The sequence below is a fragment of the Cibotium barometz genome, chromosome 8 (assembly GCF_041138505.1).
Source record: "Cibotium barometz isolate CiBa-2024 chromosome 8, ASM4113850v1, whole genome shotgun sequence".
NCBI classification, from domain to species: domain Eukaryota; kingdom Viridiplantae; phylum Streptophyta; class Polypodiopsida; order Cyatheales; family Cibotiaceae; genus Cibotium; species Cibotium barometz.
Window position 1 is genome coordinate 59,536,933 of NC_141053.1, and position 72,089 is coordinate 59,609,021.

At 45.0% G+C, this 72,089-nt stretch overlaps 1 protein-coding gene and 2 pseudogenes across 4 annotated transcripts; all 3 read right to left on the bottom strand.

Annotated features, from left to right (window-relative positions):
* Positions 1-8,193: 8,193 nt before the first annotated feature.
* Positions 8,194-56,380, bottom strand: LOC147636496 (putative serine/threonine-protein kinase PBL7). Of its 4 annotated transcripts, none has more exons than XM_086801956.1 (6): positions 55,922-56,380; positions 55,598-55,751; positions 54,987-55,222; positions 54,713-54,902; positions 54,112-54,503; positions 8,194-9,044 (listed from the first exon to the last, which is right to left on the bottom strand). In XM_086801956.1, the coding sequence occupies exons 2-6, from the start codon at positions 55,716-55,718 to the stop codon at positions 8,478-8,480; spliced, it is 1,506 nt and encodes a 501-aa protein (XP_086658082.1). In that variant the 5' UTR covers positions 55,719-55,751; positions 55,922-56,380; the 3' UTR covers positions 8,194-8,477. The 4 variants fall into 4 exon arrangements, with proteins under 4 accessions (XP_086658082.1, XP_086658081.1, XP_086658079.1 ...); XM_086801955.1 differs by having other exon boundaries at positions 55,598-55,788; XM_086801953.1 differs by having other exon boundaries at positions 55,598-55,837.
* Positions 56,381-66,483: 10,103 nt separating this feature from the next.
* Positions 66,484-67,424, bottom strand: LOC147636497 (uncharacterized; annotated as a pseudogene).
* An 11-nt stretch (positions 67,425-67,435) lies between these two features.
* LOC147636498 (uncharacterized) lies at positions 67,436-68,418 on the bottom strand (annotated as a pseudogene).
* Between the last annotated feature and the right edge of the window lie 3,671 nt (positions 68,419-72,089).

Here is a 72,089-nt window from a genome sequence, read left to right on the forward strand (position 1 = left end):
TTGTCACCTGTAACCACTAAGGTGTCTTCTCTTCTAAGCGCGTCACCTATAACCACTAAGGTGTCTTCTCTTCTAAGCGCATCAATATCCAACTGCTCACTTAAGTCCCTCTCCACGGCCAAGTTTATCTCCTTTGCAATATCTTGAACTTCATCTTCTGCTCTTGGAGGTTCCTCTGCCTTCTCCTCAATTTCTTCATTTGTAACTTTTTCATCCTCAAGCAGCACATGTAGGTAATAGATAAATCCATAGTGGTAGGCAACATGACGACACTTGCGATTGTGAATGGGGCACTTACTGTGTGTCTTATTCTTATCATCTCGCACCTTTAAAACGTCCGTGTTTAACTTTTGTCTTAGGGTTGTTGAAGGCTTTATATCATTCATGTAAACGTACTGAACGCCGTCAAACATGACTGTACCACTTGAAGTGATCTACTGAAATTGTTGCTCTTTCTCCTCAAGATACGAACGAGCAGAAACAATCATGTCTTCAATGAAGAAATTGAAATTAAACATGCATGAGATTTCAGGATGGCAATGATGCTGTCGAACTTTATATAAAGGAAGTTAAACAACTTTTCATCTAGGGTTTCTTGAAGGCCAGCATCAGACTCGACCTCAATCCCGAAAGGATCCATCTACAAGCTAGGAAATACGACCAACATAGATCCATCCTTCATGAAAACTAAGGAACGTAGAGAAAAATATGCATTGTGCGGTTCTAAAGTTTCCATTCCAGTGCGTAGTCACATAATTATGCGAAGATTTTGGCATTAATATGCGTTGGCAGGCCCTGCTCTAGGATGTTTGCAAGAGGCTGCGAACGACTGGCTTGTTGAGTTTTTTCAGGAAAGCTACGTCCTTGCCGTGCATGCACACAGAATCATTCTGATGCTGAAAGACATGAACTCGCTTCATTTGCTCAGGTTCAAATATGACCGTACGCTGGAGCCTGTCCTACTTAGTGACAAAATAATGAAAGAAATTTTGGAAATCCCTCCTTTGACAAAGAAATTTAAGATCACAAGTGACAGAGCCTAGTCATTCTGGTGACACAAGGCTCAACGCACAAAGAATTGGAGACCAAGCTAGGATGGAGGAGCTCCAAGATGTGCAGTTGAAGAAAGCGGCTATTCGAGAAATGCATAAGTCAAATGTTAAAGCTTTGAGTTATTTTTCCCCCTCGTTTCACATTAGACTTCCGGTGCGAGGCACCGCACAATTCTTCCCTTTCATGCGGAGGAGATTGATGTTTTGTCCAATGTTTCAAGGGAGGTCAACGATAGAATTATGATAGAAATTCTAAGGTTTGCTATGTCCTTGTCATCATCTTGATTGTAAAGTGGTTTGCTTATCCAAAGTAACTAATATAATGTAATTTTCTTGTGCAGCTTTATTATATCAAATCTCCCATTCGATGTTCAAAATCGTGTATATATTATAGATTCCCTCCTTTCCTCGGTTCTTACTGCACAACATAAATCATTGGTTGACGTATGTCCATAGTTTAGTCCGATAAATTTTGATGTAGCTCAAATAATTCTAATGGCATACAATGAGAAGTAAGTGACATGCAATCTCATTTATAGTCTTAGTATTGTGATCTAAATTTACTATATATTTTTTATGTTGCTTTTGATACTCCTAATTGTATGTTGTAGTTCACACGGGAGTTTGATCCTTTACGATATGGAATCCAAGACTTGTTACTTGGCCAATTCAGATGAAGAATTCCATGGCACCGTGAGACAGTAAGTCCACACAATCATTATTCATATATCGTAAATGAGTTGTGGAGAGAGAGAGAGAGAGAGAGAGAGAGAGAGAGAGAGAGAGAAGAAGTTAGAGAACTTTCAGTATTGACAATAGTAATGTTTCGTGCAAATCGGTTAGAAAGCTAATAACTGGTCTCAAGGCCATAATCTAGGACACATTGCTAGAACACACAAGTGCTGTGAGATGCAGAGTCCCGCAGAGCAAAACAGGATGGCCATAGTTGCAGTTGGAGGGTGTGCTACAACGCAAAGTTGCTGCTACACTTAGTTCTCTCATTGCCTGCAGAAATGTAGCCATGCTCTTTTTTTTTAATGATATCTTACTTTCCTTCCTCATTCTTTGACGGCACATGTGTATTTTTTTGGCTTTTTGTAGAATCCACGATTATTAGAATACTCCGCCGATGTGGATTTAGGGCTGTTCAAGGAAGAGACCATTGAGCATATTATTATCAACATTCATAGCAAGCCGCTTAATATTCATGTTGCGTTTGTGCCCCCTCCACTACGGTCGCGACCAAGACCACCGCGAATGGCAGTACCCCAGAACACAAGGCGATAGGTTGGTTGTCGAGCTTCTAGAATCTGATGGATCTGAAGATGTCGATTTGGAAGCTTTGAGTTCCCGACAACATCAAACTATGCAAAGTCAAGCTTCAACCCCGCAAAAACGACAACAAGCTTCTGTTCTAGAAGAGCAAGCTTCCCGTCCCCCCAAGAGCAATCACCCCAATAGCGTCCGGAAGAGCAACCAACCCAAGAGCGTCCCGAAGAGCAAGCACCCCCTCAACGACAAGCTTCACTGCCCCAACAACAAGAATCTTCCCACACCCAAGAGCACACTTCGTAGGAAAAGAAAAGAACATGCTATCAATGTTTTAAACATCCAATAAGAAAATGTAGAATATTTGTCTTAGTTTCTATTGCTCTAAGAAATACAAAATGTTGTCATGATTGATGTAACTATATACTGTGGGCGCCCTTGGCTTTAGCCGGAAAATGAGGTTATCTAGTTTCATGTAGTAGTGGGAGTCCTTGGCTTTACCGAGAAAACATGCATTTTTTAAAAGAAGAATAGCCAATCTCTCCTAGTTAGCCAAGGAGTTTCACTTCAAGGTCTTCTAATGAAACATCATATGCAAAGTTGGGCACCACTATAATCTGATCGAATATCCAATAATTGCAAATCCCCTTTTCTTTGGGAACCAAAATTGTATACAGGCCTTGTCGAAGGTTTAGACAAGTACAGTGAATGTGAGTAAATTGCCTATAACTTTTACATTATTACTCATATGATGTTCCCACTTTGCATATCACAAATACAAATAACATAGAGCTTAACTTGATTTATCGAGTAATTTTTGATGTGTTCTACTATTTTCTATATTATTTAAAATGTATTAGAACTGTTAAAAAACAGACTATTTTATCCTCCCACCACATCTACCATTTAAAATGCTCAAATTGTATGGATCTAGTGATGATTAGATTGCTGCTAGCACCCCGAATCCATTGCGCGGTGGGAACAGGGATCTCGCAACCTTAGTGCCGGAGATGAATGGCCAAAAACCTTTGGACATCATCTACACAATAACTTATTCTTGCTTCTTCTACAAAAAAAAGGAGTTAATAATGTTCATTTATCTATGTTTCCCTAACACTCCTATTTCTCGTTCCTATGGATGCAATTTTAAGCTATAATGCAGTTTCTAAAGCTTTCCTAATGCTTCTTGTTTTCCCTATGTTTTCGTGATTATCTACACACTAAGACATTCTTAATCTCCCTACTAATTCTGGTATAAATCTACTGAAATAATGGATGATTCCCAACACAATTTTAACATCATGGATGGATAACTGCAAACCTTCTCCTTCTGTTTTGGAGAGAGCTTTATCTTTTATCCATCTTCTTGCTGTTGACGGTCTGATCTCCCCAACAATATCGCCAAAATGTAGACTATATACCTTTTGCTCAAGGTTCATCTAGCACCAATGCTTGGCAATCAATGGTGCTCGGTGTACTCACCATACCAGCAGTCTACTTCTCTTGTAAGCTTGAGAGAGGATTGGGCCTCATAGCCATAGCTATCACCTATGGACTCCTATAGGTACTCGTCGCGCTAATTATTTGTAAATTGATAACTTCTCCTAGATGTTAACAGGCACTCTCGCTCATTCTCACTCTCTCTCAATAATATCAAGATATGTTCATTGTACAGTTGAATAATTCCATTATAATGATCATTAGAGTAAATTTTTTCAAGAAGGCTAGAGCTCAGATAGTACAAACTCAAATGGACTCCAACACACTGGGAACCCTTTTTGCAATTTTATAGGGTTTTTATACCCATCTAAGATCCACCACCAGCTTGCCACATGTTATTTCAGGATTGGTTACATTTGTTAGACACGGGACCTTACTATGGATTCTCTCGTCAGCTACTTCCACCTAGGTTTGTGCTTCTTGTTGTGTTTGTTTCTTGGTCTTCATGCTCGCCTTCCTTATCTTCATATCATCAAGGCAACATCCACATGAAGGTTATGCGAGTAGACTTGGCTCAGTGGTCTTGATCTTCTTGCTAAATGGTTGTTCGCAAACAAGCTCTCAATGTGTCCACCTAGCCTACTCACTTGGCTGGCTTGTTGTTCCACACTCGGGCTTGGAACAATTCTTCAGCTTCCTGAGTGAGGCTTTCATGGTATGACCCATCGCCTGGAACTTGCTCAAAAGGAACCTTCCGTGGGGCCTCTTCTTCGACCCCACACCCATTGATCCACACAGCCTCTATCCCCAGTGCCTGCTCGATAACGCCAAATCCCTCGAGCCCATTGCCACTATGGGCAAAGTCCATTGCCATGCATCAACAGTATAATATCTTGACTCCCCAAGAAAAGGGATGTCGAAGGGAGCAACAAAGAGAGTCAAAGAAAGCAGTTGAATTGGCAAAATCTTTAAGTTGAAGGAGTAGACACATAGGGCACACCTTCCACCCATTGCCCATGCACGTGACCTGCATATTTCACTATGGGCATCACATTATTTCCACACTCACAACTCACAGCATGCACAGACAGATGCACCTGCAACTAACCTTATCAACACCAACCGTCCAAGTATATCTCTTTGAATGGGTGGACCATGGTAGGCGCAAGCCTAGCCCATGGTATAACCCATCACATTGATAACCATCAACCTTGCACGTTCTTCCAAAGCACTTCAAGAAATACCACCTCAATGCCTTCGACTCTAATTCGCCACAATCCAACCTAGCCCGTGACCAATGTATTCCATGAAAAAACCTCATTTCTAGGCATTAAGCTATGAGATTGGGGCATAAAATCATGATGTGCTAAGAAAATCTGGACCACCATCCACTGATGCAAAACATTCCATGGTGGTCGTGAAACCTGTTTCGCTACTTACAAGCCGCTTCTACCAACTACTTGAATTTGAAGGGCCCATGTCATTTCCACAACAGAAGGAGGCCTCGCATATGACAAACCTCCACTTTGCATCTAGCTTCTATGCCGCCTCCATAAGCTACCTACGACCAGGGGTTCCCAAAGCTTATCACCTAAAACCATACCACTTAGCATGCATACCTTTCCACCCCAACAATAGCTTCATCATCACCGGCTTGGGTGATCCGAGGGTGCAGTTCACCATTAAGAAGGGGGGTATGTTAACCTCTCTGAAGGTTATTATGGTTTCACCCACCCGACCTATCATAAGGCGCTTTGCCATCTTGCCTGCTCGAACGGGCACTTGTCTGTTGTTGTAAGATGGCACTAGAACATATGAAGCGGCCTTATCATGAGCTTACTATCAAATAGGCAAAGTCTAAGGACTTCATATACATACTTGCAATCATGGCCTTGCAATAGAATACTTGTAAGCTCTCCTTCTTCCCTACTCTTGCTTGGTTATGCTTTATTGAATCTTTCATGCTTGAAGGATGTTGTCTAGATAGGATTGTTTGTAGGTTTCCCTCTTGCATTAGCTTCTTCAACTTCCCCCTAGTATGAATAGTTACAAATTTAAATAGGCTAGGAAGAAAGCATGTAAAGCCCTACCTTTACAAACTTCAACTTACTTTACAATGCACATTTTCTATGTTGTGATAAGATATTTCTACAATTGCATTTCATGAATTCAAATTATGATAGTGGTTGTTTACTCCTATTCGATTTATCTTTGTAAAACAAATAGCATTAATGCATCCAATAAACGTTGAGATGTAATCTTACACTTGTGTTGATGAAAGCTAATATAACTATGCGAATAAGGTAGAAAAATGCAACAATACTAAAAGGTTATGGGTATGTGATGAATTATATAAATGATAGATTTGATTGAGAGAAGGTAGGAATTCAAGAGAACAAAGAGAAGGAAAACGAGGTGGAAGATCCCTTTTACTTGAGCTACGCAAGGTTATGACTTTATAATATTATAAGTTTTTGGCTTATTTCACTCTAGTATTTTATAATATTATATTTTATAATATTATAAGTATACTTTATTGTATCTTTTTTTGGCTTATTTCACTCTAGTATTTTGTGAGCTTTTGCAATGGCTTCCATTTTTTGTCAATCATAATACCACCCCACCATTATCTTTATCATGTTATTACAACATAGGTTAGTGTTTACCTTGTCTCTTATGTTTTAGTTGATATTGATTCCTAATCACCCACCATGTTTTCTATCATGGTATCAAAGCATAGGTTAGGGTTTGCCTTGTTGACAATGATTCCTAGGAAATATGATGGTTCTTTCATTCCTAAAAGATTTTTGTAAAATATTTAAGGTCATATACTTCCTTTTGGGAGAAATCTTTTTGCGAGCTTTCTATCATGAGCTTTTTAGGGATTTCAACAAAATCTATGATCTTTTATTAGGATCCCCTTTTTAGATGTGGACAAAAATCTCCCAATTCCAAAGAGTCTTTTTGCACCAAGAAAATCTATGAGCTTTTTCACACATTTGGAGTTAGTCCAGCCATATCTATAAATTACAATCAAGACATGCTAAGTTTATCTACATAAATCCTAAATACCTTTATGTATAAATATAATCAATTTCTCCATATAGACCATGGTTGAGACATGAAGGAGAACAAATATGGCATGTGACATAAAAGAGATTCTACGCATGCACAATTTGGCCTTTTTGACACCAAAAATGAGCTCAAAAGGTTCTAAAACAAATGAAACAATTGTTAACATGGGTACCTTTTGATGAGTTTGCTAAACCTTCACTTGGCAAAAAACAAAAAGCAAAAAAAAAGTCCTCTACATGCCCCTGTTAGACTCTTGACCTTGTAGACTTGAGAATAATGTAGTTGGGCTCATGAGTGACGATACATGTTCTTGAAAATTGTTAAGAGTTTCAACATGTTGGCTCCAATCATTGTATTTTATGTGCGTTGAGCGGGTTGAAGCCTGAAACAATAGAGGTTCAAAGTATATAACCAAGAACTTGGCTCAACCATGTCTAGATATCTAGGAAAGTCAATAGAGACGGTTGTAGGTTTGGTTAAGGTTTGGGCCATAGTCATTCAATGAGAAATTAAAATGTGTGCCAAAGCTTGGTTCACAAATATCGTGTTAGAACCTTCGCGTACCACCTTGCTTTGCCTAAAGCCGTTGTTAGGAGCCTATGTATTGGAGCTTCCATTAACAGAGAATGTTGAAATATTCTCCCACATCAAGTGACTGACTATAAATGGAAGCGGTTCTATGAAGACATCAAGAACTTAACTTTGATATTCTTTAGTTGTAGAAGATAATTAAAGAATAATAAAATGGCTAAAGAACAGAATGGTCTTATGAAGAAATCGAGAACGCAATTTCAAATACCGTGTTTAATCTTCTAACTTCAGGACTGCTCTGTGGCACCTTTCGTTCTTTTGAGTTGGTTTGTGTGACAATTCCTCAAACATGCACTAAACCATTGTTCAATCAGCAAGCCTTTCTAATGTGCCAAGGCATGTTCTGGCACTCTATTATAGAAAGAACCATGATGCCCTATATTTCATGAGATGAGTTCGTCCTAGTCCTTCTCTTTTTGGCATCTTCAGTGCAAAACTCCAACTTGAATAAGTCTAGTTATTTGAGAGCATTCCTCAGACTTCCTCATGATCACAATCTTTATTGATGACAAGGCATTACAACAAGTCAGCAATCGAAAATCTGTCTCAACCCCATCATCCATCAACCTATAGAAGCTTGATTAAAAGAAGCCTTGAAAGCACTAAATAAGTATCAATTGTGTCAGCTACATATTTAAATGCAATTTCTTAGTGCTACGTGAACAACTTGAAAAGCAGGTTTAACTCAGCTATTGATAGTGTGTACTGAATTGCCCATTGCACAAGACACAGAAATTGCATGCCATACTAGCAGCGCAAGTCAAACTAAACCAAAAGAGATGATGGCACATGCTTTTTTACCAATATTTTACAACGGCTTGTTTTTATCAAACAACCAGAAACAACATAATTTTAAGAATGTGACACCAAATCCAGCACTCCAATGATTTTTCCATTCCAGCGCCCCATGAGTACCTCAAAATTCGGACTCCCCTCAAAATGCCAAGCATTAATTGCCATTGCATGTAGACGGCTAAGCAGAGATTGCCCACTCTCGTAATACCAACACAACACTCCATCCCTTACATAAACCATGTCAGCGTGTTCTTATTAGGCTGCTTGGCCTGATGCCCTTTGGTCGGTTTCCCGTTCCCCTCTCAAACCTCCCCTCTTCTCCCTCCAAGTCTCCCCCCAAACCCTTGCTTCTGCAACAGCCTGCTCTCTCTCTTTACCCATAATTGGGGCTCTCCACACGGCATGCCTTGCACTACTTTGCATCTCAGCATCTCTCATATCATCTGTATCAGGATGAACATTAACTCCTCCACTTCGCGAATGCAAACTATCAGCATGATTGGAAGCTAGAGCTTGCTGCCGCTCAGCCTCTGCTGTAGGCTTAGGTGTTGGACCTAAAATGACCTTCACCTCCTCTGTTGCTGGATAGGGTGTCACCAAACAAGCCCTGTTGGGAGGCTGTGCAGGATCACAAGTTTGGGAGGCCAAAAAGTTTAGTGCCGTAACAACATCTGCAATCAAGGGCCTTGATGCAGCCTGCTCATGAAGACACATAGCTGCCACCGCTAGGGCTTGGAACAAGCCCCTCACAGGAAAATGACCTCGAAGCTTTGGGTCAGCCATTTGAGCAAACTTCCTTCTGTCTTTGAAAAGAGGGCGTGCCTGTCAAGACAACCATGCCACAGCCGTTATTAAATAATCACAACACATATCAACTGACCTACTTTTACAACTTCTAAAATTAGACGATCTGCAGAAACAGCACCATCATGAGCAACTGTTATAACTTTCTCCCACTATTTAGGAGATAATTAAATTTTGAAACAAGCGTGTTTTGCACAGCTGCACCACACAGTACCTACCGTACACATCCTGTTTGCATTGGCCCAAAAAGTACCCACTGTGGGTATAGAGTGTTGGACATGTCATCTCCAGCTCCCTTATACTCCATTTTATCCCCTTTTCATCCAGATATTTATCTGATATTTTTTAGGGATTTTTCCCATATTTCTTAGGCATTTTTATCATTTCATTCGATACATTAGATCTCTATTTGCTTCCGCTTCACATTCACATATTCTCACATGGTATCGAAGATCTTGTCCTTCCACAGATTAGCAAGAAGAGCTCTCCTCTCCTCCTTTGGCGGCTCCGTTTTGGAGATCTACTTCATCACACAAATCAGCAGAGTGCTGCTGGAGGAGAAACGCAGCAGAAAAATGCTGATTTGTGCAACGAAGCAGATCTCCAAAACACAACCGCCCAAGGAGCAAACGAGAACTCTTCTTGCTGTGGAAGCACAAGATCTCAGATACCATGTGAGAATATGTGAATGTGAAGCGGAAGCAAATAGAGATGTGCTGCTGTAGCCCTCCTGTTTTGGAGATCTACTTCATCGCACAAATCAGCATTTTTCTGCTGCATTAGCCTCTCCCTCCCTTACTTCATCGCGCATCGGTTTGGCTCCAGTCTTCACCCGTGTACCTTGATCTCCGGTAGGAGTACACTTTTATCTCTGGTAGTAGTACACTTTTACATCTTTCTTTCACCTCACCTAGCATCTAGGGAGGAGTGGGCCACCCCCCAGGGTACCTACTTGCAGCCTTTCTGCTGTAAATTCAAGAGGAGGATTCCATGGCTTCTACACCGACTGTCATCTCTTCATCCATTCCTCAACTTCCCAAGGAATCCATCTTAGATGGAACCAATTATCTTGATTGGGCACTCCAAATGAAAACTCTCCTTTGATATCATCGACTATGAGGTATTGTTTTTGATACTAATGCCTCTCCCGATGCTACTTCTCTTCAGGCTGAGATTGATGCCTGGGCTGACAAAGATGCAAGGGCTCATACCTTTATCTTCTTCAACATAAAACCCCCTATTGCTCGTCAATTTGATGGCAATGATGAGGAAACTGCAAAAGAATTGTGGGATACCATCCAGAGGAGGTATCACCGTGAGAACTTTGCTCAGAAGGTAGCCTTGAAGAATCAGCTCTCCAACCTGAAGATCGTCGATATTGCTAACATCATGGATTCTATTACGAATTCATAACCATTCAGAAGCAGTTGGTCTCTTTGGGGAGCAAAGCTATTGGCAAGGACTTTGTCAATCGCCTCCTCGCCAAATCGCCCAAAACTTTCTCTACTTTTGTGATACCAATCACTACTTCCTTCAACTCCTGATCTACATAAGATAGGGCCAAGAGAAAGAAGACCAACCAGGGTACGTTCGAGACCCTTCTTCAGGCTAAGAGCAAAAGCAAATGGCAGTCCTAGGTTTCCACAAGCAACAAAGGTGACCACAAATCTACCAGCAATCTCTCTCATAAAGAGCTTACTTGTCATTATTGTGGTCCCAAAGATCAATTGTCACAAGAAGAAGAGAGAAGGTGGTTTTGCTAAGAAACCCCCCAATCAAACCTCTTCATCCACCAACCAAACTCAAAAATCCTCTTCGACCACGGAGACTCTCTTCATCGGTATTGAGGAGCTTCCCTCTGACTCTCATGTTCCTTCCACCTCACGTATTACGGATTGGGTGGTTGATAGTGGGTGTAGTACTCACATAACTCCTGGCAAGACCATTCTTCATGACATTCGTCCCAGTTCTTCCACCATGTCCATTGGTGATGCTTCCAACTTGGAGGCCGCTTCGGTTGGTAATGCGCGACTTGACTCTTCCCCAGGCCAACCTTCTACCATTCCAGATGTACTTCATGTTCCCAAGCTCTCCAACAATCTCTTCTCAATTTTTCGGATTGCTGAGAAAGGATATAGTGTCTACTTCGACAGTTCTATCCTCGAGATCATCGACACCAACACCTTGCAAATTCTTGCTACAAGTATCCAGGAATGTGGTCTTCATCGGTTAAAGGACTTTGGGGGCTCTTTGACTAAGTCCCAATCTCATCTACTGTAACTTCTTCACAGCTATCATGCCTTGGTAGCTCGTGTGGATACGGATTTGTGGCATGCTCATCTGAATTATACTTCTTTGCAACTGCAGTCTTCCAGACAGATGGTCGAGGGTCTTCTGCCATTGAAACCCTCCAACTCCACTTATATGGCTTGTCTTCATGGCAAGCAACACAGAGATGCCTTTCCTCACGAGGCTACCCATTGGGCTTCTCATATTCTGGAGCTCATTCATATGGACCTTTTGTAACGGGAGGCGGACGCGTGTATTGGAATCGTATAAATGTGAACAAGATTCTGAGCACTTAACAATTGAGCATTACAACCACAAAGCTGAAAATGACAGTACACCACATAAAGGGGCCGATGATAGGCTGACCCCCCCCCCCCCTTTAGGTTATATTACCAAAAGAGTCTGCAAAGTACAAGATTATGGGTGCCTGGGGATTCACCACCAGCCTGCACCTGATTCTTCCAAATACATCATGTATGAATACATCTCAAACAAGAGAATCTGTAGGTACATCCGCCCTACACACAGGTACATCCGCCCTGCACAAGCCTCTTCACAGGTACATCCGCCCTGCACAAGAGTATCACAATCCTCACAGGTACTCCGCCCTGCACAGGATGTAAATGGATCTTTAGGCCCTGTTTCCACGCGAGAAACTGATCCAGAAACCTGTGTTCTCCGCGAGCAAGTGTTCCCAATGCTTGCCCTAAACACCTGTTACACCAGGAATCCTTGAGACACATCCATGCTCACATATTCCATTGCTGTCCGGCCTGTTTTATGCAATAACCAGTCCAAAACAGCAGCTTTCCATCGCGAGAAATCCACCTGTAAAGGGTCCTACAGCCCTGTGGAGGTCCCTAGAGCTGTCCTGTATTGTCCAAGTTGACTTTGGACACCTGTAACCAGCCCAAAACTCGCAATAACCAGAAAATACAGGTCTGAAATTTACCAACCAGCCCTTTAGAAGAGTGTGGGGATCATTATCCAAGCTTGTGTGAGTCCGGGAAGCAAGCAACCAGCCCTGTAGCAACTCCAAAAGCTTCAACCAGCTCTCCAATGTGTTGAGTTATGAATAAAACAACCCAAATGGTCTCTTGAAGGAGGCGCCTTTCTCCAGTGCCACCTATGGTGCTTGGTGGGTACACATACAGGCTGACAAGTGTCCCCATAAGGTGTCCAGGTAGGTGTCCAGCCCATAGTGCTCCATTTGTCCTGTTTGTATAAGTTTAGGTCCAACCAAATGGGAAATGGCCATAAGCTATCCGGACTTCATTAATTTTGGTCCAACCAAATGCGAACGCATTATAAGTTGTCCGGCCACTTATTAATAAGTGTGTACCTGCAAACCAATAAACTTTAGTAGTAAATGAAATAAGCTGTAAATTGAGTGTGGACGCACTTACCACCTGCAAAACCCATAAGCCCACAGTTTTAGGCCCAAGCAGGAGTGCACACACGTGTCCACAAGGTGCCCGGGCGTCCCCGGTCCCTCGGACTTCACAAGCCAAAATAACAAGCATTGTCCAGGCAGCAAGACAATGTCACACAAAGTAAAATAAAGTTATGGCATGCATCATTTATGCATTGTGCACATGTAAACTTGGAGAACCACCTATCATCATTCTTGTACTTGAAAATATTCCGCCTGCCATCATAACACACCATGTGTGCATGGCCGGAATCCACACGGGCACCGCCCGAAAGTCCACAAATGTCCTGCCATGTCCTTGGACTCATATGCATCCACTCATATGATCCATACACATGCCCAGGTATAATACATACATGCATCCGCATGTTTCTAGGCCTGACACGCATCCGCATGTCCCTAGAATATAGGGATTTGTGACATCCCCCCGGCTTCTAATCAGTTGACCGCAACTGAAAAGCCTCCAGATAGGCCTTCAAAAGATCTGGGTAATCCTCGAAGTAGGCCTCATCCATCCATTTCGCATTCAAAGCTGAATAATTCTTGAACTTCACAAGGTACCTACGAACAAGTTTGCCTCCCGCAAGCTTTCGTTCCTTGTGAAAAACAATCTGTTCAGGTTGAAGAATCTCTTCCAGCTCATCCACCTCGGGTGGGTCTTCCAAAACCGGCTCAAACGGTGTCGGTCCCACATAAGGCCTCAATAGGCTCACATGAAAAGCATTATGCATGTTCCAATGATCTGGGAGTACAAGCCGAAATGCAACATCATTGATCTTCTCCAAGATCTGAAAAGGTCCATAGTATCTGTTGGAAAGTTTAGGGTACTTTCCCTCTTTCCCTGGCCTCTTCCGAAGGCGTGCCTTTTCAAATTTCAGCAAGACCCAATCACCTTGTTTGAATTGTACATCCCTTCTATGCTTATCAGCTGCCTTTTTATTCTTGGTTTGAGACCTCTCTATGGCTGTCCGTACCTGTAGAAATGCAGTATCCAAGTCTCTGACATACTCATCTGCTGCAAAAATCTCATCCTTTGTACGAAGAATGGGTGGTAATACCACCTTGCCATAGATAATCTCAAAGGGTGCCTTGCCCGTAGAAGTATGTACCGTATTGTTGTAGGCAAACTCCACAAGTGGTAAATACTTCTCCCAATCCGATTTGCGGTCGGATACATAAGATTTCAGCAAGTCGAGGACGGCTGAATTTGCTATTTCACTTTGCCCATCTGTCTGTGGATGGTAAGCTGATGAGAAGTTCAGCTTTGTACCCATATTGTCAAACAATGCGCGCCAAAATAAACTTGTGGTTCTAGGATCTCTATCCCCCACAATAGATTTAGGCATGCCATGGTGTTTGAATATCTGTGCCAAAAACATCCTAGCCATATGATCTGGCTTTATTGTCTTGCGCACGGGAATGAAATGTGCCTGCTTACTAAACCTGTCAATAATGGTCCAAATAGCATCATTACCCTGTGGCGTCCTTGGCAAATCCATAATGAAATCCATAGCAATGCTTTCCCATGGTTCATTTGGTATAGGCAAAGGTTGAAGCAATCCAGGTGCTTTATGTCTGTCAAATTTGACCTTTTGACATACCATACATTCACGTACATATGCTTCAATATCCTTGCGAATATGTGGCCAAAAGAAATACCTCTCCAAAGCTTGTGCTGTGGCCAAAATGCCTCTATGACCTCCATATGGAGGAGCATGGCACTCATCCATAACCTTATGGCGAAGGTTCTTTACCACACACATACGATTTTGCATCATGAGATATCCATCTCTTATGACATAAGATGGGACAGCAATACCCTCTTGCAAATTAGCCCATACATGTGCAAAATCCTCATCCAGATGATAAGTATTACGCATATCCGAGAAGTCCTCATGGTATGCAACTGTAATAGCATGAACCTGTGGTCGTCTAGATAAGGCATCCGCCACCACATTCTTTTTCCCTGGAGTGTGCAAAATCTGAAAATGAAACATTGAGAGGAAATTTGCCCATCTCATATGCTTCTCTGAGAGCTTACTTTGAGTCAAAAAATATCTCAAACTTTGATGATCAGTTTTGACCATAAAATCAGCCCCTAAAAGATAGTGTTTCCAAATAGTAAGGGCATGAATTACAGCCAACAACTCCTTCTCATAAACCTGTAAATGAAGCTCTGCATGTTGCAAGCGTCTGCTCTCATAGGCAATGGCATGTCCTTCTTGATTCAAAACAGCCCCTATGCAGTCCCCACTTGCATCACATTCCACCACAAAAGGTTTATGTAAATCCGGAATAATGAGTACCGGTCCCGAGATGATTGCACTCTTCAACTTTTGAAAGGCATCTCTCTCTTCTTGTGTCCATTTAAAGATTGCTTTCTTCTTCGTTAAGTCATGTAACGGAGCGGCAATAAAAGCAAAATGCTTGACGAACCTCCTGTAGTAAGCACATAAACCAAGGAAGCTCCTCACTTCATGGACTGATTTCAGCTCTGGCCATTCTTGCATGGTTTGTATCTTTGCGGGATCCATGCGCACACCATCCTTTGATACAATGTGACCAAGATAGTGAATTTCTGGGAGGAAGAATTCACTCTTTTTTGCATTTATGTAGAGCTGATTTTCCTTAAGCTCTTTAAACACAATAGCCAGGTGCTCACGATGTTGGGCTTCATTCTTTGAGAATACAATAATGTCATCAAAGAATATACCTGTGAACTTTCTATGCTTTCTGAACACCCTGTCCATCATCCTGTTGAAGGTAGCGGGTGCATTTGTAAGGCCAAAAGGCACCACCAAAAACTCATAAAGACCAAAGGCTGTCCTGAATGTAGTCTTGTGTACATCTTGAGGTGCCACTCTCACTTGATGATACCCACTCTTGAGGTCTATTCGGCTGAAACATGCCGAACCTTCAAGCTTATCCAAGATGTCATCAATACGCAGAATGGGAAACCGATTCTTGGTGGTTATCTTATTGAGGGCACGGTAATCAACACACATCCTGTAAGTACCATCCTTCTTTTGAACAAGAAGTACCGGCGAGCAATATGGCGAGGAACTAGGTCGAATCAAACCCTTTTCCAAAAGTTCATTCACCTGTGCCATAATCTCTTCTTGTTGACTAGCACTCACCCTGTATGGTGGCCTATTAGGTGGAGAGCTACCGGGAATTAGATCTATGCAATGATCTTCCGGCCTCTCTGGTGGCAACCTTGCTGGCAAAGCATTTGCAAAACAATCTTTGAACTCATTCAAAAAGTTAAGCTTGTCCTGATCTAATGCAGTAACATCAACACTAGAATGTTCAATGGTATCACGTACAAAAACCAAGTAAGAACAAGCTGATTTCTTTATTGCCTTATTAATTTGTACATGGCTTACAAGAGGTATGGTACTTCCAGTAGTACCAGCATCTATAGAGTGCTCACGGCCTCTATGTACAAAGCTGATTTTCTTCTCTTTGTAAGCCTTAACAGGCTCTAAACGGTGATGCCAGGGCATCCCCAACAAAACATCACAACCTGTAAGAGGAGCCACTAAAAAGCTCTCATAGTCGAGGTAGTCCTGTATATGTACACGGAGCTTACCAATGACCGGAGTTACATCAACCTGTTTGCCCTCAAAGGCGGCATCTGCATTCATTTGCATTCCCATGTCTTCCACATTGAGACCTATGGCGGCAGCCATCTGTACGGATATAAAGTTATCTGTGGAAGCATCATCAAAAAGAAACAAAGCGGGTTGATCCTTCAATTTGTCCCAAGCCTTGCATATGACTCTACTCTTGGGCTCATGCCCTGTATTACCCTGCACATCGGGTACAACATTCACAAGAGGCTTTTGCACATTAGGCTCAGCGTTCTTAGGATTCTGTGGGCATTTAGGATATATATGATCTTTACTGCCACACTTAAAGCATTTTCCAGCCTTCCTGTACTCTTCCAATTGCTGTTTTGAGAGCCCAAAATTGTGGCGTTTACCCCCCGGCTTCTTTTCGGAGTCATCCTTTGCATCTCGGCCATCTTTGGGAGCATTCTTAGGTGGCTGTCCACCCTTTTTCTGGTCATAACCAGCCCTGAATTTGCTCTTGTTTTGACCTGCAAATGGCTTATTTGTGGGTGCTTTTATGTGCAAGTTCTCCGCAATCATGGCTGAGTGTATAAGCTCTTGTATGGTCTTATTTGGGTACACTCCCAAGCTTTGTTGGATGATGTGATGGAGCCCCGATTCAAACTTTCTCTTCTTCTCGTCCTCTCCAATCTTCATGAAGGGAGTAACCTTGAGAAGGACTTTCCAAAACTTTGCTATGTATGAAGCAACGGACTCTCCCTCATCTTGGGACAACCAATCCCACTCCTTGCGTACATCCTTTGCAAAGTTTGGTGGTAAGAATTGATCATAAAACTGAATTTTGAAAGAAGACCAAGTTGGGGCAGCACTTCCATCAAGTATTTTTGCAAGCCACCAATCACTTGCCGTATCCTTGAGATGCATTCCCACATGCCTGAGCATAGACTTTTTCGAAAAGTCTTCATTGCAAAAAGCTATCTCAAACTGTCTAATGAAAGCAAGTGCTTTGGTAGAGTCCATCCGTCCCTGAAAGTTTTCAAACTTTACATCCTTGTCACCGGACTTGAACTCTCGAGGCTTCTTCCTTCTATATGCATCCCTATGTACATCCTGTTCATCTGCATGATGATGATGCCGCGATGAAGATTCACGATCCCTCTTCATTCTCTCTTGAGTCACACTCTCCAGATGAGTGGAAAGCTCAACACGAGAATGGACATGTCTTCTTGGAGCAAAGCGGGAATGAGTAGAGGATCCCTCATCCTTACTCTTCTCTTGACCTGCATCAAGCCTAGCACCAGGGACTCTTGTCCTTTCAGCATTTGGCACTTGCTGTGCTCTTTCTGCTTGTAGTGCATCATGTGCATCACCATGGGCAGCCATGAGGGGTGGCTTCTTGAAAGCCAAACTACCATCTGCTTCAGTGTATACATCACCCTTAACCATTAGGTATGCAAGTGCAAGCTCTCGGGGCTTCTCAACATCCATTTCCTTTGCAATTGCTTCAAAAGTGACTTCATGGACCGAAGCCTTTGCCATCGCAGCCAACACCCTTTGTACATCCGGGTCATTTTTCAATGACCTAAGCTCTTCGGTTTCAGCCCTATAGCGTCGCACTTGACGCCTCAAAGATTCCAAATCAGAATGCATAGTGTCATGAGTACCTGCATCTCCATAGACATCATTGCCTGCAGCATCTCTTGCATCCCTGTAACATGAAGTTCACGGTCCTGTGTGTTCTCCACATTGTCAGAAATGTGGCTGTCCATGACACTCAAATCAGCTCACCACTTATGATTCCAAGCCTCAGACCGTCTTCCAATGAGGGGAAAAAACTGAGCTCTGATACCAATGTAACGGGAGGCGGACGCGTGTATTGGAATCGTATAAATGTGAACAAGATTCTGAGCACTTAACAATTGAGCATTACAACCACAAAGCTGAAAATGACAGTACACCACATAAAGGGGCCGATGATAGGCTGACCCCCCCCTTTAGGTTATATTACCAAAAGAGTCTGCAAAGTACAAGATTATGGGTGCCTGGGGATTCACCACCAGCCTGCACCTGATTCTTCCAAATACATCATGTATGAATACATCTCAAACAAGAGAATCTGTAGGTACATCCGCCCTACACACAGGTACATCCGCCCTGCACAAGCCTCTTCACAGGTACATCCGCCCTGCACAAGAGTATCACAATCCTCACAGGTACTCCGCCCTGCACAGGATGTAAATGGATCTTTAGGCCCTGTTTCCACGCGAGAAACTGATCCAAAAACCTGTGTTCTCCGCGAGCAAGTGTTCCCAATGCTTGCCCTAAACACCTGTTACACCAGGAATCCTTGAGACACATCCATGCTCACATATTCCATTGCTGTCCGGCCTGTTTTATGCAATAACCAGTCCAAAACAGCAGCTTTCCATCGCGAGAAATCCACCTGTAAAGGGTCCTACAGCCCTGTGGAGGTCCCTAGAGCTGTCCTGTATTGTCCAAGTTGACTTTGGACACCTGTAACCAGCCCAAAACTCGCAATAACCAGAAAATACAGGTCTGAAATTTACCAACCAGCCCTTTAGAAGAGTGTGGGGATCATTATCCAAGCTTGTGTGAGTCCGGGAAGCAAGCAACCAGCCCTGTAGCAACTCCAAAAGCTTCAACCAGCTCTCCAATGTGTTGAGTTATGAATAAAACAGCCCAAATGGTCTCTTGAAGGAGGCGCCTTTCTCCAGTGCCACCTATGGTGCTTGGTGGGTACACATACAGGCTGACAAGTGTCCCCATAAGGTGTCCAGGTAGGTGTCCAGCCCATAGTGCTCCATTTGTCCTGTTTGTATAAGTTTAGGTCCAACCAAATGGAAAATGGCCATAAGCTATCCGGACTTCATTAATTTTGGTCCAACCAAATGCGAACGCATTATGAGTTGTCCGGCCACTTATTAATAAGTGTGTACCTGCAAACCAATAAACTTTAGTAGTAAATGAAATAAGCTGTAAATTGAGTGTGGACGCACTTACCACCTGCAAAACCCATAAGCCCACAGTTTTAGGCCCAAGCAGGAGTGCACACACGTGTCCACAAGGTGCCCGGGCGTCCCCGGTCCCTCGGACTTCACAAGCCAAAATAACAAGCATTGTCCAGGCAGCAAGACAATGTCACACAAAGTAAAATAAAGTTATGGCATGCATCATTTATGCATTGTGCACATGTAAACTTGGAGAACCACCTATCATCATTCTTGTACTTGAAAATATTCCACCTGCCATCATAACACACCATGTGTGCATGGCCGGAATCCACACGGGCACCGCCCGAAAGTCCACAAATGTCCTGCCATGTCCTTGGACTCATATGCATCCACTCATATGATCCATACACATGCCCAGGTATAATACATACATGCATCCGCATGTTTCTAGGCCTGACACGCATCCGCATGTCCCTAGAATATAGGGATTTGTGACATCCCCCCGGCTTCTAATCAGTTGACCGCAACTGAAAAGCCTCCAGATAGGCCTTCAAAAGATCTGGGTAATCCTCGAAGTAGGCCTCATCCATCCATTTCGCATTCAAAGCTGAATAATTCTTGAACTTCACAAGGTACCTACGAACAAGTTTGCCTCCCGCAAGCTTTCGTTCCTTGTGAAAAACAATCTGTTCAGGTTGAAGAATCTCTTCCAGCTCATCCACCTCGGGTGGGTCTTCCAAAACCGGCTCAAACGGTGTCGGTCCCACATAAGGCCTCAATAGGCTCACATGAAAAGCATTATGCATGTTCCAATGATCTGGGAGTACAAGCCGAAATGCAACATCATTGATCTTCTCCAAGATCTGAAAAGGTCCATAGTATCTGTTGGAAAGTTTAGGGTACTTTCCCTCTTTCCCTGGCCTCTTCCGAAGGCGTGCCTTTTCAAATTTCAGCAAGACCCAATCACCTTGTTTGAATTGTACATCCCTTCTATGCTTATCAGCTGCCTTTTTATTCTTGGTTTGAGACCTCTCTATGGCTGTCCGTACCTGTAGAAATGCAGTATCCAAGTCTCTGACATACTCATCTGCTGCAAAAATCTCATCCTTTGTACGAAGAATGGGTGGTAATACCACCTTGCCATAGATAATCTCAAAGGGTGCCTTGCCCGTAGAAGTATGTACCGTATTGTTGTAGGCAAACTCCACAAGTGGTAAATACTTCTCCCAATCCGATTTGCGGTCGGATACATAAGATTTCAGCAAGTCGAGGACGGCTGAATTTGCTATTTCACTTTGCCCATCTGTCTGTGGATGGTAAGCTGATGAGAAGTTCAGCTTTGTACCCATATTGTCAAACAATGCGCGCCAAAATAAACTTGTGGTTCTAGGATCTCTATCCCCCACAATAGATTTAGGCATGCCATGGTGTTTGAATATCTGTGCCAAAAACATCCTAGCCATATGATCTGGCTTTATTGTCTTGCGCACGGGAATGAAATGTGCCTGCTTACTAAACCTGTCAATAATGGTCCAAATAGCATCATTACCCTGTGGCGTCCTTGGCAAATCCATAATGAAATCCATAGCAATGCTTTCCCATGGTTCATTTGGTATAGGCAAAGGTTGAAGCAATCCAGGTGCTTTATGTCTGTCAAATTTGACCTTTTGACATACCATACATTCACGTACATATGCTTCAATATCCTTGCGAATATGTGGCCAAAAGAAATACCTCTCCAAAGCTTGTGCTGTGGCCAAAATGCCTCTATGACCTCCATATGGAGGAGCATGGCACTCATCCATAACCTTATGGCGAAGGTTCTTTACCACACACATACGATTTTGCATCATGAGATATCCATCTCTTATGACATAAGATGGGACAGCAATACCCTCTTGCAAATTAGCCCATACATGTGCAAAATCCTCATCCAGATGATAAGTATTACGCATATCCGAGAAGTCCTCATGGTATGCAACTGTAATAGCATGAACCTGTGGTCGTCTAGATAAGGCATCCGCCACCACATTCTTTTTCCCTGGAGTGTGCAAAATCTGAAAATGAAACATTGAGAGGAAATTTGCCCATCTCATATGCTTCTCTGAGAGCTTACTTTGAGTCAAAAAATATCTCAAACTTTGATGATCAGTTTTGACCATAAAATCAGCCCCTAAAAGATAGTGTTTCCAAATAGTAAGGGCATGAATTACAGCCAACAACTCCTTCTCATAAACCTGTAAATGAAGCTCTGCATGTTGCAAGCGTCTGCTCTCATAGGCAATGGCATGTCCTTCTTGATTCAAAACAGCCCCTATGCAGTCCCCACTTGCATCACATTCCACCACAAAAGGTTTATGCAAATCCGGAATAATGAGTACCGGTCCCGAGATGATTGCACTCTTCAACTTTTGAAAGGCATCTCTCTCTTCTTGTGTCCATTTAAAGATTGCTTTCTTCTTCGTTAAGTCATGTAACGGAGCGGCAATAAAAGCAAAATGCTTGACGAACCTCCTGTAGTAAGCACATAAACCAAGGAAGCTCCTCACTTCATGGACTGATTTCAGCTCTGGCCATTCTTGCATGGTTTGTATCTTTGCGGGATCCATGCGCACACCATCCTTTGATACAATGTGACCAAGATAGTGAATTTCTGGGAGGAAGAATTCACTCTTTTTTGCATTTATGTAGAGCTGATTTTCCTTAAGCTCTTTAAACACAATAGCCAGGTGCTCACGATGTTGGGCTTCATTCTTTGAGAATACAATAATGTCATCAAAGAATATACCTGTGAACTTTCTATGCTTTCTGAACACCCTGTCCATCATCCTGTTGAAGGTAGCGGGTGCATTTGTAAGGCCAAAAGGCACCACCAAAAACTCATAAAGACCAAAGGCTGTCCTGAATGCAGTCTTGTGTACATCTTGAGGTGCCACTCTCACTTGATGATACCCACTCTTGAGGTCTATTCGGCTGAAACATGCCGAACCTTCAAGCTTATCCAAGATGTCATCAATATGCAGAATGGGAAACCGATTCTTGATGGTTATCTTATTGAGGGCACGGTAATCAACACACATCCTGTAAGTACCATCCTTCTTTTGAACAAGAAGTACCGGCGAGCAATATGGCAAGGAACTAGGCCGAATCAAACCCTTTTCCAAAAGTTCATTCACCTGTGCCATAATCTCTTCTTGTTGACTAGCACTCACCCTGTATGGTGGCCTATTAGGTGGAGAGCTACCGGGAATTAGATCTATGCAATGATCTTCCGGCCTCTCTGGTGGCAACCTTGCTGGCAAAGCATTTGCAAAACAATCTTTGAACTCATTCAAAAAGTTAAGCTTGTCCTGATCTAATGCAGTAACATCAACACTAGAATGTTCAATGGTATCACGTACAAAAACCAAGTAAGAACAAGCTGATTTCTTTATTGCCTTATTAATTTGTACATGGCTTACAAGAGGTATGGTACTTCCAGTAGTACCAGCATCTATAGAGTGCTCACGGCCTCTATGTACAAAGCTGATTTTCTTCTCTTTGTAAGCCTTAACAGGCTCTAAACGGTGATGCCAGGGCATCCCCAACAAAACATCACAACCTGTAAGAGGAGCCACTAAAAAGCTCTCATAGTCGAGGTAGTCCTGTATATGTACACGGAGCTTACCAATGACCGGAGTTACATCAACCTGTTTGCCCTCAAAGGCGGCATCTGCATTCATTTGCATTCCCATGTCTTCCACATTGAGACCTATCGCGGCAGCCATCTGTACGGATATAAAGTTATCTGTGGAAGCATCATCAAAAAGAAACAAAGCGGGTTGATCCTTCAATTTGCCCCAAGCCTTGCATATGACTCTACTCTTGGGCTCATGCCCTGTATTACCCTGCACATCGGGTACAACATTCACAAGAGGCTTTTGCACATTAGGCTCAGCATTCTTAGGATTCTGTGGGCATTTAGGATATATATGATCTTTACTGCCACACTTAAAGCATTTTCCAGCCTTCCTGTACTCTTCCAATTGCTGTTTTGAGAGCCCAAAATTGTGGCGTTTACCCCCCGGCTTCTTTTCGGAGTCATCCTTTGCATCTCGGCCGTCTTTGGGAGCATTCTTAGGTGGCTGTCCACCCTTTTTCTGGTCATAACCAGCCCTGAATTTGCTCTTGTTTTGACCTGCAAATGGCTTATTTGTGGGTGCTTTTATGTGCAAGTTCTCCGCAATCATGGCTGAGTGTATAAGCTCTTGTATGGTCTTATTTGGGTACACTCCCAAGCTTTGTTGGATGATGTGATGGAGCCCCGATTCAAACTTTCTCTTCTTCTCGTCCTCTCCAATCTTCATGAAGGGAGTAACCTTGAGAAGGACTTTCCAAAACTTTGCTATGTATGAAGCAACGGACTCTCCCTCATCTTGGGACAACCAATCCCACTCCTTGCGTACATCCTTTGCAAAGTTTGGTGGTAAGAATTGATCATAAAACTGAATTTTGAAAGAAGACCAAGTTGGGGCAGCACTTCCATCAAGTATTTTTGCAAGCCACCAATCACTTGCCGTATCCTTGAGATGCATTCCCACATGCCTGAGCATAGACTTTTCCGAAAAGTCTTCATTGCAAAAAGCTATCTCAAACTGTCTAATGAAAGCAAGTGCTTTGGTAGAGTCCATCCGTCCCTGAAAGTTTTCAAACTTTACATCCTTGTCACCGGACTTGAACTCTCGAGGCTTCTTCCTTCTATATGCATCCCTATGTACATCCTGTTCATCTGCATGATGATGATGCCGCGATGAAGATTCACGATCCCTCTTCATTCTCTCTTGAGTCACACTCTCCAGATGAGTGGAAAGCTCAACACGAGAACGGACATGTCTTCTTGGAGCAAAGCGGAAATGAGTAGAGGATCCCTCATCCTTACTCTTCTCTTGACCTGCATCAAGCCTAGCACCAGGGACTCTTGTCCTTTCAGCATTTGGCACTTGCTGTGCTCTTTCTGCTTGTAGTGCATCATGTGCATCACCATGGGCAGCCATGAGGGGTGGCTTCTTGAAAGCCAAACTACCATCTGCTTCAGTGTATACATCACCCTTAACCATTAGGTATGCAAGTGCAAGCTCTCGGGGCTTCTCAACATCCATTTCCTTTGCAATTGCTTCAAAAGTGACTTCATGGACCGAAGCCTTTGCCATCGCAGCCAACACCCTTTGTACATCCGGGTCATTTTTCAATGACCTAAGCTCTTCGGTTTCAGCCCTATAGCGTCGCACTTGACGCCTCAAAGATTCCAAATCAGAATGCATAGTGTCATGAGTACCTGCATCTCCATAGACATCATTGCCTGCAGCATCTCTTGCATCCCTGTAACATGAAGTTCACGGTCCTGTGTGTTCTCCACACTGTCAGAAATGTGGCTGTCCATGACACTTTAATCAGCTCACCACTTATGATTCCAAGCCTCAGACCGTTTTCCAATGAGGGGAAAAAACTGAGCTCTAATACCAATGTAACGGGAGGCGGACGCGTGTATTGGAATCGTATAAATGTGAACAAGATTCTGAGCACTTAACAATTGAGCATTACAACCACAAAGCTGAAAATGACAGTACACCACATAAAGGGGCCGATGATAGGCTGACCCCCCCCCTTTAGGTTATATTACCAAAAGAGTCTGCAAAGTACAAGATTATGGGTGCCTGGGGATTCACCACCAGCCTGCACCTGATTCTTCCAAATACATCATGTATGAATACATCTCAAACAAGAGAATCTGTAGGTACATCCGCCCTACACACAGGTACATCCGCCCTGCACAAGCCTCTTCACAGGTACATCCGCCCTGCACAAGAGTATCACAATCCTCACAGGTACTCCGCCCTGCACAGGATGTAAATGGATCTTTAGGCCCTGTTTCCACGCGAGAAACTGATCCAGAAACCTGTGTTCTCCGCGAGCAAGTGTTCCCAATGCTTGCCCTAAACACCTGTTACACCAGGAATCCTTGAGACACATCCATGCTCACATATTCCATTGCTGTCCGGCCTGTTTTATGCAATAACCAGTCCAAAACAGCAGCTTTCCATCGCGAGAAATCCACCTGTAAAGGGTCCTACAGCCCTGTGGAGGTCCCTAGAGCTGTCCTGTATTGTCCAAGTTGACTTTGGACACCTGTAACCAGCCCAAAACTCGCAATAACCAGAAAATACAGGTCTGAAATTTACCAACCAGCCCTTTAGAAGAGTGTGGGGATCATTATCCAAGCTTGTGTGAGTCCGGGAAGCAAGCAACCAGCCCTGTAGCAACTCCAAAAGCTTCAACCAGCTCTCCAATGTGTTGAGTTATGAATAAAACAGCCCAAATGGTCTCTTGAAGGAGGCGCCTTTCTCCAGTGCCACCTATGGTGCTTGGTGGGTACACATACAGGCTGACAAGTGTCCCCATAAGGTGTCCAGGTAGGTGTCCAGCCCATAGTGCTCCATTTGTCCTGTTTGTATAAGTTTAGGTCCAACCAAATGGGAAATGGCCATAAGCTATCCGGACTTCATTAATTTTGGTCCAACCAAATGCGAACGCATTATAAGTTGTCCGGCCACTTATTAATAAGTGTGTACCTGCAAACCAATAAACTTTAGTAGTAAATGAAATAAGCTGAAATTGAGTGTGGACGCACTTACCACCTGCAAAACCCATAAGCCCACAGTTTTAGGCCCAAGCAGGAGTGCACACACGTGTCCACAAGGTGCCCGGGCGTCCCCGGTCCCTCGGACTTCACAAGCCAAAATAACAAGCATTGTCCAGGCAGCAAGACAATGTCACACAAAGTAAAATAAAGTTATGGCATGCATCATTTATGCATTGTGCACATGTAAACTTGGAGAACCACCTATCATCATTCTTGTACTTGAAAATATTCCGCCTGCCATCATAACACACCATGTGTGCATGGCCGGAATCCACACGGGCACCGCCCGAAAGTCCACAAATGTCCTGCCATGTCCTTGGACTCATATGCATCCACTCATATGATCCATACACATGCCCAGGTATAATACATACATGCATCCGCATGTTTCTAGGCCTGACACGCATCCGCATGTCCCTAGAATATAGGGATTTGTGACACCTTTCCATTGCATAATGCATACGCATGCATCTCTACCTGTTTGAAACTGTTTTCGCATGACTTGTTTTTGTGTGAATGCCTGCTATGATGTGTCCAGTTCACAAGTAGGGGACGCTCACTAGTGAGCCGTGTGAATGCCCAGTATTCTGACATGGTTTGTGGCATGTGAACAAGCGGTAAGTATTTATTTAACCCTTGTTTCTTATTGTAAAGGTTTCACACTTATTAAAGTTAGGCATCGGCCATTGACTTAGTGCCCGGGGCCCAAGGTTAAGAGTGGCGATTCCAAACTCTAGGCACCCACACATGGCCACATAACTGTGTGGACACCTAAAGGAGGTGCCCTGTCACCAATTGGCCGACCATTTGGTCCATCTCCAGTTTTTGCGTCTCGTTCACTTGAGGCCAGGCCGGTGTCTCATGTGAAGAGGCCAGTATTTTGCTGACATGGACGGGAGCCAGACTGGTGCCACCCGTGTGTTAGAAAGATGGTGTCATATGGACGGGAGCCAGACCAGTGCCACCCGTGTATGACCTGGTCTGTGTTCGACCCATGGGATTGTCACGCCATGGAAGAGCCAGTATTCGTGCCGTGTTTTGCCTATGGGACTGTCACACCATAGGGAAACTCGTGCCTGGAACTCCGTCTTACCTATGGGACTGTCACTCCATAGGAAGACCAGGTTTTCATCTTTTTATGTCGTGCCAGTTTTGTGCCGACAGATATTTTGTACTTGTTCCATGAACGGGAGATATGTCCATGTTACTATTTGCACATGCACACATGATTTGCATGTTTGAAACTGTTTTCGCATGACATGTATTTGTGTGTTTGCCTGCTTGACGTGTTACTTACTGAGCGGGGACGCCTGCCAGTGAGTCGTGAAGTCTGCTCTGTATTCTGACGAGTTTTGGTGCATGTGAACAGGTGGTAAGTATGTCGCACTTGTTGTTTTAATGTTTTATATTCTAACCCTTTAATTTATAAGGTTAGGTGTTCACATTTATTTAAAAGTGGGCACCCCCTTTGGGCACCCACTTAGGGGCCAAGGTGGGGAGCCCCACTTTTAAGTGAGTGTGGGGGTGGGCATGGTCACCTACCCCCACTAGTTCCCCCACATGCATGCGTGGGTATCACCAAAGTAAAACTCCACATTAATTTATTAAAAAGGACTCCCTCCTTCAAGCGTAAAAACATCATCGCTTCTATCTGGCGTGGATTCATCAACCGGCGACCATCTCTCCCTCTGGCGCACGTTCTTCTTGAAGGCGACTGCTGCAGTACCTGTTGCTGTTGGCTGCGATTGCACTACTTCAAGTGGCTGTACTTCCAGCCAGCACTGACTGCAGACGGCTTCTCCCTCAGGCGAAAGTACACCAGCAGGCTGCGCTGCCCTCTACTCTGCGCTGGTGTTACCCGCAGGCTGCAAACTACTCTCTTTCCTCTCCAACAGGCGGCTGCCTACCCTGCACAACAGCTGCCACCTTTTGAGGGCTACGCTTCTATTCCTACAGCCAGCCGGCTCTTTGCAGCCAGGCACTTCCTAGTGGCTGTTTCTCTCATCCTTTCAGGCGGCTGAATCTTCACCAGGTGGTTGCGCCTACCCACAGCAGGCAACTACACATACTTCTCTTTCTGCTGTTGTATTCCTCCTTTGCAAGTGGATGTTTCTCTCTCACAGCAGGCGGCTGTGTCCTTTGTGGTGGTGCTTGTCTTGGTGATTCTACACGAGGCAACTATTTCTTCAACAAGGGTGGCTTCAAATTCTACACAAACACCACAAGTATTGGTTTTCTATCAACCATCTACAAGTAAGTGAAATTTCAGATTTCAATAAAGTATTTTATGTTTAAATCTGATAAGGGATTCATCCCGCTCGGCCAACACCCGTTCGGTGCCGGGTTGTCCAAGCTATATTGGCGAACCTCGGTCCAAAGGTGCTGAGATCGGGAGAGCCAGGCGTTAGTACGAGAGCGCCTGTTTGTGCGTGGTCTCGGAACACCAGTGAGGCGCTCTCCGCGGAGTCCAGTGAAAGCACAGGACCGTAGAGATTGGACCACACTAGTGGTCGTTCTGCTTCGAGCTTCTACATCGAAATTCGAGCCTATTTGTTTGGTACTGTTTTCATATGTACATGGACATTATCTGGTTCTTGGAACCCATGGAGCATTGTATTTATTAAATACTCCCAATAAATATATCATATATTGAGGGGGGTCGGCCCGTTCCGGCCCCAGTGCTGGTGTCCATCTTTCTATTTCATTTCATTTAAATTTCAAGTTGTTTTAAGTTGTCCATTTCATATTTGTGGTTTTAAAGTTGTGCTATTAAGCATGTGGGTGTCCAACGGAGTCTTTCCCACTTGACGGGATCGGTTTCATTGGTATCAGAGCACGGTTGTTTCCCTCTTCCTAGTGGGGAAACGAACTTGTGTACTGGACATCCCGCTTTTAGCAAACTTAAAACACAATGGACAGCCAAGGCAACCCTTTGGAAGTGCCAAATTCGAGGGGTCCATCTAGTGCCTCTCGTGGGTCTGATGCCCTGCGTGGTAGGCACAAGCCCCTTGAAAGGGTTATGGATAGTGAATCCAAGGGTCAACTGTCTCCAGGAAAGACAGTTATGCTTGAACAAGAGCCTGATGCTATGAGGACTGAAATGGAACATATGAGAAAACTTTTGCAGGCTCAAGAGCAAGAGTTAAAGTTCTTGCATGAAGATCCACATCTGCAAAGTGCTATTGAAGCCAGGAAGGCTGATGCTATGGTTGATGTAACTTTTGAATCAATGGCTCGTGAAGTGGGCAAGAAACCAAGGGAGTTGGCACTTGCCTATCTCCTTCGCAAAGGTGATATCAAAGAGGGGGGTGACGGAGAGCTGAAATTCAGAAATCCACCTCGTTTGAAGCATGGAGATCCCGCATCCCAAAGGCTGAAATCTTTTATGCAAAAGGAAGAGGTGACTGTCACCTCTCGACATGCATCCTCTCCCCAAGGCACTAAGCCTGACAGATATATGTATGCCAGTGCTCATGGAGGGCATGAAGGTCACATGCATGCAAGACATGTATCTCATGGTGACAGGTCCACTTCCAGAAAAATTTTGCCTTCTGAGTTGTCTCATGGAGAGACCATGCCATATGCAGGTAAGTCGCATGCATCTGGGTTTCGAGTTCGTGGAGCACATGCCACCGTGCCCCATGAAGCTTCTATGATGGCCCATGGAGCCCATGCAGACAGGGCTACCCCGTTGGATAAGGGGAAAAGAAAAAGAGAAGACCATGAGCCTCATGCCAGGAAGCTCAAGGAATTCAAAGCAGGTGATAAATCTGTCAAATTTGATGTCTTTCATGGTGAACATGATGCTTCTAAGGTGTTAGCATTTGTGGCACAGTTCGACATTGCTTTTAGCGATGAGGATTTCACAGAAAAGTCAAAGGTGCGCCATGCTAGCATGTTTTTGAAAGGGACTGCTGCCCATTGGTGGATCACTGAAAAGATCACCAAGGATCCCATTTCTACTTGAAAGGAATTCAAGGATAGATTTTATGCTCAGTTCTTGCCACCCAATGCAGAGCAAACTCTCACTCAAAAGTGGGACAGGCTGGAACAAAGAGATAATGAGAGTGTGCAACAGTATGTTAACAAATTCTGGAAAGTGTTGCTGGAAGTGACTCCCTTCATGCAAATCACAGAGGATGAAAGAAAAAGGAAGTTTCGTTCTGGACTGCAACCAGCATATAGATCGGGTATTGAATTGCACCCGAAACATACGTTGCAACAACTCACAGCTTCTGCTCTTGCTACAGAGCAATTGGTGCTCAAGATTAAGCAGGATCAAGGAGGTTCCAAGGGGAAGGACAAGGCTGTCCCAAATCAGCAAAAGGGTGGACAGCCACCTAAAAAGAACTTCCGGGAGCCCTACAAGGGTGGTAAAGCTGAAAATAACACATCTAAAGAACAGGGCCCAAGGAAGAACAAATTTGGATTAACCCCGGAGCAAAGAGAGCAATATGCCAAGGATGGAAAATGCTTTTCATGTGGTAGCAAAGACCACATGTTTCGGCAATGCCCAGATCGCAAATCAAAGCACGAGGACAAGCACACCAAAGCTAATGTACATGCAGTTCCTGATGTGCAAGGAAAAAACAGGTCATGATGCAAAAGAGCGTATGGTTTGCAAGGCTTGGGGGCAAATCAAGGATCAGCCCGCATTATTCATGTTTGATGACTGTGCAACTAACAATTTCATCTCTATGCAAATGGCAGCTGCATTGGGTATTGAGGTTGAAAACATGGGACCTCAGATTGAAGCCGAAGCTGCATTTATTGGTAAAGAGGTGCAGGTTACCCCTTTGATAGGGAAGTTGCGTATTCATATCCAGGGCTACCTTGATAATGAGCATTTCCTAGTTGCTCCACTGAATGGATGTGATGTATTGTTGGGCAAGCCGTGGCATTATAGGCTTGAGCCCCGCAAAGATTACAAGTCTAATATGATTTCTTTTATGCATAAAGACCGCATGCATTTTATTGATGCTGGCAAAGAAGGGGATTCCATCCCAGTTGTATCACACATCCAAATTAATAAAGCAATGAAAAAGAGTCCTTCAGCGTACTTGGTTTTTGTGCGTGATAGTCTTGTGCCAAATCAACAAAATGTGAATGCTATGTCTAATGATAGGCTGAATTTTCTTAATGCATTCAACGACTGTTTTGCTGACTCGTTGCCAGGTGAATTACCTCCCCAAAGGCCCGAAGATCATCGTATAGATCTTGTGCCAGGTAGTTCTCCTCCTAACAAACCCGCATACCGAGTGAGTGCTGCACAACAAAAAGAAATTATGAAGCAGGTAAACGAGCTTTTAGAGAAAGGTTTGGTTCAGCCCAGTTCCTCACCTTACTGCTCTCCTGTGCTTCTTGTTCAAAAGAAGGACGGATCATTCCGTATGTGTGTGGACTATAGAGCTTTGAACAAGCTTACCATCAAGAACAGATTTCCAATTCCACGTATTGATGATATCTTGGATAAGCTTGATGGCTCAGCTTGCTTTAGCAGACTTGATTTGAAGAGTGGTTATCACCAGATCCGAGTGGTGCCACAAGATGTCCATAAGACTGCATTCAGGACAGCCTTCGGATTATATGAATTCTTGGTAATGCCTTTTGGTCTCACCAATGCTCCTGCTACTTTTAATCGTATGATGGATAGGATATTCCGACCCCATCGCAAGTTTACAGGAGTCTTCTTTGATGATATCTTGGTTTTCTCCAAGAATGAGCAGGAACACAGAACTCATTTGGTCACAGTGTTCGAAGAGTTACGGAAGCATAAACTTTTCGTCAATGCCAAGAAAAGTGAGTTTTTCCTTTCAGAGATTCATTATCTCGGACATATTGTATCCAAGGATGGAGTTACAATGGATCCTGCAAAGATAGAGACCATTCGGAATTGGCCCGAATTGCAAAACGTACATCAAGTACGTAGTTTTCTGGGATTATGTTCGTATTACAGGCGTTTCATAAGGCATTTTGCTATGATTGCCACTCCTCTACATGATCTCACGAAGAAGAAAACTGCTTTCAAATGGACTTCAAAGGAACAGGATGCTTTCTTGCAGCTCAAGCATGCAATCATATGTGGTCCAGTATTGATTGTTCCTGACTTACACAAGTCATTCGTGGTTGAATGTGATGCTTGTGGTGATTGCATAGGAGCTGTCCTAAATCAAGAAGGGCATGCAGTTGCATACGAGAGCCGTCGTTTGCATGATGCCGAGCTTCATATGGATATCTATGAGAAAGAGCTCTTGGCTGTAATTCACGCCTTAAAGATTTGGAAACATTACCTTCTTGGGGCTGAATTTGTAGTCAAGACAGATCATCAAAGCTTGAGATACTTTCTATCTCAAACAAAGCTTTCAGAGAAGCAGATGAGAATGGCAAATTTTCTTTCCATGTTTCATTTTCAGATTGTGCATACTCCAGGAAAGAAAAATGTGGTGGCCGATGCACTATCTAGGAGGCCTTATGTTGCTGCAGTCTCAGTGGCCTCTCATGGAGATTTATCTGCTATGAGAGATTTGTATCATTTGGATGCTGATTTTTGCCATATATGGACTGATTTGATGGCTGGTCATTCACATGCCTCTTATGTTATCTACGAGGGTTATCTCATGAAGGATAATTGCCTATGTGTGGTGAAGGATTTGCGTCCAAAGGTTATGGACGAATGTCACGCTCCACCTTATGCTGGTCATAGAGGTATTATGCCTACTACCCGCATGATTCAGAGGTATTTCTTTTGGCCGAGCATGCGTAAAGACATTGAGGCTTATGTGCGTGCATGTATCACTTGCCAAAAGGTGAAATTTGATAGGCAAAAGCCTCCAGGTTTGCTTCAGCCATTGCCTATTCCCTCGCAACCTTGGGAAAGTATCACGATGGATTTTATTATGGATTTGCCTAGATCCCAGCATGGGAATGATGCTATTTGGACTATTGTGGACAGGTTTAGCAAGCAAGCTCATTTCTTGCCCGTCAAGAAAACCATCAAAGCTGATCATATGGTAAAGCTTTTTCTTGCTAATATTTTCAAGCATCATGGTATGCCTAAATCCATTGTTGGGGATAGAGATCCCAGGACCACAAGCCTATTTTGGAGGGCTTTGTTTGATAATATGGGTACTAAGCTTGAGTTTTCATCAGCTTATCATCCCCAAACGGATGGCCAAAGTGAAGCTGCGAATTCAGCCGTGTTGGATTTATTGAAGTGTTATGTGGCAGATCAAAAGAGTGCATGGGAGAAGTATCTTCCACTTGTTGAGTTTGCCTACAACAATACGATCCATGCTTCCACAGGAAAGGCTCCGTTTGAGATTATTTATGGCAGAGTGGTCTTCCCACCCATCCTTTGTACTAAGGATGAGATTTTTGCAGCTGATGAATATGTTCGTGACTTAGATGTTGCCTTTGTTCTTGTGCGGACAGCCATTGCAAGAACTCAGGATAAGCATAAAATGGCTGCGGACAAGCATAGAAGGGACATGGAAGTCAAAGAAGGTGATTGGGTATTGCTGAAATTTGAGAAGGCTAGGCTTCGAAAGAGGCCAGGACGAGAAGGATCATATCCTAAGCTTTCTTCTCGCTATTATGGACCCTTCAAGGTGATTCAGAAGATCAATGAAGTGTCCTACAGGCTTGCTTTACCTAGTCATTGGAAGATTCACAATGCTTTTCATGTGAGTCTATTTCGGAAATATGTGGGGCCAGATCCTGATGAGCCTGTCACAGAAGATCCGCCAGAGATTGAAGAGCTTGAGGAGATCCTCCAACCAGAACAGATTGTTTTTCACAAGGAGAGAAAGCTACCTGCAGGAAAGCTTTCCAGGTGATACCTTGTGAAGTTTAAGAATTATTTGCCTATTGATGCCAAGTGGGTAAATGAGGATTATTTTGCAGATTATCCGCAATTGTTGCAGGCATATCTTGAGGCTTTTCAGTTGAGGTCAACTCTTTAGAAGCCCGGGGGGATGTCACCATTTGGTCCATCTCCAGTTTTTGCGTCTCGTTCACTTGAGGCCAGGCCGGTGTCTCATGTGAAGAGGCCAGTATTTTGCTGACATGGACGGGAGCCAGACTGGTGCCACCCGTGTGTTAGCAGGATGGTGTCGTATGGACGGGAGCCAGACCAGTGCCACCCGTGTATGACCTGGTCTGTGTTCGACCCATGGGATTGTCACGCCATGGAAGAGCCAGTATTCGTGCCGTGTTTTGCCTATGGGACTGTCACACCATAGGGAAACTCGTGCCTGGAACTGTGTCTTACCTATGGGACTGTCACTCCATAGGAAGACCAGGTTTTTATGTTTTTATGTCGTGCCAGTTTTGTGCCGACAGATATTTTGTACTTGTTCCATGAACGGGAGATATGTCCATGTTACTATTTGCACATGCACACATGATTTGCATGTTTGAAACTGTTTTCGCATGACATGTATTTGTGTGTTTGCCTGCTTGACGTGTTACTTACTGAGCGGGGACGCCTGCCAGTGAGTCGTGAAGTCTGCTCTGTATTCTGACGAGTTTTGGTGCATGTGAACAGGTGGTAAGTATGTCGCACTTGTTGTTTTAATGTTTTATATTCTAACCCTTTAATTTATAAGGTTAGGTGTTCACATTTATTTAAAAGTGGGCACCCCCTTTGGGCACCCACTTAGGGGCCAAGGTGGGGAGCCCCACTTTTAAGTGAGTGTGGGGGTGGGCATGGTCACCTACCCCCACTAGTTCCCCCACATGCATGCGTGGGTATCACCAAAGTAAAACTCCACATTAATTTATTAAAAAGGACTCCCTCCTTCAAGCGTAAAAACATCATCGCTTCTATCTGGCGTGGATTCATCAACCGGAGACCATCTCTCCCTCTGGCGCACGTTCTTCTTGAAGGCGACTGCTGCAGTACCTGTTGCTATTGGCTGCGATTGCACTACTTCAAGTGGCTGTACTTCCAACCAGCACTGACTGCAGACGGCTTCTCCCTCAGGCGAAAGTACACCAGCAGGCTGCGCTGCCCTCTACTCTGCACTGGTGTTACCTGCAGGCTGCAAACTACTCTCTCTTTCCTCTCCAACAGGCGGCTGCCTACCCTGCACAACAGCTGCCACCTTTTGAGGGCTACGCTTCTATTCCTACAGCCAGCCGGCTCTTTGCAGCCAGGCACTTCCTAGTGGCTGTTTCTCTCATCCTTTCAGGCGGCTGAATCTTCACCACGTGGTTGCGCCTACCCACAGCAGGCAACTACACATACTTCTCTTTCTACTGTTGTATTCCTCCTTTGCAAGTGGATGTTTCTCTCTCACAGCAGGCGGCTGTGTCCTTTGTGGTGGTGCTTGTCTTGGTGATTCTACACGAGGCAACTATTTCTTCAACAAGGGTGGCTTCAAATTCTACACAAACACCACAAGTATTGGTTTTCTATCAACCATCTACAAGTAAGTGAAATTTCAGATTTCAATAAAGTATTTTATGTTTAAATCTGATAAGGGATTCATCCCGCTCGGCCAACACCCGTTCGGTGCCGGGTTGTCCAAGCTATATTGGCGAACCTCGGTCCAAAGGTGCTGAGATCGGGAGAGCCAGGCGTTAGTACGAGAGCGCCTGTTTGTGCGTGGTCTCGGAACACCAGTGAGGCGCTCTCCGTGGAGTCCAGTGAAAGCACAGGACCGTAGAGATTGGACCACACTAGTGGTCGTTCTGCTTCGAGCTTCTACATCGAAATTCGAGCCTATTTGTTTGGTACTGTTTTCATATGTACATGGACATTATCTGGTTCTTGGAACCCATGGAGCATTGTATTTATTAAATACTCCCAATAAATATATCATATATTGAGGGGGGGTCGGCCCGTTCCGGCCCCAGTGCTGGTGTCCATCTTTCCATTTCATTTCATTTAAATTTCAAGTTGTTTTAAGTTGTCCATTTCATATTTGTGGTTTTAAAGTTGTGCTATTAAGCGTGTGGGTGTCCAACGGAGTCTTTCCCACTTGACGGGATCGGTTTCATGCCCACCATTAATTATGGTGGTCTGTGCCACATGGCACAAGGGATTTACACCCCTCCACCTCCTCTCCCCCATTCTTCTCCACCTCTTTGCACTTTCCCTTCTAGAAGCTGGCGCCCAACTCTCCCTGGCTTACTTCCCTTTTTCTACTAGTCGACTGCTCCTTTCAGTACCTTCAACACTTGCGTACTTGCTGAAACCCTAACTGTACCTGATGTACATGCTGTACGTACCTGCTGAAACCCTAACTGTAGTGTTGGAAGGTTGGCGATTTCGAGCGTGTGATCTATGGCTAGAAGGTGCCTTGGATTATCCCATAAGTGGAAGCATGGGAAGTTGAAGAGCCATATATAGGCTAGAGTGGCACCTTGTCATAGTCATCTCCTCCGGCCGGTGTTTTGGGAGGCAGCTCACCGGGAGATGGGAGCCCGATGGAGGGATGCTGCAGTGCCCGTTGGGGGTGTTCGTGGTGCTCGATGGTGATGCGTCTCCTACGTGCGTTAGTCTTCCGCTACGCATTCTGACATGGTATCAGAGCCCTAGGCTCTTCAAAGATCTTGGGAGTTTTCTGAGCAAGAGGAAGATTGTTGCGTTGCTGATTGGTGGATTGTTAGGTACTGTTCGGGAAGAGAAGAAGCAAGAGGAAGGCGGGCTGAGTTGTTGGACAGCCACTTGCAGGTTTAAAGTTTTTTTCCCCACCCACCCACCCTTTTTCAGTTACATCCCCGCGATGGCAGATTTGTTAGAGATGGCTGAGAAGCATGTAAAGATCCCAACACTCCCCACGTTCCCAGTGGACCGTCAGTTGGACGGAAACAATTACGGCATCTGGAAGGTTATGACGGAGTCTGTGCTGGAGTCATATGACCTTGCTGATTTCATCGTTATCGGGGTTCCACAGCCGGAAGCAGAGGAAGGGGAGTTACAATCAACCAGGAAGGACCGCGAGGCACAGGCACAGAAGTGGGATCGAGTCAAGCCAGGGTCCGTTCATTTATCTTCCTCAACTGCACACCGCAAGTAATCAATCACGTAAAGCATATGACGCTGGCCAAAGGCATATGGCAACACTTGGCTTCTCTTTATAACAGGGTATCGCCCTTGAAGAGGATTTCCTTGGAAGTACAGATGCGGGTTATGAACCCTGCAAAGTCGTCGACGATGCGGGAGCATATTAACAAGCTGCAGGCCCTTCAAAGCAAGAAGTCCTCCAGGCTGGGAAGGAGATATCATCAGAAGATATGGCCATTACTTTGCTGTCCCACTTGCCTGCTCAGTATTCCACTTTCTACTCCTCTTTGATTACTAGTGGCAGACTCAGCACCATTACATGGGAGGAGCTTGTGCCCATAGTCTTGGACCAGGAGGAACAATTCACGAACCCTCCTCACAACGCACGTTCGGAGGCCTGAACTGGCCAACGGCCGAAAGGCCGGAATAGCAAGAAGGGCAAAGGGAAGGCTTCACCAGAGAAGACTTCTGAGAAGAAGCCTGACACAGATCAAGAGAAACTGAAGGTTGAGAGGTCCTGCAATGATTGTGGCGAGAAAGGCCACTATTGGAGGAAGTGTCCTAAGCGGACTGGGAAGAGTGTTGATTCTTCAGCCTCAACTGCAAAGACTCCTGCATTTGTGCACTTAGAGATGATGGACTCAGATGCTTCATCGTCTTCGAGCGAGGAGGCAGTTGGCTTCACCGCAAAGGATACTTGGGAATGGATTCTTGACAGTGGTGCTTCCAGGCACATGACTCCGTCCCGAGACTTCTTTTTGGATCTGAAACGGCAATCAGGTCGCATCTTCATTGGCGACAACTCCACCATTCCGATACACAGTGAGGGCCGGATGGAGATTATTCCCGACGGCAAGGAGGGCAAGCATGCCTCCCGTGTTCTTTACGTCCCTGCTCTTGGTTTTCATCTTCTGTCACTGCATGAATTATGCAAGACTGGCTTTCGGGTGGAATTTGAGGAGCATTCAATTGCTCTACGGGACCGTGAGACTGGCCAGGTTGTTTGGGAAGGCGGTGTGGAGAATGGTATCTACAAGCTCTCTGCACTCTCCTCATTGACAGGTTCTCAGGTCAAAGATCTATGGCACTTTCTTTTTGGCCACTTAATTGTGGATGCACTGCAGCGAGCTTTCCCGGACCAGATGGTGGTTGGCTTGCCAGATGTTGGCAGCAGGCAAGGACGTTGCAGTTCTTGCATACGTGGTAAGCAGCACAGGGAATCCTTTCCAAAGCAAGCTTCCAGGCGGGCTTCAAAACCATTGGAGTTGATTCACACTGACTTGTGTGGACCTCAGCAGACACCATCATTGGGAGGATCTCTCTATTTCATGCTGCTTGTTGATGACTGTACCAGATTCACGTGGGTCTACTTTCTTTCACAGAAGGACCAAGCTTTTGCACGGTTCAAGGATTGGCACGTGATGGTGGAAAAAGAGTCTGGATTGCAGGTAAAGACTCTCAGGGCTGACAAAGGGGGTGAATTCTCTTCGAATATTTTTCTCAGATTTTGAGCAGATCATGGCATCAAGAGAGAACTGGCCAATACACGATCGCATTCAGAGAATGGAGTTGTAGAACGCAAAAACCGAACTGTGGTGGAGATGGCGAGGACCATGCTGGAGCATCGTGATCTTCCTCATCCACTTTGGGGAGAGGCTGTGGCAACGGCTGTCCATACCCTCAACCGGTCTCCAACAACTTCAGTACCTAATATGATTCCGTTTGAGGCATACTTTGGCAGGAAACCTGATGTCTCCCACTTCCGTGTTTTTGGGAGCGATACGTATGTACATATTCCGAAGAAGCAGAGGGGGAAGCTTGACTCCAAATCCCGCAAGCTTATATTTGCGGGGTATAATTCTCTTTCCAAGGGATACAGATTGTATGATCCAGAGAGGAATGAGATGGTTGTCAGCCGAGATGTGGTCTTTGATGAGTATGTTCCAGTATCCACTGTCGAGGAGCCACCACTTCTTGGAGATCCACAGGAGTCTGATAATGATTCCCAGACCATTGTTCCAGTTGATCCCGCAGTCAGTACAGGAGGTTGAGTCCGTAGCTGGAGTAGAGCCCCCGCAACGACAGGAGGCTCCACGATCTGTTCAAGTACCCAGGTGGTTGATGGACACCCTTCAGGAGTTGGGTGTCACGGAGCTACCCTCCGAGTGGACCACAGAGGACGGCCCTCGAAGATCGCACAGAGTCCGCGACAAAAGCAATACAGCGGAGCTTCTTCAGGTAAACTATGCTTTGACGTGTCGTATTATGTGGGACAAGGAGCCCACTTCCGTTAAGGAAGCCCTTTCGCAGCATACTTGGAGGAAAGCCATGCATGTGGAACTTGATGCCATCGAGAAGAACAACACATGGGAGTTGGTACCGAGGCCGTCGAAACGGTCAGTCATTGGTGTCAAATGGGTCTTTAAGACCAAATATGCGTCAGATGGGTCAGTGGACAAACACAAAGCCAGACTCGTGGCTAAAGGTTATGCTCAACGGCCAGGCATCGACTACGAGGATACCTTTGCACCGACAACAAGGATGACCACGATTCGGACCGTTCTTGCCCTTGCTTCTTCTCAGAGGTGGCCTGTGTATCAAATGGATGTAAAATCTGCGTTCCTTAGTGGTGACCTGCAGGAGGAGGTGTATGTTGAGCAACCTCCAAGCTTTGTTGTTCCAGGATCAGAAGGGATGGTTTACAGGTTACGTAAGGCCTTGTATGGTCTTAAGCAGGCTCCCAGGGCTTGGAATCAAAAGATTGATTCCTTCTTTGTTCGGATTGGTTTTCAGAGATCAATTGTTGCAGATCCCAACTTGTATCTCTTTCGGGAACGCGGCATGGTTACGATTATCATCCTTTATGTGGATGATCTCATTCTCACCGGCGGTCATGTGGAGCACATTGGCGCGACGAAGGCTGCCTTGTCAAAGGAGTTTGAGATGACCGACCTAGGCTTACTCCACTTCTTTTTTCTATGAGTCTCCCTCTAGAATGACGTCAGTGATTCTGTGTATCTGGTATGGTAACGAATGCCAGATCACTGAGTAGCTAGTGTTTAGGACAAGGGGCCAGCCCATAGGGCTACCCCGGATCTTAGTGTGGGCATGGGAATGGTGTAGAACCACCCCCATGAGGGCCAGGAAGGACCCACCAGCCATGGAGGGGTTGTAGGACAGCCCTAGGGCAAGAATAAGGCAGATTCCAGGAGATTACAGCCTTTACATGGTTGTAGGGCAAGTATGGGGCAGCCCATCGAGGCTGCCCAGCCCTTGGATTGTGGGCAAAAGCTGTGCCCAGCCCTCTGGAAGCAGGCGCAACACCTTTCAGCTTGATAGGGAAAAACGCAGCATTTTATGGGATTTTATTCAGCATTTATTGCTGAATATTCATAGTCGTGGGACATTAAATGCTGGCCGCCTGGCTTTGTGCTGGCCGACCGCTGCAGTAGGAGTACTATATAAGGGAGAGCCCACAATCCCATTCCATCATCTCATTCTCCACCAAGAGCTCAAGCATAAGAGGCTAGACAAAGCCAAGAGGGTGCTAAGCTAAGGGGTGAAGGATTCAGGTCAAGGGCAGGGTATTCCCCGCCAAGAAAAGGTCCAAGATTGCTGTATTTTCTTTCAGATTTCTCATCATTCTAATAAAGCAAATACACCATCCGTGGTGGAGGCCCTACAGAGGGTAATTGGGACCCAATACTATGTCCTCTCCATCTCTCCCTCTCTCTCTCTCTATTTTCTGCGCATCTCCTTTCAGTTTGTGCGTTAATTTCCGTTGCGAAAAGAGTACTAAATTCTGAGTATTGAAGTTACCGATTCTTCTCCCCAGCTTCCGCATATTAAAGTGGTATCAAAGCCTACTTCAAGTACAAAGATTCAGCAGAGAAACCAGACTTTTTTTTTCTCACTCATGTGGTTGGTTTTTACACGCCGGTGGACTGCCCCTTTCGGAGTGACTCCTGTCCCTCGAAGGACGATTGGTTTTTACCCTCCGGAAGCCTCCGGACGTCTCCCACACAGATAGTGGATGGTCCGATTGCGTTCCGGAAAGGAATTGCATTTTCCTGCTATGGCGAGCTTCGACGACGAGAGAGACCAAGAACCATGGGACCAGAGAGCACCAAGCAGCCCAGCTAGGGCACCAAGCTTGAGTGTCACAGACATGTTCCAGCAGATGATGCGAGCAATCGCTGAACAGACAACCAAGTTGGATGAGCAGAAGGCACAGTTCTTGGCTTTGGAGGAGCGTACCCGCTCCCCAGCGTCGCGTTTTCCATCTCCTCCTCCCTCTCCTTCCGTATCCCAGATACCAGATTCTCAACACAGGGACCATCTCGTGAGGTCACAACCGCAGCCAAGCTCCTTGCTTGAGTTGCAGATGCGTGCATTGGAGATCCGACAACGAGAAGACAATGCCATGCGACGCGTGGAACACGAGCGTTACCTCAGAGCTTTGGACGCCAGATTGACACCGGCAACACCCTCGAATCATTTTCCCGAGAAAATGAACTTTAGTAAGTATAATGGTAAACTCGATCCCACAACTCTCTATTCATGGTTACATCAATTCGAAGCTTACTTTGCCGCAGTTAGAAAAACAGATACTACCAGAGTGATCTTAGCCAGTTGGTACTTGGAAGGTGAGGCCATTCCTTGGTGGACTCAGTGGGCTCATGCCCACACCAGAGCAGGTATGGCAGCTTATGTGTGGGACGAGTTTGTCTGCGACCTTAAGCAACGGTTTCTACCGCCCCACTACCTTGAGCGACTCGAAGACAAGTTCAGGGGAGCGCGTCAGAACGCGCAACCAGTCCTTCAGTTTGCCAATAAAATTTCGACATTATGTCTGCAATTAGGCTTATCTGATACGGACAAGAAAGGGCAGTTTTTGTATGGCCTGGACACGCAAATCCAATGGAAGGAAGGTGCATATGTTTAGGCCAACCACCTTTGAGGACGCACTCTCGCTTGCGCAGAGTGCGTCCTCAAATGAAACATAATTGTGGCAAGCCCAAGACTTCCCAGCCGGCTTCTCCCAGGGCAAAAGCCGGCTTCTCCCAGGGCAAACGCCTCGGGGGGCAAAAGCTAGAACCAGACGGGGTCTTCCTCAAGACAGAGCCCAGGAACCTCTGGCTCCAAGAACTCGATCAATGCGTCTAAGCTTACTCTAGACCAGAAAGCGGAGGCAAGTAAGACAGGTGGCAAGTTAAGTGCGGAGGAACTTTCTCAGTACAAGGAGAGTAGATGTTTCTTTTGTCATACAAGAGGACATACTTCTCGGGATTGTCCTAATAAGCCTCCAAAGCCAGCCGCCGCCGCCTCCACAGCTGCCGTGGTGAGCTCAGCTCCCACACACACCCCAGCGGCTACCCCTAGTTCTTCAAACCCCGATGCTTCAGTTGGAGCAATTATTAGCCGGGAGCTCGAAGATAAGCAGAAGGGCACCCATGACCAGGAGTATGAGCGCAACGAATTGCTCAAGTCCTTTGGCTACATAGGTGGCCAGAGAGTCGTCGTCTTGTTTGACAGCGGCAACACGGAGGATGTGGTCACCGAACAGGCTGCTAGGCATGCCCGTTTCGAGCTGACTTCGGTGGACAATCAGGTTGAGGGTTTTAGCACAGGCATGACAACGAGCGTCAAGTATGAAGCTCTAGGTGCTAAGTTAGTGATTCAGGGCATAGAGTTTGTGCGTGACTTTATGGTTGCCCCTCTTGTAAGAGCAGACATAATTTTGGGTATTCAATGGTTTCACAAGTTTCTTCCTGATGTCAAGTGGGACAAGCACACGTTCCACATCAATCAGAATGTGTCAAACGCCCCAGTGACCATCAAGTGTGAGCCAGGAATTCCGAACTTTCCGCTCATAAGCCACTTGCAGGCTAAGCGAGCAGTCAGGAAAGGCGCACAGTGTGCGATGATTTACATCCAGACAGCCCAGACGGTGGCCAATGCTTCCAAGAAGTACTCGGTTCTCCATGAAAAGTTCCAAAAGATTTTTATTCGGGACAGCCTCCCTCCCCAGCTCCCCCTGCCCAGACCGGAGGACCACAAGATTGACCTCCTCCCAGGCTCGGAACCCCCGAGCAAGTTTCCGTATCGCCTTTCCAAGGCAATGGAATCGGAGTTGAATAACTCCAAGAATCTGGCTTCATCCGCCCCAGCGTGTCGCCATTTGCAGCGCCGATCTTGTTTGTCAAGAAGAAAGATGGGTCTTCCCGTTTGTGTGTTGATTATCGTGCACTCAACAAGCTCACTATCAAGAGCATATTCCCGATGCCTCGAATTGACTATATCCTCGAGAGACTGAATGGAGCAAAGGTGTTCTCAAAACTGGATTTAAAGAGTGGGTACCACCAAGTACGGATTGTGGAAGGGGACATCCCCAAGACAGCCTTCCGTACGGAACGAGCCCACTATGAATTTGTGGTCATGCCATTTGGCTTGACGAACGCCCCAACTACATTTAACCGCATGATGATGCGTGTTTTTAGGAATTTGATTGGAAAGTGTGTTCATATTTCTGGACGACATACTCATATTTTCAGCTACGGTTGAGCAGCATGACATTGATGTGGAGAAAGTCCTTAAGTTGCTGGAAAGCAACGAGCTCTACGTCAATGAAAAGAAGTAGGAATTTTATCTGTTCCAGGTGCATAACTTGGGATATATAATTAGTGCTGAAGGCATTCGACTTGATCCGGCTAAAGTGGCCGAGATTGTCAACTGGGAAGTACCTCAGACAGCCTATGACATCATATCATTTGTGGGTATATACCAGGCATATTCCACCCACATCGACAAGTTTTCTGCCCTCTCGACAATTCTCACTGATCTGCTGAAGGGAGTGAAAACAAGAAGGCAAAAGATTCGAATGACTCCACGAGCGTTGGAGGCATTCCAGAACCTCAAGGTGGCTTTATCAGAAGCACCTTGTTTAGCACTTGCCTCGTGGGACGAACCATTTCAAGTAATCACCGATGCGAGTAACATCGCAATTGGAGGTGTATTGCAACATAATGGTCATCCAGTAGCTTACATGTCTCGTAAGTTACTGCCCGCCGAGAAGAACTACTCAGTCTATGATCGTGAACTCCTAGCAGTTATACAGGCCTTGAAACATTGGAAACATTTTTTGTATGGCCGTGACTTCGAGGTTAGCACTGACCATCAGGCATTACGCTGGATTCAGACAATGCCAAGTGCACAGTGGAGTGATCGACAACACCACTGGAGTCGGATATTCCAGCAGTTCAGTGGCATGATTGAGTACCTTCCAGGAAAGGCCAATCCAGTGGCCGATGCTTTGAGCAGGAAGAGACAAGCGTCTACGATTCAGAACACTAGACTTGATCTTGTTGATACAAGAGTAGAGGACATGAAGCACACGTACGCAGATTCCGAGAAATTCGGTACACAGAGTGGGAACAAGCATTGGATGCCACAGGACCATACCACTTTCTGATACGCGATGGTTGGCTTTTCTACAAAGGCTGACTGTGTCATGAAGTCGTTCAGGGCAGCTCTTCTCCACGACGCCCATGACACCATTACAGGTGGTCGTAGAGGTATGAATTCGACTCTAGAGAAATTGAAACAGCAATACTATTGGCCAAAGATGAGGCGTGATGTGTTTACATATGTACAACACTGTGACATTTGTCAAAAGGTGAAAGCGCCTCGTGGAAAGAGGATAGGGTTGTTACAGCCCTTGCCAATTCCTAAGGGTCCTTTCCAAGACATTTCGATGGACTGTGTCACAAATTTGCCTCCCAGTTCGAGTAAGCGTAATACGCAGTGCTTAACTATTGTTGATAGGTTTAGCAAATTTGTTATGCTTATTCCTTGCAGGGCCAATGTGACCGTCAAGGATGTTGTCGAGTTGTTCATTCGGCATTGGTACCCAATTGGCGGGATTCCTAGAACCATAGTGTCAGACCGAGATGCCAAGTTTACCGGTCATTTTTGGAGGACATTGTTTGATAATTTTGGTACTAAGTTGAATTTTTCCAGTGCATTCCACCCACAGACAGACGGCCAGACAGAGATATACAACCAGTTAGCCTTTGATGTGCTGAAGTGTTATGTCCACAATCAACAAGGTAAGTAGGAATCGTATTTGCCTTTAGTTCAATCTGTTTTGAATGACTCTTTTTCTTCAGCTATTGGTAGGACTCCATATGAGGCAGCGTTTGGAAGACCTTTCCAGTCGTTGTTAACCAGGACTTCGTCTTCAATCCCGGAGGCGAACAGAGTGACGGAGTCTTACCATGAGATCTTAAGAGTCAATAAAAGACAGATTGGCTAAAGCGCAAGAGGCCTACACTCGACAGGCCAATAAAGACCGAAGAGATATGGAGTTTTCGGAGGGAGATTGGGTTTATCTTCGGATTATGAAGCAAAGACTGAAACAAGTGAACAAGCGATGCCCAAAGTTGTCTTTCAGGAGCTTCGGATCTTTTTCCATCCGGAAAAAGATTAATGAGGTGTCTATACAATTAAAGCTACCTCCAAGTTAGACTATGCGTGATGTATTTCATGTCAGTTGATTAAAGCCATATGCAGGTCCACCCTCTTCAGAGGTCAAAGACGAAGCGGAACCAGACATTGTGGATGAAGCAGAAGTTATAGTACCAGAACAGATCCTTCTGCACCGTTTCAAGCATGGCTTCGACCGAAGACTACAACAATTCCTCACGAAGTTTCAGGACCGAGGAACTCATGAAGCGGTATGGCTCGACAAAGAGTTTTTCGAAGGCTATCCGGCGTTATTGACAGATTATTTGGAGGCTATGCAGCTTCCGTCAAGTTAAGCAGAAGGGGATGTCACGTGCATCCCGCACTTGGATGCCACGTAGACATTTCTGTACAGAAGGTGCATGACTTGGGATGGTGAACTGGCCCCATGTGAGCCCAGTCCGGGACGAGTCAGCCAGGGATCCATCTCAATCGTCCAAGGTCAGGTGTGCACTGTCCTGCACATGAAACAGTGCCAGTCCGCACTGTGAGTCTCCCTCTAGAATGATGTCAGTGATTCTGTGTATCTGGTATGGTAACGAATGCCAGATCACTGAGTAGTTAGTGTTTAGGACAAGGGGCCAGCCCATAGGGCTACCCCGGATCTTAGTGTGGGCATGGGAATGGTGTAGAACCACCCCCATGAGGGCCAGGAAGGCCCAGGCTGAGCCCACCAGCCATGGAGAGGCTGTAGGACAGCCCTAGGGCAAGGATAAGGCAGATTCCAGGAGATTACAGCCTTTACATGGCTGTAGGGCAAGTATGGGGCAGCCCATACAGGCTGCCCAGCCCTTGGGATTGTGGGCAAAAGCTGTGCCCAGCCCTCTGGAAGCAGGCGCATCACCTTTCAGCTTGATAGGGAAAAACGCAGCATTTTATGGGATTTTATTCAGTATTTATTGCTGAATATTCACAGTCGTGGGACATTAAATGCTAGCCGCCTGGCTTTGTGCTGGCCGACTACTGCAGTAGGAGTACTATATAAGGGAGAGCCCACAATCCCATTCCATCATCTCATTCTCCACCAAGAGCTCAAGCATAAGAGGCTAGACAAAGCCAAGAGGGTGCTAAGCTAAGGGGTGAAGGATTCGGGTCAAGGGCAGGGTATTCCCAGCCAAGAAAAGGTCCAAGATTGCTGTATTTTCTTTCAGATTTCTCATCATTCTAATAAAGCAAATACACCATCCGTGGTGGGGGCCCTACAGAGGGTAATTGGGACCCAATACTGTGTCCTCTCCATCTCTCCCTCTCTCTCTCTATGTTTTGCACATCTCCTTTCAGTTTGTGCGTTAATTTCCGTCGCGAAAAGAGTGCTGAATTCTAAGTATTGAAGTTATCGATTCTTCTCCGAAGCTTCCGCATATTACAGAACTGCAAGCCTATTACTTCGCCGATGGACCCAAATACAAAGTTAACTGTTAATGATCCTTGTGAGCCAGTTGATGCCTCGCAGTATCGGAAGTTGGTTGATTCATTGATCTGGTTGCTGAACACCAGATTGGACTTGAGCTTCTCCGTGGGGCTATTGAGCTCTTTTATGCAGACGACATTGAAGTCTCAGTGGGACGCAGGATTGCGGATCTTGCGGTATCTACAGAGTGCGAAGGATCTAGGACTCTTTTACACACGAGGGGATGGAGTCAGACTCCAAGGTTGGAGTGACTCAGATTGGGGAGGAGATCCAGACACGAGGAGATCTACTTCGGGCTACAGTTTTACCCTCGACTCAGGAGCAATTTCTTGGAGCAGAAAGAGACAGCCAACTATTGCCCTATCTTCGACAGAGGCAGAGTATCGAGCTGCTTGTGGTGCTACTTGCAAGGTTGTGTGGCTGCGGAGGCTGCTAGGCGAGATTGGGTTTCCACAGAAGGAGCCCACAATCATCCAGTGTCATAACCAGAGTTGTATAGCTATTGCTCGAAACCCGGTCTTCCATGCTCAGACCAAGCACATAGAGATAGAGTATCACTTTGTACGTGAGAAGATCTTGGCTGGTGACATCTTGCTACTTTATTGTTCGACGGAGGACAATGCGGCGGACCTCTTCACGAAGTCTCTACCTCAGGCTACACTCAGGCGGCACTCCAGCTCCCTAGGGTTGATTTCACAGCTAGGAGCTGAGAGGGGGTGTTAGAAGTCATCTCCTGTCTTTATCAGACACCAGGGCCTCTGTTGTTGGTGTGCCCACCCTTTGTAGGTGTTTTCTCATTTTTCCTCACTCCCCGTATTTTTTTCCATTTTTTCCCTATTTTTACCAGGTGTGGGAGGCAGTTCTTTGCACACTAGCTGATCCAGACACTGGCCGACTGCTGGTCAACATGTCCTAGATGCTAGCCGACTGCCCCTTCTGGTCCCCGACCTCTCATGTATGCTGGCCGATTGGTGGATGGAGATAGACGTGGACATTTAGGTCCAGTCGGCTGCCTTTTTTGCCTTCTTGGGGGTGTGAAAGATTGTCTCACCATCCTGTTCCCCCTCTAGGGGTTGAGACATGTTTTCCCCTACTAGTTGGTGCCTCTAAGAGAGAGAGAGAGAGAGGCCGACTGCATGTTTGGGGCCATATAAAATGGCCCCATGGCCCCCACACCATTGTTTCGGGATCGTGTGTATAGAGCATAGTTACACGCCTATCTCTCTCCTTCTCTTGTGCTGTCTATTTTCTGCACTCTACTTACTCTTGTGGTCTTAGATTTGGTTATCATCTCCGCTGCATATTGACATGGTATCAGAGCCCAGGCGTGTGGTCTTGGGCGGCTCAGGCGTGTGTGGTCTTGGGCGACCCCCTCGCACCTCGATGGCTTGCGGAGCTCGAATCGAGGGAGGGTGTTGGAAGGTTGGGCGATTTCGAGCGTGTGATCTATGGCTAGAAGGTGCCTTGGATTATTCCATAAGTGGAAGCATGGAAAGTTGAAGAGCCATATATATAGGCTAGAGTGGCACCTTGTCATAGTCATCTCCTCCGGCCGGTGTTTTGGGAGGCAGCTCACCGGGAGATGGGAGCCCGATGGAGGGATGCTGCAGTGCCCGTTGGGGGTGTTCGTGGTGCTCGATGGTGATGCGTCTCCTACATGCGTTAGTCTTCCGCTACGCATTCTGACATGTACCTGCTACACTTTCAACGCCTTGAACCTTCTGTACCAGTAGTACCTGATGTACCTACTGTGGGCACCTGCTGAAACCCTAACTGTACATGCTATACCTTCTGTACTAGCTATACCTGCTGTAGGTACCTGTTAAAACCTGTTTTTGCTCGTCTATGGTTGTTTGAGCTTCCTTTGTACTATAATGCTTCCCTCCTTTCCATATCTCGAAATTAGAAATACCCAAGTTTATAAGTATTTTTTTAAAACACCGTATTCTATCGGACGATAAATTTTCAATAATAGAATATATATACTTTTTCTTGGTCATTGTGTATTTTCATGTACTAACATGTAGCTCCTTATCTTAAATAGTGTGAAACTAGAAGTACATTAGTTAGTCTCTCAATAATTGCTCCTCTAATTCCATCCATTAGTATCAGAGCGGGCTAGATTCAAACTTTTTTTTTTCTTAAAGAAAGATCCTTCTATTAGTTATAAAGAAAAACCAGTTGTACGGCTGAGTACAACAGTGCTAAAAAAACAATCCAAATAAAAATGTGACATAAGGGGGAGAGAGAGGGGGGGGGGGGGGGCTCCCTCCTCTCCTAGCCATTCTAGGGGAGAAAGGCTATAACAGGAGGTGGAGGGGAAAGTTACACTTGGGGCTATAGGGCCAAGAAGCTCCACTATCCTTCCAGGATAGAAAGGATCCAAGGGTCCATGCATAGAAGAAAGCCGCACGCTATTGCTACTGTTCTGAATCACTTGTCAAGCGCTCAAAACAGCCCCAAAGGGTGTGTGTGATATCTACCCAAATGGAACGGATGAGCTCAGCTTTTCTTTTATTTTGGGAGGGGAGGTAAATCAAGCCATCGATGGCCTCCATGTATCAAGCTTGCCAAATGTGCCAACTACTATGCTGATGATAATTTCCCATCGCAAGCTACTGTGTGGCTCTGGAGTCCAAGGCTGTATCGAAAATGTCAGCCAAGGATCCATCTTAGTTGTCCGAGGTCGGGTGTGCATTGTCCTGCACAAGAGTCTAAGGTGAGGTATGCAATGTCCTGCACATGAAACAATGCCAGTCCACGCTGTGAGTCTCCCTCTGGAATGATGTCACTGACTGTGTATCTGGTATGGTACCGGATGCCAGATCACTGAGTAGTTAGTGTTTAGAACAAGGGGCCAGCCCATAGGGCTACCCCGGGTCTGTGTGGGCATGGGGATGGTGTGAAATCACCCCCATGAGGGCCAAGAAGGCCCAGGCTGAACCCACCAGCCATGGAGGGGCTGTAGGACAACCCTAGGACAAGCTAAAGGCAGATTCCAGGAATATACAGCCTTTGCAGGGCTGTAGGGCAAGTATGGGGCAGCCCATACAGGCTGCCCAGCCCTAAGGATGATTGCAAAAGCCTTGTCCAGCCCATCAGAAACAAGCGCATCACTTTCAGCCTGTTAGGAAGAAAAACGCAGCATTTACTGTGATTTATTTCAGTATTTTATGCTGAATTTCCAGTCATGGGAGCATTAAATGCTGGCTGCCTGCAGTAGAACTCGCCGACTGCTCATACTTGAGTAGTATAAATAGAGATGGCCACAATCCCATTCATTCATCTCATTTTCTCACCAAGAGCTCAAGCATAAGAGGCTAGACAAGCCAAGAGGGTGCTAAGCAAAAGGGGTGAAGGATCAGTAGTGCTCCCACTCCGACATGGAGCCCGGACCCCGGTTTTAGATGGATTCCTCCCGGCACAGCAGTGCGGTATTTGGGATGCCAGATTGGCCTCGATTTGTCACCAGAGCAGCAGATTGCCCCGCTTCTTCTGAGCATTCGGAAGAAGCTATTGTATTGGAGTACAGCTCGACTATCCTTGGCTGGGAGGGTGGTGGTGGCAAATCAGGTGCTGTTAGCGACTATGTGGTACATTACGTCTTGCTGGATTTTCTCGAGCTCTTGCATCAGCCAGGTACAGAGGCTGATCAGGAACTTTCTGTGGTCTGGGCGGGACGGTCAGCCAGCTCGGGCAAAGGTTGCATGGGCAGTTATTACACTTCCGCTGGCTCAGGGCAGTTTGGGCATTATAGATCCAGTCGATCAGAGTAGAGCCTTATTGGGGAAGCTTATTGTTCAGGGGTTGCTTCCAGGCGCTGAGCCTTGGAAAGAGCTCCTCTTGCAGCGACTGCAGGCCCGGGCGCCTCCTGCAGGGGGTACTTGGGCACCAGAGATTCGCTGGATCTTCATAGAGATGAGGAGGCCTCGTCTAGCCTGGGGACCTTTAGCGGCAGGCCCAGCTCGTAGTTTTGGAGACTGGCAGGCTTTCTGCAGTCTACCAGAGGAGACCCAGGTGGAGAGGCTGAGTCACTTCAGAGGGGGGTTGATTATGAGGGATGATATTCAGGAGGCACTTACAGAGGAGTGGTTCACACCTCTCGAGCCAGTGGCCCCAAAGGTGGATGGGAGCCTTTACGCAGTTGGAGATCCTGATTGCTGTCAGAGCTAGCACTGAGGATGGCAGATGCCTCTATTATGAGATTCAGGATGAGGGCAGACTCCAGAGAGTGGAGGTGGAGTCGCCTTTGGTTGCAGAGTGCACCTTTCAGAGGATTCGGGTAGTGGCTGCCGCTTCTCGGAAATGGCACATTGACCCCGACCCTGCTGACGTGCTCCCGGATTGGCGCATATGGGCATATGCAGCGCGCCCCTTGGCCCGGCTACAGTGGGACCCAGGAGAGTACGAGTGGCATGATCCTTATGCATCCCTTGAGGCCACAGAGATCACATTTTTCCAGTATACTGTTCGGCTGGGACGGCATATTTTGACGGCGAGGAGGACGGTTTCTCCAGCGGCAGCGGGGCATTGGCGATTGCAGGGACTATCACAGGAGTTCCTGGAGGATTTCTGGGCTCGGCTCTGGGCTAGTCGACAGGCCCGCAGGATCTCGGCTTTTCAGTGGCTGGTCGCCCACAGGGGCTCAGCAGTTGGCACTTGGCTTGTTTACAGCGGTCTTCCGGCGGCCTGCGTCAGATGCGGCCACCCGATGGAGACACAGAGACATTGCCTTTGGGACTGCCCACAGGCACAGCAGATTTGGCTGCGGATGCTGCGTATTCTAGCCCCCCTCTCTCCAGAGGGTATGTTTACGTGGGGTGCCGCGGCTTGGTCGACTTCGTCAGGGCCTGCTATGGGCTATGAGATGGAGCAGGGCAGTCAGGCCATCGGATTTATTAGGGGCCAGCCTCGCCTGGTTCCGGCACCGGATTTCTCGTCCGCCAGCTGGACACAGGAGAGGGATTTACGATGGGAGCTCCTCAGCAGCCTCACCATCTGGTTCACCTGGAGGGCCCGGTGCTTTACGGCCTTTGAGGGGAGATTAGAGCCACCAGCAGAGACTGTTCGGGGGATTTGGCAGGAGTTGATCCACACCCTGCGAGGACAGTACGACCGCATCCGGGGAGACTCGGATGAGGCGATCTTACGGCGCCAGGCCTTTCATACCACTTGGCGCTGCGGCCCGTTCTACACCCTACACACGGGATCCCCCCGTTGGCACTACAGGCCACCTGTTTGGCTTTTTCCCCCCCCCATTGTATGATTTAGCCGCTCAGTCCTTTAGACTGATGCTTGTATTTTGCAGCACCTAGGGAGAGTCTCCCGGGCTGCCATGATGTATTCACTGCTCTTCTCTCTGTTAGGAGCAGGAGAGATCTCTTTTGTAGCCCTACGGGCGTTTTTTACATAACTAATGAAAGGATCTTTTCTCGGGAAAAAAAAAAAAAGGGGGTGAAGGATTTCAGGTCAAGGGCAGGGAATTCCCAGCCAAGAAAAATCCAAGATTTCTGTATTTTCTTTCAAATTTACATCATTCTAATAAAGCAAATACACCATCCGTGGTGGGGGCCCTACAGAGGATATCTGGGACCCAATACTGTGTCCTCTCCGTCTCTCTCTCCCTCTCTCTATTTTTTGCACATCTCCTTTCAGTTTGTGCGTTAATTTCCATCGCGAAAAGAGTGCTGATTACTGAGTATTGAAGTTACCGATTCTTCTTCGAAGCTTCTGAAATGAAGAGGGGAGGATTTGTGGCCCACTTCCTCCCATTGCAACCCACCACATGGACCCGTTGAGAAGGAGAGGGGAGGGAAGGTCATCATTGATCTTCCACTAGGATGCTATCATAAGACCACTCAATCCGACCTCATGAATGTTGATGAGGGGGCCATGTGAAAAGCCAAAAACCACCAGGAGACTCCGGTGCGGGTGAAAGAGGCCATCCACCAAATGACAAAGGAATCCGAGAGAGAGAGAGAGAGAGAGAGAGAGAGAGAAGCCAACCCGGTGGAATGACAAGAGTCAATGTCGTGGATCATAATGGAGGCTCCTCTCACGGTGCCCAAACAATCCTATTGTATGGTCCAAGAGTTAACCATCTACCATGGACTCGGCATATAGGAGTGAACCTTAGTCCCTAGCTCGGGGGTGGTTTGGACTAGATACTAAGATGTCCCCACTAACGCCATCAGTGCCCAATAGTGGATGTAGAACTTGGCATAAATATATGCTCCCACACCCCCCCCACGCACCCACATGCACATAAGAGCATACATTCATACAAAGGTCTGTGTACTCAGTTTCTATCAAAGCTCCGAAGATGCAGGGCAAACTCAACCATAGTGAAGCCTAGCACTAAGGATCATAACAAATAGAAAGAATTATTACAACAAAAAAGTAGTTGATAGGGCATATGCACCACTTTAGATAGAAAGAATTAACAAAATATCAACTCGATGCAACTTGGACGAAAACTTCACAATGTGAAATTTGCATGTCCACTAATACCGCATAAAGATATACCTAGATGAATCCAAGAACATGCCCAAATTCACCTCATAATAAAGTGTAATATGTAACCTCATGGTAGTCATCCACAAGACAATAAACCATCAACTCCATCATGTAAAGCATGGACTAGATACTACGACATCCCCACTAACGTCATCAATGCCCAATAGTGGATATAGAACTTGGTATTGATATATGCTCCCACACACACACACTTAAGGGCATACATTGAGGAGTGAGGAGGTTGTGAAGTAAGAGCAAGATAAGGGCTCTCTGAAGAGGATCTAGGCTCGCAAATAGGATGAATATATGAAAGAGATGCATTGCAAACAGGACGGTAAATCCTGATACATTAGGAAAACAGGCATAGGTAGAGGTGACCAAGAAATGAAATAGCCAAAGTACATTCCCAAGTATGTCCCCAAGAAGAAGGCCGATATGTGGTTTGAGGGCATTCAATGATCTGACTTCACACAGTCTGATGGTACTGAAGAACATGAACGAAAGCCCTGTCAACAGGGTTGCATACATGCACAATGTACATACACACATAAATACGTACATACATATGCAATCACATGACACCTCCATATAAGTGCCCTTAAGCTTCGTATACCACTGAAGAGAGGACGAACACTATGCTATACTTACAATCCTCATCACAAAGAAAGGAACCTTACCCATGCCACAAGATTGTGCTCGCCAGAGGGCCTTGATTGATCGATGGCCTTTCTTCCAGTTATCAATTCCAGCAACACAACTCCAAAACTGTACACATCTGACTTCAGTGTCAGCTGACCTGTCATAGCATATTCAGGTGCACAGTAACCATAAGTTCCCATCACACGCGTGGACACATGTGTCTTGTCTCCAACTGGTCCAAGTTTGGCCAAGCCAAAGTCAGATAGTTTTGGATGAAAATCATCACCAAGTAGAATATTTGAAGCCTTCAGATCTCGGTAAATCACTGGTGGGTTTGCAGTATCATGTAGATACTCTAAACCTTTAGCTGCACCAGCAGCTATTTTCATGCGTGTAGTCCAATCCAATGGTTCTTTGTCAGCAGGAAGATCTGCATAAAATGCAATCATTGAGCCACTTCAAATCTGCATAAAGAGTAATGAAATAGCCACAACAGAGGAATTTGCCCTTTGGCTAAACTGTTCATTGTAAGATCCACAACCAAAGACTGCAATTGGAAACCAAACCAAAGTTAAGACTAAATTTCGCAGACCTATTGACCTTTTTATCCAGAGTAAGGATCCAGAATCATCATCTCACCATGCAAGTGGTCCTCCAAGGATCCCAATGGCATGAACTCGTATACAAGAAGTCTTTGATCCCCATCTGCACAGTATCCTATGAGGTTCACAAGATTTTCATGATGCAAAAGGCTAAGCATCAACACCTCTACTAAAAATTCCCGATTTCCTTGCAATCCATTTCTATTGAGCTGCTTTATTGCAACAACCTGCAAGAAATACTAAAATGAAACCACATCCCCTCAACCTTGGCAGCAAGCACATGACGAATGCTTCATTAATAAGGCTCTGACCTGTCCATTATCCAGTTGGCCCTTGTAGACAGGCCCAAAGCCACCCTCACCAATCAGACAATCTGCCCTGAAATTACTTGCAGCTGTTGCAAGTTGCCGAAATGTGAAAATCTGTGCCCGGATATTCGGTAGAGACAGGTTTTGTACAGGAGGAGTGCTCTCTGCAGGCACATTTGTGGGCCCATCTTTGGGGATATCTTTTGGTCTATCAACTGGGACTACTGTTTTTATGTTGTCTGGAACACAGATGAATATACCATCAGCTTCAATACACAAGCTCAGTTCAAAATCCTGACTGCACAATCAATCATGTTCAAGTGGGTATGCTTCTACGCATGTACTACACATGTAATCCTGTTCAAGTATGTTATCATGTGCGCATGTATGCATATACACACTTTGCGAGATATGCACACATATTATCATATATAATAAAAGTGGAAGTGTGACCGTCGAATCAATCTTCAGCATCTTATGTTCGTATAAATTCTGCACACATACATGCTTGGTAAAAACAAATACAAAAAATGGAGACATGATGAAGGTGCATAAGTTTTGAAGGTCGTGTAATAAAAAAGACATCAAAAAGCAAAAAGCAAGTGCAATTTGACCTGGCTGGACCTTGCCCACATGGGGGATATGTTTGGGGCGACTGTTGTCATGGCCACCAGCTGAATCCTGCGCCTCTTTCTCTTCCTTGTTCCGAGAGCCATAGCAGCTAAACCAGCCCATGTCCGTCCGAACACTATGTGAAGGCACCGTGCCCTAACCCCAAATAAAAGCACGCACCGTTGCCTTAACCCTGAAATCGTTGCCCTAACTCTTAAAGATCCTTTCCACACCTACTTCCGCTGCATCTATGGAAGGTAGGTCAGATAATGCATCGCAATTTTAAACCAACGCAGAAAAAAAAATGGCAGGACGAGGGCAGCTACCTGTGCAGAAACCTGCCGTGCGATCCAACCAAGTATACTCGAAAAAAATGCACAAAAAGAGATGGCCTGTTAGGGGACGCTGCAGAAAGGGTCAACCTTAGAGGAGGAGGAGGAAGAGGAGGAGGAGGAGGAGGAGGAACGGTGGAGAAAAGCTCGGTTTAGATGATCAGCCACAGGAGAAACCCCAAGCAGCCGAGTGGAAAACTGACATCAACAATGATGGTGATGGAGGTGGGCATCTAGGGCAAGCAATACGCCAAAACCCTAGAAAAGGCACAGAGAGTGAGTGCAAAGCGTACGAAGAAGAAGAGAAAGGGCGCTAAGGGCTGACACGATAGGTGGGTATGGACTCTAATGAATGGGAGAGGAATAAGGACGGTGGTCGGCACACAATGACGGGGAGCAGGAAGTAGAAGAAGAGTAGAACCACCCAACAACCACCATAGATAAAAGTGTTTTTTCCTACCCCCATGAGAGTAGAGAATTGCGTGTGTGAGAGGACTCGTCAAAGTTTGTGAGTGGGCATCCTCCCTTGATGCGCTTAATGTCATTGAGGGGGCTTACAGATCTGATTGGCAAACTCGAGAAAGCTCTACAACTTGCGAGGGCACGGAGATGGATAGGGAGACTTCCCATCCCTCAGCTTGGGCGAGGAAGATTTATCAAAAAATTTGAAATCTTCTCTCTGAAAGCCCTCTTAAAACAAAGCATGAATGCTTTACCTTTGTGAATCTCACAATCTTCCAATATGTTCATGCATGTACGTGTGCACACTCACGCTTTCTTAAATAGCATACTTTTGCACATTACATATGTTTACAAGCATTGTTCTTACTCTTTGCATGTTTGTGTGTGTGCTTTCTTAAGGACATGGACATTAAGGTGTTCATTAGAGAGAAAGAGCTTTGTCCCTACATATGTCTATCTCATCAACTTCATGTTTCTACTTTCAAAGAGAGAAAGAAGTTTGTGAAAATAGCATGAGCATGGATGCATGCAATGTTTATTTGCTCATGTGCATATGTAAGAACATGGTCGTGCATGAAGTTCACAACTTCTTGATGTGCAACTCTCTCTCTCTCTCTCTCTCTCTCTCTCTCTCTCTCTCTCTCTCTCTCTCTCTCTCTCTCTCTCTCTCTCTCTAAAAGAAACTAATGATTTCATTGGCTTAGCTTAAATAACTATGTTTGCAACATGGTTCATCACAAACAAATACGTAGTTGAGGAAAACAAGAAGAGCTTGCATGATTAAAGTTCTCTTTTTTGAGAGGGTGCCAATCACTTTCTATTCAATGTGTCATTCACTGCAAGTTATTTAGCCAATCACCTACTATTCAATGTGTCGTTTTGCAAATTGCAAATGAGTGCAGATTGAACCCTTTGACCTCCTCACTCTGAATTCTACCCCCTAACCACACGGCTCACATTAACCTTGGATTATTAATGTTAAGGTCATGTGGAACATAGAGATGGTGTGTTGATGTGTATTAATGTGATACTTTCATGATGATCATGTCCTAGTGTGTAGTCATCCTCCATAGAGATGGTGCATTGATGTTTATTAATGTGATACTTTCATGATGATCATGTCCTAGTGTGTAGTCATCCATAGAGATGGTGTATTGATGTGTATTAATGCGATACTTTCATGATGATCATGTCCTAGCGTGTAGTTATCCATAACATCAAATTCTCATTGTTTAAAGGTCGTGCAATTGTCTAAACCACATGGTTTACTTGGTAAAGACATCATCCAATCGCTACTCTCTTACCAAAATATCTTTGGTTCTAATGTTGAAAGATGTCAAAGAGCCAGGTCATGTTTAGGCAATCCTATAAAAAAGTCGCTCAAACTAGAAATAAAGTGATTATTATGCAATAAACAAGTGGCACATGGGAGGACTCCTCTTCCCCATCTTTAAACTCTTCTTGCATAATCTTCAAAGAGCACATGGTGATGTCTTTTCTTCAATTTTATATTTCTTCTTTTATTTTGTGAGTCATTGTCTACTCTAAAAATTATAAAGTTAGTGTAAGTTCCATCTAAGTTTCTAGGTTTCATCATAAAAATCTTGGATGCTCTCATCTTGTACTTTTGAGTGCATTAGAAATCAATGATGACTTGAAGATGACATTGAGATAAGTAAGGAGACAAGATTTCAATGCAAAAGAGCTGGTAACATCATTATACTTAGTACTCCTAAGAGAACATAGTTAAGCCATGTGGCATTGCATGGCCTCTCTTTAATACCGTTCTATTAGTGCATTTTTATATGTACATACCATGACTAGATGAAGTGGTACCCAATATGAAAAAGGTTGCTTTACTTTTAAGAAGGGTTGGTGGATCATAATCGATTGCAATGTAGAATTTCAGTCCTCACTAATCATGTAGTAGCTATAGATATGATCTTGATAACCACATTGGTTAGCATTACTCCGATTTTGCCACATCTTTTTATATGCATGCGATACGCTTCATGTAATGATTATGGGATATCGTTGAGCTTACAACTTGTGTTATACTTTGATTGATTTGTAATTACCAAGATTACGGCATGTGTAACACCGATAGCCTATACATAGCCCCTAGGAAATTATCTTATTCTAGTTTTTGAGCCCCCATACATGATTACGAATGGGCCCTGTAAACATGAGGCACATATATATAAGTCATTTTTACTAATGAGAATACACATGATCCCATTATCACAAATAAGTCTAGTCTTGTGCTCTTTGTGGTTAGGCTTGTTTGCTTACTTTGCTTTCTCTTATTACTTGCTAATGGAATGTGTGTTTGAGCATATTGAGTCACGTTGCTTGCTAGTGTCTTGTACACTTGTGGTGAGGCTTATTTGCTTACTTTGCTTTATCTTGTTGCTAGCTAGTGGAATATGTGTGTGAGTGTATTGCTTGCTCTCCTCTTCTCCCTCTCCCTCTCCCTCTCTCTCCATCTCCATCTCATCTCTCCCCCATTCCTGCACTTGTGATTGGCATTAAGGTAGATATAGAGCTCTCTATAGCTCTTTCCCTCTTTTCTCCCTACCCAGGTGCATTGAGGTAGAGATAGATCTCTCCATAGTTTTTCCCCTCTTTGCTCCCTATCTAAGTGCAAAGCTCCATTATGGTTGTATCAATGAAGGTAAGGTTGAGGACCCTTTTTCTTCTCCAGAAGAGAGGTTTGTTCAATCTTGAATGACTAAGGGTACAAACTAGCTATGACTCTTTCATTCTTCAATTCTTCTCCCTCGTATGAGGCATAAGTGTTCCCATTTGTGGATACCTTTGGTGTCATTGTGCTAAGGAAGTGCCCTAGCTAAGGACTTCTCCCTCGTACAAGGCCTAAGTGTTCCCATTTGTGGATACCTTTGGTGTCGTTGTGCTAAGGAAGTGCCCTAGCTAAGGACTTCTCCCTCGTACAAGGCCTAAGTGTTCCCATTTGTGAATATCTTTGGCGTCGTTGTGCTGAGGAAGTGCCCTAGCTATACTTTCGCATTTGGTGTTTTGCATTGCCTGATCTACCAGTTGCTCAAGGCTAATTTTGTTATTTTGATCTCATTGGAGTATTGGCACTGTGGAGTAAGCTTGATACATTAAGAATTAAGCTACAAGTAGGTGTTCAATCCTCTTTTCCCTTAAGCTCTTTTGTTCATTCTATTTTTTATATTATATATCTTAACTCAACCATTAATCTTTGTATAAAACAATTAGAATTCATTGGGTAGATCATTATAAAGCTTAGGGGTTACTCGTCATCTTTCCTTTTGCATCTAAACCAAATATTAAGGTAACAAGTCCCATCTATATCGAATTACGTTTTCCCAGTGTCAAATAATGTATTCCCTAGAGAGGAACGATGTGTTAGCTCAAGAAGGAATCACACATGATTCTTGGAGCCCCTCACATCATTCACGACACATAACTAAATTCTCGTCCTTATCCAATCTTGGAGGGAATGTTGGTCTTAAAGAGGAATTAAGGCCATTAAGGAATCTGGCATCCCACTCCCACAGAAAAAATGTAAAAAAAACCACTAGATACACATGAAACAACTATGACATTGACTTATCAGACTCGAAATACGAGCAATTCCTTGGTCAAATAGCATGTTATTCGAGCTCAAATAATGTGACACTCTGGGCTATCGAACTGTGAACAAGAGTGGATCCCCTTGAAAAATGCATAAAATTTTAAATTTTCAAAAAAAAAATCATCCCAAAAGGGTCAAGATATGTGTCATATCACTAATCAAACCATGTGTCGTTCAATTTTTGTTATCATTCGAGATAACAAAAAATGCATCATCCATTCGTCCGCATAGCCGTGCTGTTTTGAACACGTGCAATTCCTTCTCAAATTACGCATTATTTCTCGTCAAATCACAAAGGACCTAGTGTCAAACTTCATGGTAGTTTAGGAATCACATGTTATTTGTTTGTCGACAAATTACGTGACCAGGCATTCGTGAGTTGTTCCTCATCGAATCACATGTTATTCATTAAGAATTACATTTTCCATAGAGTGACACAAAACTGATCAATTCCAAAAACGGGTAGGACCCAATCTCTTAAGATCATATGGAGGGGACTAAGCCATGCCCAATTTGGCCACTTGCCAACAACCATGCATACTAGGAGGCTTGTTAGATACTCTTTGCCTATAGGATAAAAAGTGTTTCGAATGACACAGAATCCCAAGCACCATTTAGGATAGACTTGGCTCATCGTCCTAAGAAACCTATAAAAGCCATAATGACTTAGCAATCGAAGACATAAGTGAGAGTAAAGATGCTAGCTTAGAGGAGGCTTATGACTAGGAATGAAGGTCTAGCCAATCATGTGTGGAAGAGATGAGATCCAAGAAACTCATGCATTAAATGCACCACATTCCTCGACATATTCTCATAGAAATCTTATCATGAGGCTTAGAGATTTCATTACAGAACTTCCATTAGGGCACTACTAAACCTTGGTGGTTAGTGGCACTCACCTCATAAAAGCAACACAAATGGTCCATACAGAGGCCTTATAAGAACCCATTCTCAAGATACATCATGACCAGGAGATGTGAGTGAAACTCCCTTCACCCACAATTAATACAAAAACCATAGCTACATCAACATCACAACCCTTTGCCTTAGCTAGTAGCTCATAAGCATTTGCCCTCGGATCCACTCGCTTCCGAGATTTCAGAGTGAATACATTGGGGTATTCAAGTTGAGGACAAGAGTAAGAGCCATGGGCTTCACATCCTCGCACTTTGGCATAAAATCTTCAAGAATTTTCAACTTCGGAGCAGCACCAAAGCACCTAAAACAACTAGTGCCTCAAAATTTGAAGTTTTTTGGAGCAGGCACCAAAGCAGTTGAAACAACTAGTGCCTCAAGATTTGTGCCACTACACCTCGAAGCAAGGAACTTTGGAGGGTTTCACCTAGGACCCCCCAAAATTGGAGACATCCTAGGGGGATCCCATTATCCACATTATGATCCAAACCTTCACGGATCTCCTCCTTGGTATTTTAGTTTTCATCTAGCCATGTCCACACCCACAACCTTACACATACCCACGTTAATCCTTATACCAAGAGTAGGATGTTTGACATCAAACATACTTAAGATAGTGATGGAAATAGAGGGGGTAGCCATAGGGATTGTGCACTAGTAGTTGTAACTATAGTCATACACCAGCCTGGAGATATTTGACCGCTTGTGTGAAACCTATGGTTGGCTAGGCGACCATGTTAAGGTCGGTGCCTTTGGTCTCACCGTGGAACGAAAAGTTGGGCAGGGGTTTAGATCACTCAAACTCAAGGATAAGGCATACTCTAACACCTTAAAGACAGCCTTCACGATAGGGTACTTCCCACAAAGAACCCAATGGAATCCCTTAAATTAACTTTATCATGTGAAATAACTAGAGAAGGAACCAAATCAATCGGTTTGTGATACCTCCACTCACGGTGTGCAGATAAAGATAAATTATCAGATAAGGAGATTCTTAGAAGGAATCCAAGATCCAACCTTGCACAATGTCGTGTATTTGAAAAAGTGCACGTCTGTCAAAGCTAATAACTTCATGGGAGCTCCTTGAGGGGAGGGGGCCCCACTAGAAGCTCCTTAAGGGGATCCCACTAGAAGCTTTTGGTATAGCATGTAACATCTAAGGCAAACCACCAAACGGAAAAGAGCCATCCATCGGCAACACTACCAATAGAGGAGGTCTTGATGTAGCACTTGTGAAATGCATAGGGAAAAGAGCGACCGACAGCACTATGGATTGTAAGAGCTCTCGCTCTGCTGCTGCAACACTCATGGGAACTTATGGTGGAATGTTGGATTGGGAAGAGGTCAGAGGAAGAGACAACATAGACCAACCACATCTATACCCTAGATGTGACTAGTATGGTGCTCAATCTATCATGCTAACCACATCTATACCCTAGACGTGAGGTGGTATAGTGTCCCATATGTTGTGCTAACAACATTGTCATGGAATGCCAAAATTTAAGACCAAAATAAGGAGGATTTTGGTGTGAATAAGTCGAGAACCATGACATGACTCGTTGCTATAAGAACTAGCTCACAAGGTAGCTTGCCCTACTTGCCCCTATGGAGGGCAGCCTCTTTCTTTGCCATTGCTCACAAGGTAGGATGCCCTACCTACCTAGGGAGAGTTGGGAGGGCTACCTCTTGCTTTGCGAACTTTGCTGACAAGGCCATTGCTCACAAGGTACCTTACCCTACCTGCCCAGGGAGGGCGATCTCTGCAACCTCTTACTTTTCCAGCTTTGCAAACAAGGCCATTTCTCACAAGGTACCTTACCCTACCTGCCTAGGGAGGGCAATCTCTGCAACCTCTTACTTTGACATCTTTGCTAACAAGGCCATTGCTCACCAATGCACCACATCTAGGGCAACATGTGCCCCCTAAAGAGGAATCTTGACAGTCCTGGAGATACCTTTTCCACCCGATGCTACCGTCACAACCTCATATCCCTAGCATAAACCTAATGAACCAATCACATTGACTGAGATTCCCTAGGGGGAATGAGGAGGAATAGGGGCAAGAATCCATGCATATCTAACCCCTAAAGGATCAAAGCAACTCACTAATCCAGATCTTAAGCCATTATGTCACCACTAGCACTATGGTTCCTTACTATGAGAGCAAGAAGATTCTTAACATGAATAACGGGGTATATATTATCACCATTTTCTATACCTTGGAACATGGAAGCCTTTATTGGATAGGCCAAGAGGTGTGTCAATCCCTCTTGTTTGAGCCCTTCGCACTTGAGAAATGATTAAATTCCCCCATTCACATTTTTAAAATTTGTATATATACAATGGACTTTGCCTAGTTACCCAACTTAATTGGGCGCCCAATTCTTATCTCTATCCATATATATAAGGCTTGTGGCTATGTACGGATTTTAATACATCATTGGTCCAGGCCTATACATAATGTGAATACATCCTAGACTAGAGATGGTGATTTGGGTGTACAAAAAATTGTTAATAACATCCCCATCCCCTAGACCTGTTTCTGTCCTCGAAAGATGTGAGTGAGGTGGGTATTGAAAAGATGCAGGGAAGAAGAGAGCTTGAGCTCTTGCAAGGACACACACACAAACCCTAGAAGAGAACACACAAGACGAGAGGCTGAGAATTGTTGTTGTTCTTCTTCTCAACAAAAGGGTTTTACTAGAAGACAAGGGAAATACAACATAAGTATTAAAGTACTATGTACATGTGGTCCATAATGTGAACATGCTAAGTGAGGGAGCTAGCAAGATAAGTATGCCATAACTCAATGGTGGGCTAGTAGTTAGTGTAGTCAAGTTGTAGTATCACTGGTGGGGCGAAGATCTATCATGTCAGCATCCTACCAAACACGCCAATGATGTAAGTGGTGAAAACGGTCACCCAAGCATATCATATGTGTCAGCTCGTGTTGAGCTTGACATCTTAACACTCCCCCTCAAGCTTAACACCATCTTTAGGACTCCAAGCATAGTCTAAAATCTGTGAAGCTTCTCTGCTCCCAGGGCTTTCGTGAAAATGTCAGCTACCTGCTCCTCTGTGCTAACATACATGAGATCAATGTCTCCAGCTAAGACTCTCTCTCCCATTAAGGGATAGTGGACCTCTATGTGTTTGGTTCGCACATGAAAAATTGGGTTCCTCACCAACTGTATACTGCTAGTTATCACAATAGATGACAACCTGTCTATCAACTTGTAGCCCTAAATCACCAAGTAACTTGCGCAACCAAGCTTCCTCACATGCTGCCATTACAGCACCCCTATACTCTACCTCTGTACTCAACAAGGCAACTGTTGGCTACTTCTTGCTGCTCCATGTCACAGCACCACTCCCAAAAGAGAACATAAATCCATTGGTATATCTTCTATCTACAATACTTCCAACCCAATCTGCATTGATGTATCTAAACACCTGCAACTCTATACCAGCCTCATAAAAGAGACCATAGTCTAATGTAAACTTCACATAGCGCAATGTGTGCCTCACACCGTCCAAATGTGGCTTTCAAGGAACTTGCATAAACTGACTCTACAATCCAACTCTATAGTTCAAATCTGGTTGGTGATCGTCATGTAAATCAAGCTACCCACTATCTTCCTGTACATAGTGGGATTCTCCAAAATCTCCACTCAACTTGCCATTTGAATCTAATGGCATAGAGATTGGCTTACAACTAGCCATACCATGTTTGGATAGCATGGCCAATGCATACTGCCTCTGTGTGTTGTGACAGCCATATACCCTTGGCCGTCCTGAGACAGTGATGGAAAATAGGTTTTAGGACCTCCTCTTCCACCTGGGAAGTTACTAGCATATGCTTTTTTGAAAAATTATCTCTAAGAGGTCGTTCATGTGCGTATAGCGCCGAAGCTATTTAGAGCAAACGGACACTCTTTTGACCCAACGAAGAGAACGCCAGCCTCTTGAGGCTGTAACGGGCTATGAGAAAATATAAAAAGCACAAAAAAACACACGTGTACTTGCTCATTAAGGAGCATTTAGGCAATCAGACATGGCAACGATAGAGGGATTGCTAGGGATGAACCCAATGGAGACATCTTCGAGCCATTGAGATCTATGCCGAAAATTACCTCCCAATGCCATCGGCCATGCCTATAACATGCGTATCATCGGGTTTTATATCCCCTATTACTTCAATCCCACTAGGCTTTGATCCTTTACCTAACATTTCCACAAATCCTATAGGTACCAACCCTTTTCAACCCCTGGATGCCCACACCTTGGACATAGTAACTAGTCTAGGAAGGCGGGTAGCCCAAGGATTCAGTGAGTTTCCCCCAACAAGAGCACTCACATACGGCCTCAGTGATGATATACAGAAATATGATCGTATAAATTTTCAAAATTATAGGTAAATACGACGGAACAATAGACCCTGTTCAATTCATTCAAATGTTTGAACAGAGATGTGAAGCCTTTGGAAATCCCAACTATCCCACCAAGGTACATGTGTTGAACTTATGCTTAGAGGGCAAGGCTAGTCGGCGATAGTTCATCACATTGATGCCGGCGATCAAGACCAACTTCAGAACCTTGAAAACAGCCTTTATCCATGGCTTTTCTAGACAAGGTGATCGGTGGAGTGTAGCAAAACAACTCTATTCAATTGAGTGTAAACCAAATGAATCCATTAGACACTTTATCCTACAGATAAAACTCTTGGACTCACAATGTGTCATAGAAAAAATTAAATGATTTCCAATTGAAGAGACATTTTATGATGGGCTTAAAGAATAACAACTTACACAACTTGATTATTGTATCCAATCCGGAAACATTCGATCAATGTTGTAACGAAGTACGTTTAGATGATGTTTAGATGACAACATGCTGGAAGATGATCATGCTATGAGTTGTTCCTCATCTAAACTAAGTGAAGCAATGCCTAAGAGAACGATTGATCTCGGAATTATCATTCCCTAAATTCTATGCATCCTTGCTTAAAAGCTTACAATTGACATCTCTAAGAGAGGATGAGATCCTTAATGCCTCTACAAGTAAGGAACAAAATGCCTTGTGTTGAGTGCAATCACTACGACCATCCCAATCCTCATTGTGCATACAAGACACCTGTTTTTCTATACTGCATATATTGTAAAACCTTTGACCATGATACTAAAAAGTGTCCCACTTCATCCACAATTGACTCAAAACCTCCATCTCTCGTGCACCAAATAAAAACAGTCCAAAGGGTAGAAACTGCTCAGGAAGCAGTTAATCAAACACTTCAGTGTTTCTATTGAAGGGACCTCGGGGTGTGCGCAGATACTATGCTGTGCGAGAGAGGAGATGAAGGAGAAGAGGAACACACAGAATGTGGGTGGGGAGACCTCAAAGTGGCAACCCCCTATACACACTATAAGTATATATAGAGTACAATCAGTGGGCGCCCGCCCAAGGCATGGGCAGCCGGGAGAGGCAATGCGCCTCTGACCCCAACAACCTCCCACTCAGAGGCGAATGTGCCTCTGAATAAGAGCACCTAGTCTAATGACTAATGTACAAGACTGATGAGTGAAAAACTACACTCATCCACAATGCCCACTGGCGGTCGATGATCGCGTGCATCCGGTTGTCCTGCTCCTGTGTAAGTCCATACACCACCAGACATACCGCACACGTCCTGCAAGTATGTATGCAATACCTGCATAACTCCCCCATGCGCTATGCCAGCATCAGTCACTGAAAGACTGATAGCAAATGCTCCCACTGAAGTTGCTAAATCCGATCTCGAGATCAACATCTCGTACATGAGACCACCAAATGCCGACGCAACACTAGCTAAACCTGCTAGAGCCGTACTGAACATGCATCAACATGAATGTCCCTGGCAATAGGCATCTCTGGTTGACTAGGCATGTCAACCCCATGCATCTCCTGAGTGTCCACAAAAGACGCGTCAACCTGCTGTGCAACCTTAGAGCAAGCCTAGTGCTCTAGGTGTATACTAGAAGACAAATCTTGCACAACTGAATCCTCATGCTCGCTGTCAAACATGGTGAGGAATGACTACATAATAGTTGACTCCAGGATGGTCGTCACCTCCCTGACATCCATAAGGACTGGATCCACATGTCTTGACATAACCATATCAGCCTCTAGCATGAGCATATCAAAGTCAGACTCTGTCACAGATGCCGCATCAACATCTATACTAGCAGTCAAGTCAATCCTGTCAATCTGTGTCTGTAGGGAGCAGATCTGCTCTACCTCTATATGCACAAACTCTGACAACTGCTGTGTCTCACTAGAGCAATCCGGCTCTACCTCTACACCTGCAGATATATCCTGCACAGCATCATGCTCAATCTCGAGCATCTCAAGAAATGACTGCATCACAGCTAATGTCTCACCATCCATATCTAACGTCTCATCCTGCTGTGACTCACTAGAGCACTCCCGCTCTACCTCTGTCTCCACAGAGTCTACTGACATGTCCTGCACAGCTACATGCTCTGTCTCTCCTGAGCATACTGGAGCGTACTCGCAAATGAGACACGTCTCGTCTTCCGCTCCTCACATGATAGTAATGCAATCGAGACTATGATGTCTCGTACCTAATCCACGTGCATAGGGTAAAGCATGCCAACCCTGGCACCTCTCGCAATGACCAACGAACCCAACTGCATCGTAAAAGATTGCTCTCGAAGTGAAATCTGCATCCACAATCTCTGAGCTGACCAACTGAGATCAAACTCACTCTCAAGTCTGGTACATATCGCACATGTCACAGCAAATATGATGCACCATTCGACAATGACAGTCTCACGTCTCCTGCACCAACTATGTCATGCACTGAACCATCAGACAAGTGCACATTGCCAAGCATTCCGCTAGAATAGCTACAAAACCTCTCACGACATGACGTGACATGAAACGTAGCATCCGCATCTAGCAACCACTGCGAAGGAAGTGCACGATCCTCATGCATAATAACATCTAGTGCATAACTCGAAGCAAATGTGACATCGTCGTCACTCGTGTACTCAGACGTGTACTCAGACACTGCATCTGCTCCCTCAACTGTCAAATCAACTAAGCTAACTGCATCTCCGAGACAACCATGTCTCCTGCGCTGTCGCATACGACGAAAACAACGCCGTCGAATGTGCCTGAATGATTACAATGCCAACATGTAACCTGTCGACGTGTACGTGAATGATTCTGTCTCACATGAGTCCTGGATGACTCAGATCCATCATACATCTCATGTAATCTCTGCCACAATGCTCTCGTAGTCGTCTCATGCATAACAAGAGCAAAAATAGACTCCACAAGGAACAAGCGGATCGTAGATAATGCCACCTTATCTAGCTCCTGCTCACTGATCGTCAGACATACTAGATGGTCCATGCAACCCTTACTGTGTCAATGCATCAAGCATACACTCTCGCCATGCCACAAAGTCTGACCCATCAAACATGCACATCTGTGTGAGAGGTCACAATCTGATCGATCACCTGTCTCTGCCATGAGAACAACGTGCAACTAGCAGGCAAAATCGTGAGACAATTTCTGTCAATGAGCGTAAAGCTCCCACAGTGTCAATACATGAGCTGTTGTACCTACTCTATCACAACACTGCAATCCCGTAAGCTAATCACCAAGCTCACGCTGTGCGGTATCGATGCATACACGCACTAATCTCCCACCTGCTGGTGCAGAGAACACCACACACAAATCCTAAGTGCTACTTGCAATCGCAACCTCGATCGCATCAACGACGCGCATAAAACTCCTGGGAAAATTTCGCCAGAGTTCCGGCAACAAAATGGCTATAAACCCAATAACCAAGTAACTGCCTGTAAGCTCAAAACCATGAGCATCCAATACGCATCAAAATCCGCACTCAAACATGCACAAAACTTTGCAAATCTATGTCCAGAACTGAGCTAAACCAAGCTCACACAGTACCTGTCTCTGAGCGTAACTCAAGCTCATGTGCATAGATATCCACAGTCACATACATGCGAGCAACAAAGCTCAAAATGTCTGCCAATTCGGAACGTAAAGAAAAGACTTGTGAGTGACTGAAATCTGCTCACGTAGAGCATATGCACACAAAACGAGACCTAAGAATGCTCACAAATGAGCAATGTGTACCGCAATCGCATACATGAGTCGAAGCCTGTAGAGAAAATCTGTAACTGGAGAGAACATGCACATACGCTCAATGCATATACCACATCAAGCAAGATCAATAATAAACCCTATCAGTCATGCGTACCACACGAACATACATGTGACTGCTCAATGCATGCCAATGAGTATAGCCGTCGAATGGCTACACTCGCCCTGTAACCTGGAAGAGCAGAAAACAGGTATAACGCGAGGCCGGAGCCGTGTACCTGGTGCCTGGACTGAAATTAATTAAGTAGGAAAGCTGTCGCCTCTGCAGAGAGAAATGTGTGGAGCTCTCTCTCTTTCTCTCCCTTGCTCTGTATGGTATGACACCAGCTCTCTCTCTCTCTCTCTCTCTCTCCCACTTGCTCTGTATGCTGGAGAGAAGCAGGCTCTCTCTCTCTCTCTCTCTCTCTCTCTCTCTCTCTCTCTCTCTCTCTCTCTCTCTCCCACGACTGAAAACGCTGATTGGAACGCTGATAGGTGAGCGTTTCTTTCACACTGGTGCCCGCTGATTGCGTGATGTGTTGTGTGCTTACATAAAGACTCTGCTCTCTCTCCACTGAAAAATCTACAGCGCCCACAGTGCAAAACTTCAACTCCTTCCACCTGTACACACCTGCTCACGACTTCACAGCTCCTCTCTAATGGATAAGCCTCGCCATAAATTGTGTTCCCACGCCGGTTATGCCGCAAGCGCCGCCAAGGCTCCCGGCTCACAGATCTGTCTCCGCTCTTGCAGATCTGCACTCGCAACAGCACCACAGCTCTCGAAGCTCCGCTGCGAGCTCCGTCCGTTCGCCGCCGCGACCACGCACACGTGCGTTGCGCACAGGTCGCACTCCACGCTCTGATACAAGTTGAAGGGACCTCGGGGTGTGCGCAGATGCTGTGCTGTGCGAGAGAGGAGATGAAGGAGAAGAGGAACACACAGAATGTGGGTGGGGAGACCTCAAAGTGGCAACCCCCTATACACACTATAAGTATATGTAGAGTACAATTAGTGGGCGCCCGCCCAAGGCATGGGCGGTCGCGAGAGGCAATGCGCCTCTGACCCCAACATCTATTGTCGTCGACCTCACACGGTGGCGGACTACACAGTTTGGAATACTTTGCAACCCATGTGTGAACAATGTGGCATTGATCACATGTTCCAAGATTGCCTAAGACAAGTTGCTTCAATGCAACTTGTCTCTCACAAAATACAACTCTTAACATCTTAAGTGTACAAAACGGGAAATTGTCCACAGTACCCTTGAATGTGCTTACATGCTTACAAGCCAAGGCATGAGAAACGATAAAAAAGAATGCAAAAGACAATACCTCAACATGGATAGAAGAACACGCTTTAAAGCAGAACCCAAAACAGAAAACAAAACCTTCTAAACCCAAGAAAAACAAGGAACAACAAACTATCAAAACCAAGGTTGAATTAAAGGACATAGAAAAGAAGCATGTGGAGGACATAAACCCAAAAGGGGACATAAACACAAAAAAGCCAAAAGATACACATAATGCAGAAGCATCCACCTCAAAGACCACCACACAAACCTTAAAACCCATACGTGCGACACAGGATACAAAAGTCCAAAAGAGATTTCGATCTCGTCGCATGGGCAAACATAATGAAAAACTGACACTCCAAAGAAAGTCAGAAAAAGAAACAAGTTCTAGTACGTCACTAAGTGAGGATGAAACAAGTTCTGATTCGTCACTCAATGGCCTTTAGACCAATCAAAAAACTAAAACCCATCCAACCACCCCAAATGGAAAATCATGATCATATGACATATGCAGAACGCAAAAAGCAAGCTCAGGAGAGCATGCTTAACTTGGTTGAATGTCTTACAAGATCACCGATTGTGATTGAGCCTCATAATACCAATCCTAAAAAAACAACCAAAATACAAAGCCGAGAGGAGTACCGTTTCCCCTTTCAAGAGGAAGATTCCATGTTCTTGAGGATTTAGGGGAAACCATATTTCAAGGGAGACATCAGTCATTATGCTTGATGAGAGCAGTAGAGGGACGTGAGGACCTTATCTCCACACATTCAGCACCACCCTCCTCCACCCATCCCATTACCCCTGAGCCCAACAAGGTTGAGTGTTTCATCATGGCATTGGAGGCCCCATATCGACTTGTTATCTCGCATATGTCCCCTATGGTTTCTCTTATGATGTCCTCATCATGGACACGATGTCCTGAACTTGTGAGTCCGCTATTTGCACTTGCACCATTTGGTAGAGCTCTCCATATGCACCCACCTTCCTTCCATCATTAGTTATGGTGCCCTCTTTGATGTAATCCGTATCTTGTAATGACAATAAATTATTGATTTTTACATTATTTTGATGTAATTTTGTATACTTAAATTGGAGCTATGACATTGGTTTTTGTTATTGCTGTAACATTTTAGATAATTGACTTAACAATAGAGAGAGACAGAGAAAGATAGAGAAAGATGGAGAGGGAGAGAGAGATTGAGTGAATGACAAACCGGCTCAAGGGAAGAGGCAGTTTACCAAACTTTTTCAAAAGTATCAGTAAAAAAATTAGGCCACCACTTCGAGAGTGATGACATGAATGTGGATCACTGCAAGGTGTCCTCAAAACAGCGCTAGTTCTCCTTACATCTAGAGTAGCCACATAAAGAATGCCAAGCTCCTCATTAAGGATCTTCTCAGAGCCACTAGAGTTACCATTCACATATGAGTGACTTACTGACAGATCAGGCATAAAAAGTTGATCTACCTTTTCCTTCCCTTTGTGTGATACATGTGTACCTACATCTATCCTCAACCTGCATGACCATGGACTAACACTGGATCCACTACTAGAGAACTCTCTAGGTCCACTAAGCACTTGTGATTGCTGCTCTACATGTGGTGCAACATTAATACTTCTTGCATCTGCATCTTTTGTTGCCTTTACTGCTAGTGTATACTAGCTACTCATCTCATCAAAGACAACATCTCT

What these genes read in the sequence shown, in the direction of transcription:
- LOC147636496 (XM_086801956.1), bottom strand. Translation starts at nt 55,718, where the DNA reads ATGGGCTGGTTTAGCTGCTATGGCTCTCGGAACAAGGAAGAGAAAGAG. An exon ending in CTTGGAGGACCACTTGCATG is followed by an intron (nt 54,504 to 54,712) that starts GTGAGATGATGA and finishes CATTTTATGCAG; the next exon opens with ATCTTCCTGCTGACAAAGAA. An exon ending in AGCACAATCTTGTGGCATGG is followed by an intron (nt 9,045 to 54,111) that starts GTAAGGTTCCTT and finishes TTGTCTTGACAG; the next exon opens with GCACGCCCTCTTTTCAAAGA.